Below are 72,089 nucleotides of genomic sequence, written 5' to 3'. Positions count from 1 at the left end.
ATGTTATATATAATATTTTATGGGAGGGGGGGCAGTCTATAAAAATTATAAGTCGCAGATTTGGGCCGAGGAGGCCGGGCCTCCACCAGCCCCCCTGTCCCTTCGCCCATGCTACCCACATTGGAGCCCCCATTGTAATCAGGTCTTTGGCTTTTAATTTGCGCGTCATCCACCTCCACCTTTCCTTAACTGAGTCTGTAGGAGCCCCATCTAAGTGTTTCACCAAGTCACCATTTTTCCATATTTCCTTAGCTACCTCATAATGAAATAGAGAGTGAATAATAGATTCAATCTCATAGCCACAAACCTGACATGTTGCATCAAGAGTTATGTGCCTGTAAACCAGCCTTTCCTTGGCAGCCAAATTACCCATACAAGCACTCCATATGAAGTGTTTCAGTTTAGGAGAGCAATCCATTTTCCAAATTCCTTTCCACAGATTCGTATCCATGTTTGCAGCACCACCATCCATAGTTAACTCTCCCCTAACACGCGCCAACCTGTAGCAAGATTTGACAGAATAAAATTCCAATTTTTTGTTTGGGACCAGAACAACATATCAACATGATTTCTAGATGACAAAGGTGTAGAGAGAATCGCAGCATAAATGTTAGCAGGAAACATATTGCTAATCAACTCCCTATTCCCCTCCTCATTATACTATGAAAGTAGCTCACTCGCCTTCATTTCATATTACTAGTAATACTCGGGGTAGGATAAATAATCTACTAGTCCTCATGTATCCAGGGATCTGACTAGATTTTAACATTTTGTCCATTATCAACCCTCCATATCAGCCAATCACGTAGTAAAGACTTTGCCCCCCCCTAATATACTTCTCCACGAGAAACTTGGGTTATAGCCTCTATTAACATCAAAAAATTCGAATGCTTATAGTACCTCGCCTTTTGTGTGTAATGTAGCAACGTATTATCATTTTTGAGAAACCTACAGACTTTCTTAGCTAATAAAGCTTGATTAAAACACTTTAAGTCCCGAAACCCCATTGCCCCCATAGCCTTCGGAAGAGACAACTTTCCCAACCCTGCCAATGAAGTTTCTTTGCATCTTCTCTAGACCCCCACCAAAATCAACTAAGGGGAGTATGAATTTCGTCCAATAGTCCATTTGATATCTTGAAAATACTCATTATGTATGTAGGTATAGCTTGAGCAACCGCTTTGATAAGTACTTCCTTTCTTGGTCTAGATAAAAGTGTCTCCTTCCACCCATTTAACTTTTTGCAGATTCGCTCCTTAAGGCACAAAAAGATAGCTTTTTTTTTTTTTTTTAAATTTACTATTAACAGTCGGAAGCCCTAAGTATTTCTCATGTGTATCTATCTCCCTCACACCCAAAGTTTCAATAATCTTCCTTCTCCGACCAACCGGAACACATTTTCTAAAAGTTTCCTCTGTCTTATCTAGATTAAATTTTTAACCAAACGCCCTTTCATAACAACTGATGATATCAGCAACAAAATAACTTTCCCCAGAGTAGCTTTATCACAAATAAAGCTATCATTAGCGAAGAAAAGATGTGAATCCCTTGGAGCTCCATTACAAATTTTAGCCTCTTTTATTTTTTTGTTACTCGCAGCATAGGATAACAGTGAAAAGAATGCATCAACACACAGTAAGAACATATACAAAGAAATTGGATCACCTTATCTAAGTCCCCTTAACTGATGAATAACACCCGCTATTACACCATTCACCTTAAAAGAAAAAGAGATAGTAGCAAGACAATCCATGATTTAATTAATCCAGATGCTAGAATAACCAAGCTTCATCATGACCTTCTCCAAAAAAAATCCATTCGACCCTATCATAGGCTTTACTCATGTCAAACTTTAAGGCAATAAATCCATTTCTCCCTTCTGCATTCTTTATCATGGCATGAAAATTTTCAAACTCAACAAATGCATTATCAGTTATATGACGCCCTAGGGCAAAAACACTCTAATAACACAATCTCATTCAATAATGGTTTAAATTTATTATTCGCCAATGTTTTTGATATGATTTTATAAAGCACATTACAATAACTAATTGGTCTAAAATCTTTCATCCTTTTAAGCTCATCAAATTTCGGAATAATGACAATGCATGTTTTGTTATTTTCGACAAATCTACCCCATCTTTCCACCATTTTCTCACAAACAATATAATATCAGGGCCTATGATATGCCAAAATTTCTGAAAAAATAAAGCATGCATACTATCCTGTTCGGGTGATTTGTTCGGATGCATTTGAAATAAAGCTACCTTTATCTCCTCGTCACTCGACTCATGTTTGAGTCTAGCATTTAATTCCCCTAATACTCTAGCCTCAAGACCCGATAGAGCTTCATTGAAGTGCGACGTATCCTCCGTCTCGAATAAATCAGAAAAATAATCCAAGACAATATTCTGTAATTTCTTATGTTCCTCCTGCCAAACATCATGTTTATCTTAAACGCCATTGACATAGTTTCCTTTTTATTCCTATGATTTGCATTCTTATGAAAATAGGACGTATTTTTGTCTCCGTCCCTTAAATCATTAGCCCTCAATCTCGCAAACCAGTAGGACTCTTCCAGTCGCCTCAGTCATCGAGTTGGGTAAAGAGATCTACACATTTATACAATCTTTGTGTATCCATCCTACCAGACTGAGCCTCCCCAAGTGCAGCCTCCACCTTGCGAATTTTCTTTTTCAAAGAGACAAACGTTGTTGTAGCTGCTCACTTCGTTAAGTCTCTGGAACACTTCATAATGCGCGCATGGGGTTCAGTCCCACCTTCCTCTCTCCACGCATTAGCCACCACATCAGCACATTCGTCTCTCGATAACCCCATGACCTCAAATCGAAAGAGTTTTTCCTTCTTTCCCCTCTCAAAATAGTTACCAGCTTCGAGTAAAAGAGGCGCATGGTCAGAGTATTATAAGGCAAGTGTTTCACCTTAAAATTTGGCATCAGATTGCACGGCCCATCTTTGGCAAGAACCCTGTCAAGCCTTTCACGTATCATTGTCTTAGGAGTTGTTCCCCTTTGCTAAGTGAAAATACATCCAGAGTATCCCAAGTTACGAAGACCACATTGATTAATGGCCTTCCCAAACCCGTCCATTCTACTTTCCCTTCGAATGGCCCCACGACCCTCTTTTTTTTTTTATTACTATTCACAATCTTGTTAAAATCACCAAACATCAAGCACGACGACGAAACCGAAGAGTGTAAATTCACCATCATCTCCCAAGTTTTAAACTTATTCTCCGCTTCCAACCATAAACACCAATATCTTTCCACACTATAGAACCCTCCCCATTAAGGATGTTTTGTCATAATGTGATGTCTAGAAAAAAAGATCATCTCCACATTGATATCACACCACCAAAATCCCATACCACCCGACCTCCCATCACTACTCAAGCAAATACCATTACCAAAACCACACCTTATTTTTATTCTATCTAAAATGCTACTATGTACTTTTGCCTCCAAAATGAAGACAATATTTGGTCTATATCTCAAACAAACGTCGCAAAGAGTTCTAACCGTCCATGGGTTTCCAAGACAATAGACATTCTAGCTTAAGGTTTTCATTGCTATTCGAGGGCTTGGTTAGACCCAAGACCCTCTACTTGCACATTGTTAGAACCAACCTCACCCTTAAGTTTTTTCACGGTAATTTGCCTATCCACCTCCATACCAACAACCAACAAGAGAACTATCAAGACTCCTTTTTAGAGAAACACTCCCCCACCTAAAGTACTAAACACATCATCAACATTTTCTCTCAAAACTATATCATCCCCCCTAATTATTCTCTTCCAACTCCTCCCCCCCTCTTATGTGTTTCAGACCCTACACCCCCAACCAACACATCCTTTTTACTAACTCTTAAACTACTCCTTGTTTCCCCCTTCATAACATTCTCCATATTTTTATTATGTGCCCTAACATCCCCTAACCCAATCAAACTCCCCTAACTAAACACATCAGGAACCGCCTCATTTGCACCACTCCACTTACCAGAAATCTGACCCGCCTTATCAGTAACACAACTTTCCTTCCTCCCCTTACTATTCCCACCCTCCTTTTCCACCGGTTTTCTTCTATAAACATGTTTATTCGAGTTTTCATCCAGTATATCAGCCAATTGCACCTCTTTACTCTTAGGAGAATTTACATTACCACTAGGACTTGGTGAAGAGAACTTGAGTTCACACTACTACAAAAAGTGGCAAAGGGACCCCTTTTAAGAGACCTGTTGTACAATTTAACGGGTCTATTTTATATAAAAGACCCTACATTATACATAACAGATCTGTAAAAGTAGGCGCCAACATTATATTTTTGCGGCTTTAAATAAGAATTAATATAAAAGACCCGTTGTTTATTAAGATACAATGGATCTCTTAGGCAAGAGACCTGTTGTTAGGTACAACGGGTCTCATACATATACAGTAAATAAAAATGAGTTAAAAAAATGAGTGAGATCAATTTCTACAGAGTTCCATTTTTTTGTTTTGCATGCCGCCTCTTATTTTCCATTCCCTCCCAAATTCCCACCCAATATAAACCCTCTCTTCAATTAACCCTTTTTAATTTTTGATTGTTGCAACTTCAATTCCATATTTGTTGGATTTCATCTCCCTAATTCCAAAGTCCCGAAGTTGTTTTTGTTAGCCGCGACCAGTATAGTGGACAACCGTCATCGTATAGTCGGATTTCCCACGAGCAAAGAACAAGCAGCTCCTCCAGTATAGTGTTGCAAAGAACGAGCAGCTCCTCCACGTGTAGTCGGATTTCCCACCTCCACGGCTCCACCGTACCCCAACCTTCATCCACCGCAAAGTTAAAGGTTAGAATTTTGGCTTAATTGATACATGTATCCTTTGTTAAATGAGAATAATGTTGGGTTGCTTATTTAAAGTTGTAATTCTATCAGTTTTCTGCTTGAAATTTCATATGAAGTGAGCATTGGTCGTTTGATTTTCTGGGTTTTATGGTTTTAGTTTCTGGGTTGTATGATGTTTAATGTTCTGGGTTTGATTTTTTTTTTCCTTTCTGAAACAAGGTTTGATTTAAATTATTTGTACACTACTTGTATATTTTAAAATTGAATGATTTTGATAATTATATGTAAACTACTTGTATACTTGGGTCAATTTTCATGTCATATATTTATGAATAGGAAAATTGTAGCAATTTTGATGAATAACAATTAAGCAAGTAACATTAGTCTTTTTGTTCTATTAGAAAAAAATGGAGTGCAATAATTTGTTTGTGGTAAATGCAAATTTGTCATTTTTTCCTAAAAATTTAGTCACGAATTACAGAATTTTGATCTATCTTCTGCTCATATTCTTACAATGTTGGGTTTTTATCAGCAAAAACTAATTCAAGAAACTTAAATTAAAATTTTAGAATTTATGGGAATCATGGGTTTTGTTGGGGCTTCAAGGGTTAAAGTATAAAGTTATTTGTAGTAATTTTGGATTAAAGCATCAATACAGTCCCTGAACTTATGTATTTGTGCCATTTTAGTCCCTTTTTAATTTTTTGAGCCTTTTTAGTCCCTCAATCACCCACTTTTGTGTTTGTCAGCCAATACTTTAGGGACTTTGATGACTAAGCAATACTTTAGGGACTATGAGTCAGCAAAAAAAGTTTAGGGATGTTTAGTCATCAATAGTTTAGGGACTTTGAGTAAGATTTTTATATTTTAATATTTATTCAATGAATCTTCTTTAGCAAGCTTCATTTTGTTACTGAGTTGATGAAGGAAAGTTTAGGGGCGAGTTTTAGCCACGTGGCCCAATGGACGGGGAATTTATCGAAACGAAGCATTTTGATTTAGAAGCGAAATAGTATTATTTATATAACTTTGATTTCCTAAATTAAGGACAATTTACAATCTTGAGAAACAAGAAACCTGAGCGGCGTGAAAATGTCGAACTAGAAGAACCTTGATTAATGAGTTTATCTCTGTTCGAATATATCTATCAATAAAAGGGAAAATCTGCAGCAAGGAGTTTCGATTAATTTGATACCATGTACAGGCAGAAGCTATTTGCTTCAAGATTGGTTGCATATATTTTTCCTCATGACAAGTGTTGCCTCTAAACCCTAGCTTTGTTGTTCAATCTTTGATAAAGCAGCCCACTAGATTTTATTTTGTGATCTTGGTGGACATTGTGTCAGAAAGGTGAAGGAATTTATTTCCAAATTTAGTTTATCATCGACATGGAACCTTCGATCAAAGGTTTTGGAAATTTGAGAAAGGTATTATATTGCTCTTTGCTCACCATGTTGAAGGTTATTGCTGCGGGTGGTGATTAATTAAAATGGCTTGCGATAGTTCCCGAGTTTCTCCAAGCAGTTGGTTTGGTCATGGTTCGTGTTTATTTGCAACGGTGACTGATTTCGTGCCAAACATCACGAAAGTTTCCTCTCAACTTTGTTGTTATTCTTAATTTCTAACTCTATATAATATATGTTTATTATATGTGCCCCAAGTATGCATAATTTAATTATTATGATGTAGGAAGACATCTTGCAAAATAAAACTAATTAAGACATTATTAGTATGTAAAAAATTCTAAACAATGAACAGAAATTACAAAATTTACACTTTATATTTATAGGTACCTGGAATTGAGTTCTTGATGCAATGGAAGCAATTTCGTGGGGCAAATTTTTTTTGGATGTTCAACAAGTTTTTTTTCATGAAATTCGAAGATTTATAGCCCTTTAATTTTGTTAACGGCTAGTTTTTTTTTTCAAAATAAAATATTCCTTAATTACTGTGTAGTGTTTGAAACATTAATGGGTGTAAGTCCCTAAACTATTTGCAATGTTAAAGTCCCTAAACTATCTTCAAAATTGATGACTCAACATCCCTAAACTTTTTTTGCTGACTCAGTGTCCCTAAAGTATTGCTTAGTCATTAAAGTCCCTAAAGTATTGGCTGACAAATACCAAAGTGGGTGGTTGAGGGACTAAAAAGGCTCAAAAAGTTAAAGAGGGACTAAAATGGCACAAATACATAAGTTCAGGGACTGTATTTGTGCTTTACTCAGTAATTTTGGTTTTTTTTTTTTTAACATTAGGTTTGTTGTTTGAATTTCTCTTTAAATTCTTCATTATTTTAGATTGTATGACATCTTTAATGTTGGTTAGGATTTCCAAATTGTGTTATTTTATTTTATTTTACTTTATATGATTAAAAATGCACTATATATTCATGCATGTACACAAAATCGTGAGTTTTGTTGCTAATTGGTTCATGATGTTATGCTTTTTGTCAATTTAATTATAAGAAGATGACGGGAAAGGTGTAGGGGAGAGAGGCAGGGGCAGGAGTATATAAATATTGAAATGGGATTAATAATTTTAGTTGTTGTTGTGTAGAAAATATTAAATGGATTGAAGTTGGATAGCAACAACTAAGCCAGGTGACCCAAAATATCAAGTAGGTGTAAGAGAATTTGTTAAGTTTGCAATTAAGAATAGTGGAGGCCGCCATAAGCGACCATGCCCTTGTCACATGTGCCATAATTTCTTGTATAAGAGACCCGAAGAGATACTTAATCACTTGGAGGAATGGGAATTTGATAAAACATAAACCTGTTGGATTTGGCATGGAGAATGTTGGGATGGAGCTTTGGCGAGTAACTTTTCTAATAATTTTAATGAAGGTCAATATACAAACGAGGGAGATAGAATAGAGGATATGATCCTAGAATTGGTAAGAGACATGCTTCCAGATGACAATGTCCTTCCAAGTAGTACATATGAGGCAAAAAAGACATTAAGTGTCTAGGTTTACCTTATGAGAGAATTCATGCTTGCCCTAACGATTGCATGTTGTATCGAAACGAGAATGAATCATTATAGAGATGGGCAATTTTTAATGCCTCGCAATACAAAAAGAATGAAGGACAAGTGCCTGCGAAGGTATTATGGTACTTTCCGACTATACCTAGGTTTAAAAGGCTATTTTCTAATGCCGGAGATGCTGAAAAGTTAACATGTCATGCCTATGGTCGAGAGGATGACGGAATGCTTAGACATCCTGCTGATTCCTCGCAATGGAGGTTTATTGATGGAGAATTTCAAGAGTTTGCCAAAGAAAAGCGTAATTTACGCCTTGCTTTGTCTACAGATGGCTTCAATCCATTTGTCTCATTGAGTAGCACTTATAGTACATGGCCCATTGTTTTGATTACCTACAACTTACCTCCCGCACTTTGCATCAAAAGAAGGTATATGATGTTATCACTACTAATTTCTGGTCCAAGGCAGCCTGGTAATGATGTTGATGTGTAGCTCCACTACTTGATGATTTGAAGATGTTGTGGGAAACAGGTGTAGAGGTGTTTGATGCACATCGTAACGAGAATTTCAATTTGAAAGCATTGTTGTTCTGTAGTATTCAAGATTTTTCAGCACATTGTAATCTATCAGGATACACGGTTTACGGGAAAACTGCTTGTCTCGTATGCATGGAGGATTTTCCAGGAAGGTGGTTGAGTGCATCTAGGAAGAATGTTTTTGATGAGAATCGTAGATTTTTTCCATGTACTCATCACTATCGCGACTTGAAAAAGGCCTTCAATGGAAAACTAGAGTTTAGGGTGCGCCCTAAGATACTATCTGGAGTAGAGATATTTGAAAAGATAAAAGATCTCAAGATCACATATGGTAAGAAGCATAAAAAAATTCTTCCTTAGCAGGGATTCAAAAAGTGTTCAATATTGTGGAGCTTACCATATTGGAAATTCCTTTTTGTGTGACATTCGCTTGATGTGATGCATATTGAGAAAAATGTGTGTGATATTGTTATTGGTACACCATTAAATATTAGTGGAAAGACCAAAGATGGGGAAAGCTAGTGATGACTTAAGGGAAATGGGGATTAGAGATGAACTCCATGTGGTTGAGAATGAGAATGGTCGAAAGTACTTGCCACCGGCTTCTTATACGCTCTCTAGAAAAGAAAAAATCGAGTTATGTCAGAGCTTGGCCGGAGTGAAAGTGGCAGAAGGTTATTCTTCTAACATTTGCAACCTGGTAAACATGGAAAGTTTGAAACTTATGCGCCTTAAGTCTCATGATTGTCATGTTTTGATGCAAAATTTGTTGCCCGTAGCTATTCGTTCAATATTGCCTAAAAATGTTCGACATGCCATTACCAAACTTTGTTTGTTTTTTAATGCAATCTATAGTAAATTCATTGATCCCGAACATTTGAATGCTTTGGAGGAAGAAATTTTTATAATTTTATGTCAATTAGAGATGTACTTTCCTCCATCTTTTTTTGATATCATGGTTCATTTGATGGTACACTTGGTGAGAGAGATAAGATTTTGTGGTCCAATATATTTGAGTGTTCCAATGGGCTTTTGAAAGGCAAATGAGAATATACCAAGGGTATGTGAAGAATGCTTATCAACCTGAAGGTTGTATTGCCAAGCGACTTTTCTATGAAGAAGTACTACAATATATAGGTGAATTTATGATAAATTCAATGAGAATAGGGATTCCTACATCCCATCATACCGGAATGGATGGTGTGGGAACCTTAGGTCGTAAGAAACGTGATATGTCTTATGACAATTGACACAAGGCACTCATACATTCTGCATAATGAGGATGAAGTTGCACCCTATGTAGAAAGACATATGAGGCACTTAAGAAAGTACAATTCAAGAGCAAGCAAAAAGGAAGTAGCTGACAAACATAGCAAATCATTCATTTTTTGGTTCAAAGATGAAGTAATGAGGGAGCTTGATGACTCTTCAATAGTAATCTCAGATTGAGTCAAGAGTTTAGCATATGGACCTGACTTTAGGGAAACATACTATTCAGGATATGTTATAAATGGTTGCACTTTTTACACAAAGTTCCAAGATGAACACATCACTATGCAAAACAGCGGGGTCACTTTAGAAGCTCAAGTTATTCACTTTGCTAGTGCAAAAGATAAGAATCTCGTGTGTGGTACTATGAGATACTATGGAGTCATCGAAGAGATTTGTGAGTTGCATTACACCATGTTTTCGATTCCTCTTTTCAAATGCCAATGGGTTGGCAGCAACAACGGTGTTGAAGAAAGTAACTTGGGACTTATTTTGGTCAATCTTAACAAGGTTGGTCACAAAGAGGATCCTTTTCTTTTAGCTACCCAAGCAATTTTTTTTTTATATGACTGACCCCTTAGATAAGCGAAGATCAATAGTCATAACACTAAGGTCTCGTCACTCCATTGATGTTTGTACTTTTTATAGTTTGTTGGAGACTCCTTCTTTGACAAGAAAAGTAGTGGACGATAATGTTAATGACTCTTCCATATATGTGAGAGATGATCATAATGAGGTTACATAGGTTGAAGATACAAAGAAGCGAAAAAATGTCAAGCAAAAGCGATCTCGTAACACATGTTAATATATATTTTTTTTATAAAGTACTAACTTTTTTTTATTATTGTTTTTTTCTTAGGATGTCCTACTTAAAATTTTGGTCTTATTGTTACAATGATTTTTGCATTTAACTAACCTATTAAATTTATTTTTCTGATTTTTTATAGGTTGATGGCTAGAAAGAGAAAATGTGTACGCCCATCCAATGAAGGTGACACAATACATCCCGAGGATTCTAAGAAAATAAGGCGTGAGGATGAGAGGGGTCGTAGTGTACTGCTATGGCGGGGAAGGTGATTGAAGCAGGCACCAAGATTTATTTGGAATGACATCTTATTAAAAGAATTCCAGTAGGAGAGAACAAGTCTCATTTCTCCACCTACATTGGTGTTGTTGCCCATGAAAGAGTAACAATTACTTATAAGGAGTGGTCTGAACTTCCAAGTGGAGTCTTAGACGAAGTCTACAATGCTATCACAGTAAGCAAACATATTCAGTTCTGAGAAATTTGAATAAGTTATACAATATGCTTTTATGTAGGAAGGTTTAATGTTTCTGTATCAACAACGCAGAAGGGATTTTATGTCATTGAGAATCGCAGAAATTGGATATTGACACAAGCTTCTAAGCTATGGAATGCTTTCAATACTAGGTTAAGACTTGAATGGATGTATCTAGAAGATGGAGCCGTCAGACAACAACTCCCATGGAAATATCCTTTCATAAAAGATACAAATTGGGATATCTTCATCAAAAATTGTACTTCAAAGGAGTTTCAGGTAGCTGTTGTATTTATAAAATAATCTGAATGTGTTCAATTCAGTTCTAAACCCAGTTCTGAAGTTCAGTTCTCAAGTTCAATTCTGAGTTCAGTTTTGAAGTTTAGTTTTGGAGTTCAGTTTTGGAGTTCAGTTATGAAGATCAGTTCTAAACCTAAGTTCCGGAGTTGAATTTCTTAATTCAGTTCTGGTGTTCAGTTTTGAAGCTGAGTTTCGAGTTCAGTTCTAGTTGATGCTTTATAAGGTTATTACTTTTGATGCTTTATAAGTTTATGTTAAGCTTCCTCTAGCAAGATAGTGTATACTGAATTTTATCTTAAATTTTTTTTTGTAAAAATTGAGTGAAAAAAATCGTGTGAGGGCAAAGAAGAAGACCTCAAAGTATCGAGGAGGCCGCTTGGGTATCAATATTTTGAAGAACAAATAGTAAGTTCGATAAATATTCTATATGTAACTACCATATACTTCAAACATAAGTCTAAATTAATTTTGTACAATGGCAGGAAAAAGAACTTGAAAAAAGGGAGTCCATGTTTCACAAGTGCCTCGGCACTTGACTTGGATTTAAGCTCATTCTCATGTCAAAGATGGAATCATATTTTTTAAAAATCCAGTTGATAGGGAAATCCGTTTTGGGGTTTTTTGTACGTACCCGAATGGAGGGTGTGTACGTCCCTCGGGAGACAGATCTGCAATGTAACACTCGAACGGCCCGATCACCTGCAAAACAACGGACCCTGGGGGGGCCGGAGGTCCGCCTCCGACGATCAAGTCAGTGACCGAAAAAATGTATTTTAGAGAGAGAAAGTAGAGAGAAGGGAGAGTAAATGTGGGGGGCATTGCCCTTGGAGAGAGAATTGAATCCCCTGAAACTGATGTAATGATTAGTATTTATAGAGTATTGGGATATGTGCCTCTTAGGTTATTTAACCTACGTAGATTGGCTTCCCACCGTTTTACGGTTTCTAGGGTTGTGGGCTTAAAGCCCATTTTCCCCCTTCTATGTGACACGTGTCATGCTCTAATTGGCTCATTGAGCGCTGAGCTTGCGGACACGTGTCGAGGTGGCATTGGTCCACATATAGGGGGTATTTTTTACCCCCAAACATTAGCCCCTCGGAAGGGGTAATTTCTTTTTCAAGAGGAATTACTCTTTCGAAATCAAGGCTTTATTTTCCGCATGTTCAAAATCTCTATGGGCGGCATATGTCTAGTTCAATAAAAGAGAGATTTGATTAACTTGGAAAATTTGATACCTTAAATGGTATGATATTTTCTAAGTTAATCAATCATAATAATGATTGCCGCCTGAACTAGACAGATGACGACTTTTATTTCCTTTAGCCCCACTATGGTGGTCATATGACCTTTGGGTGACTTAGAATATTTTTGAGACGTTTGACATCCCATAAGGCAGGAGGCAAATGGCCGCCTGATAGGGTAGGATGCAAATGGCCGTCTGGGGGCAGGAGGCAAATGGCCGCCTGACTCTTCACAGGGCAGGAGGCAAATGACCGCCTGACTCTTCATAGGGAAGGAGGCAAATGCCGCCTGGGGCAGGAGGCAAATGTCCGCCTGACTCTTCACAGGGCAGGAGGCAAATGGCCGCCTGACTCTTCATAGGGCAGGAGGCAAATGGCCGCCTCGGGGGCAGGAGGCAAATGGCCGCATGGGGTGTTTGTAATCCAATTATACATTCAATGTCCTTCTACCTCATTGGGAGGACTTGTATAATTTCGGAAGGTAATCTAGGTCAGAACTTCGGTCGGTCACCGGCTAATGTCTTAAGACATCCGGTGTTCCGAAAACTTATCGTTCTTTAGACTATTCTGGTCAGACGGCTATGAGTTGACCAATTTGGTCGTTCAATCTTTACCGTCTGCATAGGTACGTAGAGCAAGCAGGTAGGCTGCTCTCTGCAACGATTGCACCCAGAGGGGTGTCGCTGGACGCCATTGTCCATGTTGGGACAGGCGAATTTGTGAAAAAGCAGCCATCCGGCCATTGGCCTCTGGTCTAGGTTGAGACCGGCTGTATAGCCACTAAGCGGTTTTGTGCTTAGCTTAATTATATGGCCATTGGCCACATGTCACTTGGACGTTGAATTTGCTACTAAGTTTCAAATTTAGTTTATTATCCGGTCATTGGCCTTACGTCACTTGGACGTTAATTTAGTAGCTACTAAGTTTTTAACTTAGTTTATTTTAATGCATCAACATTATTTAGAGGAGAGTAAGTCAATTGTTACCTCAAATATTCAATGCTTGATGCTTAACCCATGTAATTGGGTAGCTTAGCCCTTGAAGAACCTTGGAAGGCCGGCTGCCGAGCTTAACCAAATGCGAAGGGTGCTCGACACTTATGTCGCCTGACCATTATACTCCCAAAGAGTTGATCTCCATTGTTGCTTTCAACATTATCATTTCCCGACTGGGAGGAGCTTGGTACCGTTTGGATGAATATGCGACAACATTCTTCAGTCTTTATTTCATATAGGCGGCCTTATCATAGGAGGCCGAGTGACTAAGCTTAAGGAAACAAACTTACTCTTATCAGATTACACAAACGCAACTTATGTTATTTGAACAAAAGATCATCAAATGCCGGCTGCTCATTGATCAGGTGCCAACTTGATGCCACTTGACACATGGCCGACTTACTTATAGATTATATAAGTGTAGTTGGCTAATTTAACCCACTCACTATTTTTTTTTTGGATGAATCAATCACAATCATAATAATGATTATTATGATTAATAATGATGAGGTTGAATAGACCAGCCGAAGGTATCAATGAACAGAGCAGCCCTTCATCAAGCTCATTGAGCCAAGGATACCTTTAGACTTAATGAAGAACGAAGCAACCCCTACGGCTGTGCTTGAGAATGAACCAAGCAGCCCACAACCGGGCTTATTAGAGGCACGCAGCAGCTGTGCAGGCTAGCTTAGTTGGTGAGTAAGGCTGCCCTTATAGCCGGGATAAATTGAAGTACAATGCAGCCATGTCAGCCGTTTTATCGAGGAACCGTTCATGGCTCTGACCGGCTGCCACCGTTGGAGCAATCACTAGCTGATCCCATTAGAGCAAAGCTGTCCTAAGCCGCCTAAGTACACTAATGTAAAAGATGCTAGCAGCCGGTTATATGCACTTATGATTAAATGATGATGCTTAGCCGGTACAAAATCCGTCTGTGTATGCTAACAAAAGAACTGCTTGTGTGCTAACACAAGCAAATGCTTGAATTGGCCGCTTGATCAAGCTTATAATCGAGCTCTCTTGCTTGCTCACATCACAGCCGTTTTTGAGGTTGAACAAAACAACCATGCCGCCTGACTAGTTAGACATTCCAACTTTTCGACGGATAATCGACAATGAGTAATTGACTTATTAATGCAAGAACAAGTAGTGCTGCTTGAGTGCTCTTATGTAAAATATGATGGCAGCCGGCTGGGCATACTCAAGCTCATCATCATACTCTTGAGCGTTGCTGCCTATATAAATTTCTTGTTTGAGAATTCACGCAAGATTTTTGTTGAATGTATATCAGTCACTTATGAGAGTAACAAAAGAGGCTCACTATAATAATAGTGGAGTACATACGGCTGCTATAAAAATTAATGTATACAATCATAATAATGATACAATCATTATTATGATTAATAATGATGAATCCAACAGCCATTACAGCTGGTATTGAGGTGGAACAACACAACCATGGCAGCCGGCTTTGTTAAGGCAGAAAACCGCCCCTACAGCCGGGGTTAATTGAGGCTGGAAACAGCCCCTACAGCCGTCTTAATTGCTGAATATTTTAGCCTCTTCAGCCAGAGTTAGTTGAGGCACAAAGCAGCCCCACAACCGGGCTTAATAGAGGCAGACAACAGCCCCTACGACTGGTAGGTAAAGCTGCTCTCCCAAGGTGAGCTAGCTTGCTAAATACATGGTCATCCGGGCATCGTTGCTGGCTGACATCATTAATGATGGTGACCGGCTGCCACCATTGATTGTGGTATCCGACTGATACATTTGATGATGATAATCGGCCGACTTTTTTTTTGCCAAAAATTTTGCCATGTCGCTTGTATAATAATGGTGGAGCAGCTCAATGGTGCTTACCATCCGGTCAGTTTACTGCTTGACTCGTGTACACACAGTCGACTTTCTGGATATCAATTTTCTTGTTGGTACACCAAATCACCATTGCCGGATGCTTATAACTCAACAACAGCTTTTGAACAAGGAATTGAGGGAGTATGCTTTAACAAGCTTAAAAGATCATTCGGCAATTGCCACCTAGATCACTTTAGCATAAGGCTACCGCCTCACTTATTCTCAAGCAAATAGCTTGGGCTTGCAGGAATCAATGGTTAAACTGCTTTAGAGTGACAACCTTACCAGAGCTTGCTCCCAAAATTAATGGATAATAAACTGCTTGTGGAAGGCCGAATTGAAGCTTTGTCACTTAGCACATATTAAATATTATTTTGTATAAATGCATAATGTGTGCAGCTGTGCACTATGTTGCCGCATGCATTTCATTTACCAAAATTGTATTTACATATACCACAGGGTAGAATAATGGGGCGGCTTTCCCCATTTTCTTTCTACCATCAATTATCATAATAATAATTGTTTAATAATGATCATGACATTCCTTGTGATAATAATTGCCAAGGCTACCTGCAACATTAACTCATGACACGCGGCTTTCATATATCTAGATATATGGATAATCGTTTGATAAAAATAATGCCGCATGTGATAGTGCAATACATCACTTTGTTGGTTTAATTAAAGACCATTAAATTGTTATTTCTCTTTTTTACAAAAGATGGATAAGCTTATTCCATTAGTTGTCAAAACTAGTGGAATATGAAGATAAAGTGGAATGCTTTAAGCGCATGTTCTCCACTAATTTCAAGAGTTTACTCTTGGATAATATTACGCATGTAATAATACAATTTGAGTGATGTTGATAGTATCAAACTATCAATCATAGCATGCAGCCGTCTGACTTAGCATAAATGCCGGCTGTATGCTCCGGCTGGGTGGCCTGAGCATGCGGCCGACTCATTAAATGAGTCGGATTAAAATAATGTAGTCGGCCAATTTGGCCGTCTCTCCCCTAATAAAATTTAGATTAAACGGCATTGCCCTTTAACCTTAAAATATGCATGACTTAGTCTGACCGGCCTTTTTGGCCGCCTGACTCTCGACATTCAACCTCACGACGCCTGCTGTTCTAGACATCACGCCTCATGACGCCTGCTGCCTCCCAAAGGAGGCTCCCCTCTTGAGTCGGTGATCCATTACCGTTGTGCCATTACAGATGTGTCTCCCCACAGACGGCGCTAAATGTTTTGGGGTTTTTTGTACGTACCCGAATGGAGAGTGTGTACGTCCCTCGGGAGACAGATCTGCAATGCAACACTCGAACGCCCCGATCACCTGCAAAACAACGGACCCCGGGGGGGCCGGAGGTCCGCCTCCGACGATCAAGTCAGTGACCGAAATAATGTATTTTAGAGAGAGAAAGTAGAGAGAAGGGAGAGTAAATGTGGGGGGCATTGCCCTTGAAGAGAGAATTGGATCCCCTAAAACTGATGTAATGATCAGTATTTATAGAGTATTGGGTATGTGCCTCTTAGGTTATTTAACCTAAATAGATTGGCTTCCCACCGTTTTACGGTTTCTAGGGTTGTGGGCTTAAAGCCCATTTTCACCCTTCTATCATTGAGTGACACGTGTCATGCTCTAATTGGCTCATTGAGCGCTGAGCTTGCGGACACGTGTCGAGGTGGCATTGGTCCACATATAGGGGGTATTTTTTACCCCCAAACAAAATCCATGAAGCTATAGTAAGAAATCTAATGAAGACTCTTCTCTGCACAACAAATTTTTTTTCATTTAAATCTTGGGAATGATTTCCTTACATTTGAATTTATTTCAATTGGTTTCATCTATTACGCCCCTTGAAATTTTAAATTGAAGATTGCAGTGGAGGCTCAAGCTCAAAGACGAGAATTTGTGTGCAATGGTCGGGATGACATATTAGCAAGAGCATTGAATAAGCGTGCGCATGGTGGTTCAATGAGGGAAGTTGGATCAGGTATCACAATAAGGAATATTTTGGATTTAACAAACCAAATGCACCAAGCCAATTGTATACAAAAATCGGTATGATGCAATCAGAGATGGGAACTATGAAAAATAATCATAATTTATAATTGTCTTTCATCATGTCATGCTTAAATCAGGAGCAATTGGAATCGTTCATGGCCATCTTTGGTCAATCAAATTGTTTTGGTCAATTTGGTAGTTTGGGTGGGCTGGCTGGTCAATTTGGAAATGGTGGTAGTCAGCCTGCTTTTGGTGGTTAGTCTAGTTTGGGTGGGCTGGTTGGTCAATTTCGCAATGGTGGTAGTCATCTTGCTTCTGGTGGTCAGCAGCAGCCGCCTTGCCTTGCCTTAGCAGGGAAGCAATGTGTGTTCGTTTGAGCTAAGTTTAGTTATTATATATCATTGTGGGATTTTTTAAGACATTATTATGGCTACTTAGTCGCGAACTTAAATTGGAAGATTCATGAGCGGTTAGGGGGTGTTTATATCCATAATCCATTCCAAAATAGGCTATAGTTCCTGGGGATAATGGAAAGAAGCTAGAAATGGTAGAGTGTGCATAAAAGTTTGTTTACAAATCTAAGATTGTAGTGTATATAATATAGGTTAGAGGTGTACTTAACCCTAGAAGAATAAGTATAGTTGAGCCTTGATTAGGCATAATTCACTTTACTGCTATGATAGCAATGTCACACTTTGAAGAATACTCTTTGTATGAATCCAGAAGAAATGCCAATTCACTTGAGTTTTTTGAGAATTGAACCTTGTTTATTTTAATGATGATAAGTTGATGTCCACTCACACTGCAATATCACGCGGAGAGTTAAGAGTGTAGGATCCTATATTTTCTGTCCATATCAGTTCCCTTTTGGTTGTTAATCCTTTGCATTTGGCTGAATAGACTGGCAGTGGTAACTTTCTGGTTTTCACCCTTTTTCTTAATGGTGGGGTTTGATTTGTTTATGTGCTGTTATAAGTCAAGTGGCTTGCAATATAGCTTTAGATGTATGATGGTCTTTCATGAGTGGGTTTACTTGTGCATTAGAACCAACATGAGGAAGCTAAGCTCTGAAAAAATTAGTCTGTATCAGATTTCATTGTCATGTGTCCTAGTATAATGTACTGATGTCCTACTGTAAGTGTCTGCATTAAGGTTTAAAGGTCTTTCGAGAAGAGTCAGAAGACTAGATTTTCATTCTAATTATGCTCAGAGTTGCAAATTAAGTCAACGGTTATATTCTACTACTACAGCTACTGTAACATAAAAATGGAGTCTTGGAGCTCACTTCTATTACTACTACTAGTCTATTGAGATAACAAAAACATGCATAACATTTTCTTTCCCCTCTTCCCTTAAATATCAAGCATCCTCTCTTCTCATGTGACCTAGGAATTAGGAGCTGTCATGTACTTGCAGTGTGCCCTCACAACATTCCTTTGCCACACTCCTTCGTGGAGAATTAATTGATTTTGTCTTTACTTGCTGCTGTCCAAATTTGATTGTTGTTGCTTGTTGTTGTCCGGGTTTTGCCTCTTGCTCCTTCTTGTATAGTGTAGACACCCAAATGTGTCTCCCCAAAACCAAACCCGGTGATGAACACCTTTCACGTCATTTGATTATCGAACGAGGTGAAACTGTGGAAAGTCTAGTGTTACGGTTAGTTGTTAATTCTTTTCTTTCTCTCTGTTTTTGAAAACCTATTTTAAAAAAATAACCAATCCTGGTCCATGGCAAGGGTTCAGTAATAGAATAGTTGGATGGGGCTTGAAAGGAGCTTTTCAACGATATATTATAAGCCCAATTCCGATGAATTATGAGGAAGTTATGGCCAAATTATTAAACTAGGCCCGGTTTGATTTTTATGTGCGGCCTAATGATCTAGAGGAGAGCCTAATATTGATTTATCATTCCTAATGAAATTAGAATTAATTTTATCCTTCTAAATTCTTCTAGAAGGTTCTTTTCATTTCTAATTTAATTAGCATTGATAAATTGACTTTGGTTGACTTTTTAGAGTTTTAATCAGAATAAAAGAAGTGTTTTTAAGGAAAATACAATTTTCCCTTATGTACGGACTAAATTTTATCAAAATTAAGAAAACGCGTGAAGCTGGCTTCTAGCGCCTGACGAAAGGATTAGCGTCTGGCGCTAATGCTTGGCGTCTGGCGCTAGCCTTAGCGCCAATGTCTGGCGTCTGGCGGTAAGTCGTTTTATTCTCTTCAAAACTCTGATTTATTTTTCTATCCATCCGGCTGATTTTCTCTATAAATAATCTCCTAAAACCTCCATTTTCAATCATCAATTATCATAAACAAATATTAGTTTCCATCAATTCTCTAATTCTCTATTTCACCAATTCTCATTAAGAAATTCTTTATTCTCTATCTCTTTCAAAGCCTAGCTTTTTACAAACAAAATTTCTCATACATTAGTACTAGACACACCTAGCCAAGTTCGAAGTTGCCTTCGCCCTAGACATGAAATGTTTTAATTTCTGAGGGTTTTGTCCCAAATATCTCTTTCAATTATTTAATTTAATTGTTTGATTTTATTATTTTCCTTGAAGTTACTAACGAGTGTATTTTGTTATTAGAAAGAGATACAAGGCATCCAAGTAAGTGCTTTAATTGATTTTATTGATATTATGATATAGAAATCATGTCTAGGTTGTTATTATGATTCCTAGTATCATGTTAGGATGTTTGATGTTTTAAATGACAACAATGATTCCTAGTATCATGTTCAGGGTAATAACTATAATTTCTAATATCAAATATGACAATTGTGATTCCTGTGATGCTTCCTATGTCTTTCTTATATGCATGTTAGTATCATGTTAGGGCTAAAGCTTCGATTTTTATTGTTTAGTGACATGCAAGAGTTTGTTATTAATCTTGTTAGTATCATGCCTAGGATCTTGCTAATAATGTTACGCTTTAACATGATTATGATAATTATGATTGTTATTATTATGATTATGATTATTTTAATTATTATGATTATTATTATGTTGCTTGATATGTATTTTATTTGTTATTGCTTGATCACGCCTTTTATGCGTGTTTAAAGGGAATATGTTCTTGTAATCATGCTTAATAAGATGATTAATAATCCCGTTTAGGGTTAATATGATTATAATTCAAGTGATCGCCAATAATAGTTTTGTTTGTGCATTAATATTCAACCAACATAGATAAACAGGTTTAGGGTAATCTTATTGATTGCATGTTAGTCAGAAAGCGCACATGAATACGATCAGAATAAAGTAGAGGCCTATTATTAGGGCAGGTTCAATCTCTTTTAGGTTGGATTTGTACCTTCATCCCCGAACTACCAGTCATTGTTCCAGACCTATTGGAGTTGACGATCTCTTGGATCGTTAAGAGGTGTAACCTTCACCCTGTGAACGGTTTACAAGTTCCTAAAACTTGTTGGCGACTCTTTTGCTCTATATCTTCCTTCCCTTTGGACGCCACCATACTTTAGTGTATGATCACAGTGGGGTTCAAGTTTGGGATAATGCTTGAAATATTCCCTACAGCTTTTTGGCGACTCCACTGGGGAGGATTTCTATTTTAGTTCCTAAAATTTATTTCGGCAATGATTTAGAATGAGTAGACGAGACTCGAAAAGTTCTAAGTATTTCATGTGCGTAATTATGATTAACATTATTATCATATGCATAAAAAAGATCTCATTGGAAAGACTATCCGTAATGAGTTAAAACATAGGATTTTTACACGTAGGAAATTTGAGGAATATCTTTCACAACTAGGATCGAAATAATGCTGTGCAAAACTGGAAAATTTTATCGAGCACAGAAAGCTGCTGAGGCATGTAGGAACTAGCGTCAGAAAATAGAGTCTAGCGCTAATGATTTGACTCTGGCGCTAGGTGACAGCTTCTGTCGCCAGGCGCCAAAGCCAAATCTCGGCGCCGACCTCTATTTGCTGGCGCCAAGTTCTTCCAATACCTAGCTAGAAATATGCGTTCTAATTTTGACCAGTTTTTAGCACTGTTTGCTCGTTCCTACTTTCTGATTGAGTTTTTCTCACTTTTCTAAAACCCATATATGTTCTACATATGGACATAACCCTTTGGGAATTCATGCTCCATCTACCTGATTGAACGCTCTGTGCAACAAAGGGTACATCCGAGAATGTTGAATTCGCCAAACCATGGAAGCGAGTTTTTTAACTCACGGTGTCCCATCCACTCGCGCCAACCCTTCAAGGTTAGGCTTCCTCGCAGTGCATCCGGACAATTAACCATGGACCCTCTTTGACTAACCCATATACCGAACTTTAGAGAACTAGAGCCATGGTTAGGTTGCAAACTCATTGCATCATATTGTGCCTACTTGACTAATTGTGCATTATTTGTTATGCATACTCTATGTGTTTTTTCCTAAACGTTTATTTGACTTTTGTTAAGACTAAATAAACTGATTAATGACTAAAAGAACTTTGCCTAATTAATTAATTAATTTGAGTAATTAAAGTCTAAAAATTTAATTAGAGTTGACCTAGTACGACTTTAGGCATACCCTGTAGAGTAATAATACCGAAAGCAGTTCCAGATCAACGTTCAAGCAATGGCGCCGCGATTTGGAGTGCAGCGCCACTCTGTGGAGTGCAGCGCCTGGCGACAGCTCTGTTGTCTTGCGCTACACTGCAGATTGTGGCGCCAATCCTATCGTTTTGGCGACAGTTCGGTATGTTGCTCGAGTCCTCACTTTGTGTCTAATTGAATAGTTTGCTAATCAATTAGATTATTTTTATTAAAAATAATACCTTGTTAAGTCCTTAATCGAGTCTAGTCACATAGTCTAGCCACACGGTCTTACACAAAAGTCTTAACAGGTCACCTACACTCACTAGTCTCAGCACACACTTTGAGTATATGTCATCATGACCATGTCTTAGTTTCATGCATGAGTCGTTTTTTTTTTCCGTCATTCGAGTTGGGGGTACATTTTATTCCTAATTTTTTCACATCTCTCCACCTACATCACCTTTCCATTTTCTACATGATCCCTTCATATCACAACCTTCATTCTTCCTACCTTCTTCCATCTTTGCATGTTGAATAGAGTTTGAGTCAAATAATTAACAGTGAATATCCCTAATTTCCCTTTCCGCAGTACTTGGTCAAGGAGAGAAGGGCGATTAATCAAGGACAACCTCTTTGTTCAAGTCTTACTTTTTGATAAACCGATTCGTCAAAAGAGGAAAGCTAAGAAGATTATGGCAAGTCAATAAGAAGTCAATGAACTTAGGAATCAGTTGACTAATGTAACTGAGACATTGAAGGCTCTAACCCTCAAAATCAATGACCTTGTGAAGCAACAACAAATGGAGTTCATGCAAGAGAGCTTGAGCAAGATATCTAGTGATTACAAGTTTCAGGGCATTAGTTCATAAGGGGTCTCGGTGGACAAGGAGCTTCTTCCGCAGAAGTTCAATGCCAACGACATCCCAAAATGCAAGGCAACAGATAACCCTTACTTTCACTTAAGAGCCTTTGAAACTATAATGAACATTAAGAGGATCGATAGGAAAGTCTTTCATTCCTTGTTTTCTTTATCTCTTGAAACCGTTTGTCAACAATGGTTCTTTTCCCTTGACAAAGAGAAAACCTCTTCTTGGGATTCCATAACAAACGCTTTCATAGATAGATATAAGTGCAACATCCAAGACGAAACAGACCATAGATAACTTGAGATGTTAAAAAAAAAAAAAAAAACGAAGGGTTCACTTCTTTCTTCAACAAATGGAGGGAAGCTTCTACTAATATGGTCAAGGTTCCTACCGAAAAAGAATATGTGAGGATGTTTATCAAGAATCTCCAAGGGAAGTATTCAAAGCACTTAAAATACCAACACAACTTAAATACTTTCAAGGCTGTATAATATAGGCATTGACATTAAAGATGACCTTCTGAAAGATAATAGTGCGAGAGGAAAGAAGAATGACCATCCTTCTTCTTCCTATCCCATTAATGAAGTACATGCTGCGAACGCCTCTAAATCACGAATCCAAAGGTCGAAAAGAGTGTTCACTCCACTTGGTATAAGTTATGAAACAACTTTTGAAAAGCTACACCACAAAGGACCAGTCATGCCCATAGGGCCTATCAAAGATCCTGTTCTAGAAGCCAGGCCACCTAAGTGGGATCCTAATAAACACAGCAAATATCACCAAGGAAAGGGTCGCAACACTGAGGAGTGTTGGAAACTCAAAGAAGCTATTCAAGATCTGATTGATGACAATAAAACTTCTGAGATTCTAGCCATCGCGGAAGATCAAACATCCTTTGATCCTTCACTCCTTATCACACCTGTAGGTGTGCCCATGATTGAGACAACTTATATAACCTCTCTTGATGAAGTGGCCATGATTGAGGAGGATGAAAGTCTTTTATTAGATAATACAAGGGAAAGCTTGTAAAGTCTAAAAGAAGACGTTTGAAAACTCCAAGATGTCATTGCCATGCTCTTGAATGTGGTAGAAGGATTAGCAAATCGGGTGATAGTTATTGAATAAAATTTTCACCAAGGATTTAATAAAAACTCAATGCTCCTAACCCACGGGCGAAACGCACCATTCAAGAATACACACCAATAGGGATGACTTACAATGAAGCTTTTGACTGTCTTCACGATCAAGGTCTCATTCACTCCATTGGTCCTAGTCAAGACCCTCCGCCTGAGAAACAGTTTCCCAATTGGGATCCAAAATCTTATTGCCGATACCATAGAGGTCGTGGTCACACCACCGAAGTATGTCTCGCTCTCAAAGATCGTGTTCAAGACGTCATTGATTCAAGTCTCCTCCATGTTCCTCCAAGCAACAAAAAGGCCAAGATTAGTAACAATAACAATAGTGGCTGTAAAGGAAAGAAGAACGACTATCTTTCTTCTTCCGAAAAGCCCACTCTAGTAATAATGTTAGTACCTATGATCTCAGTGAAGTTTTAGCCTTGGATAACCAAGGACCTAAGAAGCAACTAAGGAAAGACTTCACTCCCATTGGGATGAGCTACGATACTGCCTTTGATCGACTCTATGCTAAGGGACTCATTACTCCCATTGGACCTATTCAAGATCCCGCACCTGAAAAGAGATTGCCTAGTTGGAATCCAGATGAACACTGCAAGTACCATCAAGTAGGGGTCATGCTACTGAGAGGTGTTGGAAGCTAAAGGAGGCTATCCAACATTTGATCGATAATAACAGGTTTCCCATGCCTCCAGCTAACAAGAACAACGAGTAATGATAAAGCAAACGACACAAGACAGAGACGAGCTTCAACGACAAGATTTCGTGACCTCCTTTTTCTTTTTCTTTTCTTTTTTATTTACCTTTTCCCCAATAAGTATAGAATAGACACCTTTCTTTTGGATTTATTTTGTAGATTCTTTCTTTTCCCCTTTTAATAAAATGAGCATTTATTTCTTTGCATATGATCATTGCATTGCATTAAAAAAATAAAAAATAAAATAAATCCATGTCAAACTAAGCACAAGGTATACCAATGATTTGAGGCACCCCTTGTAGCCACATCATATTGCCTTTCACCTTTCTAATTTACAATCCTTTTTTCATAAACCACTTTGAGTCTCGTCTAATGATAGACCTTTCAGTTTTCAACCTACATCTACCTAACCTTGGGATGGGATGGTGTGTAACTTATGTAAATTCAAAAAGATTGAGTGACTTCAAAAGATTAAAATAGCAAAAAATAAATAATAAAAGTGTACAAAAGGGCAAGTGTTCCAATGTCTTTGATATGAAAATATCTTTGATAAGAACACGTCTCAGATTGCGTCTCTTATCGAGTGCTCGGTATTGTGCCTGAGAAACATGAATGCCAAGTGAGTGATAGACCGCATGATCGGGATTGCCCACAGTTATAAAAATAAAAAAAAATGCAAAAGAAAAAAAAGAAGAAAGCAAAAATAATTAAAGCAAAAAAAAAAAAAAAAAAAAAAAAAAAAGAGAGCTAAACCTCAAGCATGAAAATACAAATATTTCAAAAGCAAAGTTGCACACCTTGGGGGCTTATCTAGGGTCTTGAGCCTTTTATCCCCCTCTTCTTCAAGCTTTAGCCTAACCACGTTACAACCCTTAAAAAGACCTTTATGAGGTATACACACACTTGTGCGAGGTTCGGCTAGAGCTACGTTCGGCCTGATTCCTAACGGATACGTAGGCAACCTCACATCAAAATGCGGTCGTAATAAACATGCATTCATATTCATATTCACACATCATGATCATATCAAGGGATCTCCAATGCTCATCCCTATCTACCTAGAGATAGACTTGGGGGCTTGATCCCTACATCATTAGCTTATCTAGCCTAAGAGTCACCATTGTTTGACTCTTCTTGAAATAATATTTTTCCACACACTTAGCTCTTGCGGCCCAACTTTAGTATCACCATCACAAACATCACAGATACATGACCAAATATACTTCCCTTAGGAACCCTTTGTCATGAAATCTTAACACAACGCTGAAGCACGCCTTGTCATGTCAAAATCGCTCATCAATCATCATTGCATCACAAAGTATGAAGTACTTAGCCTCCGCGCCTAAGTTACCTAAATACTTTCATTTTCGAGTCAACTAGGATAGTCTAAGACGTTACAATCCTTGTACTATAAGAGACAACATTAACGGATTAAGCTCATTCAACATGCACCTTCAAAAACTTCGCTTCTTTCTTTTTTTCGCGTCTTTCATTTTTGGGAGAAATTCGGTACCCTCCACAAAAATGACGAAATTTTTTTGTTTTTTTGCATTTTCGAGTCGCACGATCACAATACAATGCACACACGGGTCATGAGTCACATGTGTCAAACACTTTAAATCGAGTCAACCTCGAGTCAATCACACCGAGTCAAGTTTATACCTTGAGTCGTGTCAAGTCAATGAGTCAAGCGACATTAAACCTTAGGTCAACCCTAAAATAATTAAAGAGATTAGCAAAGTCCTATAGTCAAAGATATATACAAGTGCATCCCAGCGGCAGCAAGAACAGAATAGCGAAGACCCGACTCCAGCGCTTGGCAACAGATTTCAGCGCCTGGCTCTAGATCCCAGCGTCTGGCGACGGAGCCAAATCGCGACGCCAGAACGCTCAACCACTCAGATAGGGGTGGCAGTTCGGGTCAGCTGGTTTGGTTTGGGTCAATTTTGGGTTGTGCTTAAAAACTGTAAAAAAAAAATAGTTTAAAACTTAATATTATAACGATATATGACATTTTGGTCAAATCGGGTCAAATTCGGGTTGTTCGGGTTCGGGTCGGGTCGGGTTCGAGTTTCTCTCAGTAACTTCGGATCGGGTTCAGGTTGGGTTATCAGGTTGGGTCAGGGATTGCCAGCCCTACACTCAGAGCAGTTATTTCAACCTCTTTCAGCAATTTCGGGTTCCTTGGTACGCCAGTTAGCCCCTATAAGCAATTTGACACGATTAAGTAGTCGGCTTGATTACAATCGTAATAAGTGATTGACCTGACGAAAGATTGTCTCACTTAACTTAAAGCGCTTAAACATTGGCTCATCGCAAGACATCGTCATACTGGTTCATAAACAGCAAAGGCACCGACATAATGGTTCACAAGCATCAAAAGCGCCGACGTACTGGCATAGCGGAAGCAAAGTTCAAGCGAGCTTTAAAGATCGACAGGCGTTGGTCTTCGGAAGTTTTCTTCGGAATATTATCGCAACAAACATTCAAGTATCAAAGCTCTATTGTTCAAAGACGCGTGGACAATCCTTTCAGGCTCTATTCTTCATAACATTTCAAAGATCTTTTGTTCAGAGACACGTGGACATATCATTTATAAACTCTTTTGTTCAGAAACGTGTGGACACATCATAAAAAAGCTCTTTTGCTCAGAGACGCGTGGGCATATCATTCAAAAGCTCTTTGTTCAGAGACGCGTGAACATATCAAAAAAGCTCCGTTGTTCAGAGACGAGTGAACATCAAAACAGCAAGATGGTGTTCTCTGGCTTGTGGAAGGTTGTCACAACAGCAAATGCAACAAATCGGTTACTCTAGAGACGTGTGCTCGACGGTGCAAGATACGCGTTTCTTGAGTCTTTTATCTGTTTTAATTAATTAACGGTAGTTTGCAGGTATCGGCATTACAAGGGTGATTTAGGATTGCAGAACGTGTTGAATCATTCTCCGTCCCTATCGATAGTTTGACTTTTGTTTTCAAAACTTGTGTTTCTCCAAACTCAGTCAAAGTGGGGGCTTCTGTAGACACCCAAATGTGTCTCCCCAAAACCAAACCCGATGATGAATACCTTTCACATCATTTGATTATCGAACGAGGTGAAAGTGTGGAAAGTCTAGTGTTGCGGTTAGTTTTTAATTCTTTTCTTTCTCTCTGTTTTTGAAAACCTATTTTAAGAAAACATCCAATCCAGTTTGGTTTGGTCCATGGCAAGGGTCCAATAATAGAATAGTTGGATGGGGCTTGAAAGGAACTTTTCAACGACATATTATAAGCCCAATTCCGATGAATAGTGAGGAAGTTATGGCCAAATTATTAAATTGGGCCCGGTTTGGTTTTTATGTGCAGCCAAATGATCAAGAGGAGGGCCTAATATTTATTTGTCATTCCTAATGCAATTAGAATTGATTTCAGTCTTCTAGATTCTTCTAGAAGGTTTTTTTCATTCCTAATTTAATTAGCATTGATAAATTAACTTTGGTTGACTTTTTAGAGTTTTAATCAGAATAAAAGAAGTGTTTTTAAGGAATATGATTTTGCCCTTCTGTACGGATTAAATTTTATCAAAATTAAGAAAACGCTTGAAGCTGGTTTCTAGCGCCTGACGACAGGATTAGCGCCTGGCGCTAATGCTTGGCGTCTGGCGCTAGCCTTAGCGCCTGGCGTTAATGTCTGGCGTCTGGCGCTAAGTCATTTTATTCTCCTCGAAACTCTAATTTGTTTTTCTATCCATCCAGCTGATATTCTCTATAAATAGTCTCCTAAAACCCCCGTTTTCAATCATCAACTATCATCAACAAATATCAATTTCCATCAATTCTCCAATTCTTTCTTTCACCAACTCTCATCAAGAAATTCTTGATTCTCTAACTCTTTCTAAGTCTAGCTTTTTACAAACACAATTTCTCATACATTAGCACTAGACACACCTAGCCAAGTTCGAAGTTGCCTTCGCCCTACACATGAAAGGTTTTAATATCTGAGGGTTTGGTCCCAAATCTCTCTTTCAATTATTTAATTTAATTGTTTGATTTTATAATTTTCGTTGAAGTTACTAACGCGTGTATTTTGTTATTAGAAAGAGATACGAGGCATCCAAGTAAGTTCTTTAATTGATTTTATTGATATTATGATATAGAAATCATATCTAGGTTGTTATTATGATTCCTAGTATCATGTTAGGATGTTTGATGTTTTGAAAGACAACAATGATTCCTAGTATCATGTTTAGGGTAATAGCTATAATTTCTAATATCAAATATGATAATTGTGATTCATGTGATGCTTCTTATGTCTTCCTAATATGCATGTTAGTATCATGTTAGGGCTAAAGCCTCGATTTTTATTGTTTAGTGACATGCTAGGGTTTGTTATTAATCTTGTTAGTATCATGCCTAGGATCTTGCTATTATTATTATGCTTTAACATGATTATGATAATTATGATTGTTATTATCATGATTATGATTATTTTAATTATTATGATTATTACTATGTTGCTTGATATATATTTTATTTGTTATTTATTTGTTAATTATGATTGTTATTATTATTATTATGCTTTAACGCCTTTTATGCATGTTTAAAGGGAATTAGTACTTGTAATCATGCTTAATAAGATAATTAATAATCTTGTTTAGGGTTAATATGATTATAATTCAAGTGATCCCCAATAATAGTTTTTTTTGTGCATTAATATTCAACCAATATAAATGAACAGGTTTAGGGTAATCTTATGATTGCATGTTAGTCAGAAAGCGCACATGAATACGATCAGAATAAAGTAGAAGCCTATTATTAGGGTAGGTTCAATCTCTTTTTGGTTGAATTTGTTCCTTCATCCCCGAACTACCAGTCATGGTTCCAGACCTATTGGAGTTGACGATCTCCTGGATCGTTAAGGTGTGTAACCTTCACCTTGTGAACGGTTTACAAGTTCCTAAAACTTGTTGACGACTCTTTTGCTCTATCTTCCTCCCCTTTAGATGCCACCGTACTTTAGTGTATGATCACAGTGGGGTTCAAGTTTGGGATAATGCTTAAAATATTCCCTACATATATACCCAGATTATTAGAGATGGATCCACCCGATCCATTGCAACGTATCGATAACAAGAAAAACTATAGCCAAAGGTTTTATTTCCGCATGCAGGAAGGTTAGAGGTGAATCAAAATTGAATTTTTACTGTATGTGAATTAGTTCTAAAATTTTGAAAATAAGTTCTGAAATTCAATTTTGGTTTGGTTCTGAAATTCAGTTATGAGCTTTGGTTCACATATTCCATTTTCAACTGAGATTTGACAATGCAGTAGAAAAATTCATTTTTCAAATTCAGTTATGAGCTTATGTTGGTAGTGGGAGAGTGTTCTGCTGCTGTTGTGTTGGTAGTAGGGTGGTTGTCTGCTGCTGTTTGATCGGTGTCATAAATGGCACCCATTTGATGAGCATTTAGGTTGTTTTTACCTTCTTTTAATGGCTTTAATGCTTAATAAATGCTTAGTTTTATGCATTTGGTCTTGGTTTTACTTTTTCTCTCTTATTTTGTAGCTTTTGTACATTTCTATGGTTTTTCTAGTCTTTTCTCCTTTATTTGTTCTATTTTCGTTATTTTAGTTGTTTTTCCTTTATTTTAGATTTTATAGATTTAGTTTTCATTTTATAAATTTAGTTTTTGTTATGAAATATTGTATGGATATCCATTATTCTCCTTTATCACTTCGGAATGTTATAGAACTAGGGTTTATTGTTATCTAAGCACACCCTAGTTATATTGTTATATTGTATGTATATATATATCCCCATTCGATGTAATAAAATAGACTGATCTATTCTCTCCCTAATTTCTCCTCTTTCTCTTTAATTTTATAATACGTTATTAGCACCAAAGCTCTACCCGATTGAATCAAGTTATTATAGTCTAAAATCAGGTACGTCTAATATAATTATTATATATACAATTACCAGTTTTACCACAAATTTTTGTAATAGTTGTGGCCGAAATATTATGTTGTACCTCGTATTCTGCTTTGCACATAATCCAATCCTTCATATGATTCTGCAACTGAACTGTTCATTAATTTTATTTTTTTTCTTAGTTACCACCAAACAAGTATGTGCGGCTATCTTTTATAATTTATTTAATAATATCTATTATGCTTATGGATTTAATTTAGCACCAGGATTGAAAGCTATTAAGATGATATTTGCATTGTCATGTAAAGGTTATTGTAAAGTCTTTTTGTATTGTTTGAGTAATAGTAATTGACTTTTATCTTGTTTGTTGAAACTAATTTTATAATAAATTTTGGATTGTTTGCGACGACATTGGCTTGCAAAATATATAATTCCATAGCTTTGTTGACTTGTGTGCAGTGCTGATTATATTATTCATCATTTGATTATTGTAGTATCGTTTTAATTGATGTATGAATATGATTTTGCTTAGGATTATATACTCACTGCCTAAATTTCTATTAGATTTTGTTTATAAATGATAAAAATGTTTATGAACAATACCTTATCGCAACCAATTAGATTAGATCTCAATAACTATTAAATTAAAGAACTGCATATACTATATTATGTTATTTTGATCTGATATAAAGTAGTATGAATATTCTAGATGTTAATTATTACCAATAATTTGCATTAGATTCTATGAGTACTATTGCGGAATATAATATTGTTTCATACTGTAATCTGATATTGTTTATCATGAAACATTCCTTGATTTGTTTTGTAATTATTTATCATATGAAGAGTTTTGCCAATTAGCTAAGTATCAGTTTTAGCCATTTCAATAATGATCTTTGCATGATAAACCATACATGTTTATCTTTAGCATTTAACATTTTGATATTGTATAACAATTTTAACGATTATCTAACATATTATGTGTGCTTGATAGCATGTTCATGCTTATATTTTCACATTACATGATTAATACTAGTATTAATTATAATTTTTATATCTAATTAAATAGTACCCTATTTGTTTACTTTGAAAGCCTGTGTCGATGAGTCAATGATGTAATTCAATAATTTGCGTTTCCATTACCACCAATTATTTGAACCGGAATGAAGATCTTACTAATACTTCTTTTTTGATATTTTTAGAATTGATGCAATATCTAGTCAAATTTCAGCGTGCTACTTCTTACTAATTTTAAATTGTCGTACTTTATATGTTAACTAGTTTTTGAGCCCGGGCGATGCCCCGGGTTATTACATAGGGTTGATCATTAATATACATTGTAATTTATAACTCAATTTTTTTGTAATTAAATTTATTGTTCATATTGAGTTGTCATTTGTTACATATTAATATTTTGTATTAAAAAAAAATACATAAAAAATAACTTTTTTTTTAATAGCACATAAAAAATAACTTAGCTTGGTAAAACACTTAATTTTAAATTTAGAGGTTGCGTTAGTCAGTGTTGTAGGGGTTACTCGGTAGTGTTTTAGAGATTACTGTATTATTTTACAAGCGGTCACATGGTGTAATCAGCCGCACACAAGACGAGCTTCACTTCTATATATATTTTTAAAAAAACAACACTAATTAACACCACCCATACTACCTATTAAAATTATTCAAAGATTTATTTAAAAAAAAAAAAAAAGATATTCAAAGATTATTTTTCGTCGCAAATTCACAACAAATATATTTATTCATTAAATACTCCATCCTCGGTATAACTTTCTTTGAAAGGCAATTCATTTGCGCCACTTACGTAGTTACGTGTATTTGTAATTTCATTTGGAAATAAGTGTATTTAATATAACAGTTCAAGATGATGAAGCTAACCAAAAGTACTCTTTTTTTTAAGATTGCTACGTTTGGTGATTTATGCGGTTATGAAGGAAAACAAGATAGATTGTGGAAAGTTATTTGTCATATATATCAATTATTATTGCAAATAGAATTATTTGTGCTGAGACTAGGTTATATTTTTATAAATAGGAATATACTAGTTTAAGTCCCGTGCAATGCACGGTTGTTATTAACTTTTAGAAAAAGGTTATTGTATATTTTTATAAAATAAATTATACTCATAATATTAATTCAAAAATAAATATAACTTTAACTTTTATACCTAACTATATCAATGTCTTAGATTAGCTAGTGACACTTAGAAAAAAAGAGGCTTTATTTATTTTTATTTTTTATTTTTAAAAAAATCTAAGGTTATATAGTACCTGCACGTTCTGCGTTATTAATACAAATTTTAAGAGTAGAAAATAAAGTGTGTATATATGTCTTAACAAAATGATTTTATTTTTAATTGAATTAAACATTATTGCAAAAGTAAAAAATTGGATGAAAAAAAGTTAATAGTATTATCGAAAACTAAAATAATGTATAGCAATATTGTTTAATAATACTCACCTCATTTTTTTTATAAAAATAATACCTAATATAAAAGACTACGTATATGTAAAAATATATCAGTTAGGTTTATATGGAGAATTATTATTGTTAAGAATTTTAATTGGAAGAAAAATATTTTAAATTATTATAAAATGATTTCCTTCAATATATAATCTGCATAAAAATAGAAAGTAAAATTGGGCGGGAAAATTTTTAATGACATTGTGAGAAATGTCATTTTAGATTCGCTTTTAGTATAGGTTAATTGATTAGATTGTTAGTATTGAAGCAGGGTAAGGCAAATACCCTAGATTACTGTTTGGTCTAATAATTATATTTTTCGTATTAATCAGTATGAACTATTAACTAATACGGATATTTTGGTTGAAATTGCATGATCTAATAACTAATAACATGTAAAGTTTTAAAAGAGTTTGTTGATGTATCTTTCTTTAGGTTGGATATTTTTAATAGCAAACTCTGTGTGAGATCAATTTGGTGAATGATTACTAACTAGATTCATTAGCTCATTCCCGGAAGTGAATGAGAAATTGCATAATTGAAAGAATACTAAACATGTTTGCATGACTATTATATATAATTTGTGTAAAAAGTTCATAAGGAATTGCAAACATGACTACATAATATTCATTTCAGTAAGAGAAATTACGAGTTAAAGAAATTAAGCATGACATTATGAGTTTCGTAGTTGAATAAATGTATTCATTTATGCCCATACTTTAATTTTGAGAATTTTCAATATAAAGATTCATATAATTGGGCAAGAGGAAAAGAACAATTTTGTTTTGTTTGATACATGCATTGCTAAAGAATTTAGGTCTTAAAAAGACCAAGAGATATAAAGATTGTTAGACTATTTGTATACCCCATATGCAAGGATTAGGGGGAGACAATATTTATTCCATTGCTTTTATGTAATCCTTGCACATGAATAATTAAATATGTTGATGGTCAATTTGGTACATACACTAGCCTAAATATCTATGATTTATTTCTTAATAGAGGTGGCCACATGATGATGATCAAATATTTAGAATGATACCATCCTTAAGATGGATATGAATAAATGTCATTACCTATATACTAGCTATAAATGTATATATAAGCTGATGTCCTATGAGGACAAGATCGGTTGCTATTGAAACTAGCACACCTAAAGTGTGGTAATCCAAAAGGTAACAAACGATAAGAATCCTTGGAAGAGGAAATGATCAATAATTGACAATGACAAATATGAGTAAGTGACACATTTTTAATTGATGGATCTCCTAAAGATATCATTTCTATTACATTAAAGAGTGTTATGATTATACAAAGTACTCCAGAAGAGTATAAAATGTTGTCCAACAAAAATTAGCATGTATCAAGATTACAATCAATGCTCTAGCGGAGTATGAGTATTAGTTAATTGTCTTGCCATTTGTAGAAAGAAACACATTGATGTATTTATATATATCACAACCATGCATAAAGTATATTTAATAAGGTGATCACCAGTATTATAAAACTGACCATAATTTAAATACTTACTAAAGGAAAAGTGATTATTGGATGTGATAATTAAAAAATTTAGGTCATCCGGGGTTTAATAAATTCCGTTATGAAAACCTGAAGTTTTATTTGATATGAAAGAAATAATGTGTTGACGCTCTCTCATGTTAAATATATGAAATAAATTGAACGGCAAGACATAACATTGAGATTGAGCTATATTTAGATTGTGATTTTTAATAGTTTGTGTAAAAAGAAAAGTTCAAGAGATAATATATTTGATTTTCTGAATAATTGGTGACCAGAAGCTCACTAGAATAATTTATATGTTGACAAATACTAGGTGACCAGAAGCTCACCACGTACAAGTTATATGAGAAAATTTTAAGTAATTTGTATTAATATCAATGTTTCTAGTGATCCCGAAGATCACCACCTAGTAAAATTACAAGAAAGTTTATATTTGTATAACAATTCTCTTGATTGGGTCTATTGTATGTCATCACATAAGGAATAGAGTAAGAAATTCGCAACTGCACAATTTTTTACCCCTTATTAATATTGATCTCTAGAAGAGAACAAAATTTCATTATTCTCCAGAAGAGATAGAACTTTGTTGAATATATATGATTATCCTACGAGATAAAATTTGATGCACATGAAATTATGTTCTAAGTTGGTGAAAAATTGCCCCAACATTTGAGATATTTTACCAACTTAGGGGGAAGAATAAAAGTAAGTTGGCAAAATTATAATACTATAAATAGTTGATCCCTCTAATGATACTTTGTAATTAAAGTTGCCTGCTAACTTTTGTATCAACATATGTTGCACATCTATGATTTGATTTGTATACCGTTATGAACCCATCTAGAGGAATAGATAGATATGTTTTGATTATGGTGATAATGATATTATGTGCATACATTAAGATAGATCTTGTCAATTTACTTTAAATCACTGCACCTGAAATGTAGTTTGTATGATCGGTTCTAATATAAATATGCGATATACGGCAAGATTGTACAGTTGATACTTTTAAAGTATAATAATAGTATATTAATATCATAGTGTGAGAAATACCCTTAATACGTGGTATAGATATCTGAATAATTATAAAAGATGACCTATTATGTAAGAAAAGTTATGATGGTACCAATGAGAAATGCATTCAGATATCATAGTAAAATAGCATGCAAAATATACGCTATAGGAATTTTATGATACCGGTACACAATGGAACCGATGAATAATATGCATATGCATGATAGAATGGACTAGTGAATAAGGGATTTGAAATGTATGTCCATTTTATTGTCGACATAATGATAAAGATCAAAAGTTTATTATGGACCAGAAGTCCAACGAAATATGGATTTTTAAATCCACAATGTACAGTGTCTTGCATCATTTTGAGTCTTATGTTCATGTGCATGTGTGGGTCATAAGTTAATGGATATTTATTGCATATATAGGAAGTTGTTAGATGCATTACTCATTGTATATTTGTTAATATGTTATCATATTTTCTATATCTCATATTGCACGCATTAATTTCTTACAATATAACTGTGGTGTATGTAAATGTTCATTCAAAGTATAGTAAAATATGTTTACAACTTTGATGAAAAATTAGAAAGAGATATTAATATTCCAATGGGCTTATAATTGAGATGTAATTATTGATGACACCAATTTAATTGCACATTATGAATTAAGAAGAGTTCCTGAAGAACTTATATACGACCTATTGTAGGGAATAATTTCAAGCCTTTAAATCCCACTAGCTTGAACCCCACTGTGATCATACACTAAAGTACGGTGGCGTCCAAAAGGGAAGAAGATAGAGCAAAAGAGTCGCCAACAAGTTTTTAAGGAACTTGTAAACCGTTCACGAGGTGAAGGTTATTACACCCCTTAACGATCCAAGAGATCGTCAACTCCATAAGGTCATGAACCAAATAAGGGTTCGGGGATGAAGGTACAAATCCAGCCTAAAAGAGATTGAATCTGCCCTAATAATAGGCCTCTACTTTATTCTGCTCGTATTCATGTGCGCTTTTTAATTAACATGCAATCAATAGGATAACCCTAAACTTGTTTAATCTATGTTGGTTGAACATTAATGCACAAATAAACTATTATTGGCGATCACTTGAATTATAATCACAATTAACCTAACAAGATTATTAATTATCTTATTAAGCGTGATGACAAGTACCAATTCCCTTTAAGCATGCAATAAAGGTGATCAAGCAATAAAAATAAGCATCAAGCAACATAATAAATAATCGTGATAATAATAATAATCATCATAAAATAATAATCATAATCAAAACAATAATAAATATAATCATAGATCATGTTAAAGCATAATAATAATAGCAAGATCCTAGGCATGATACTAACGAGATTAATAACAAACCCTAGCATGTCACTAAGCATTAAAAATCAAATCTTTAATCCTAACATGATACTAACAATCATAAATATTAGGAAGAACATAGGAAGCATCGTAGGAATCATATTTAATATTAAAAATAACCTAGACATGATACTAGGAATATCATAATAACAATGTAAACATGATTTCTACATTATAACATCAATAAATCAATTAAAGCACTTACTTTGATGCTTCGTACCTCTTTCTAATAACAAAATACACACGTTAGTAACTTCAAGGAAAAGAATAATCAAAACAATTAAATTAAATAATTGAAAGAGAGATTTGGGACCAAACCATCAGAAATTAAAACCTTTCACGTCTAGGGCGAAGGCAACTTCGAATATGGCTAGGTGTATCTAGATCTTGCGAATGCGGAATTTTGTATGAGAACACAAAGTTTTGAAGAAAGATGAATGAAAGAGATGAACGATTAAGAGATTTAAAGAATGCTAATGCATGAATGATTCAACTTGCGAGTGAAAACTGATTGTTGAATGATAGATGTAGATGATGAATGAAAACGGAGTTTTTAAATACGATATTTATAGAGAAAATCAGCCAAAAAAGATAAAATAACAAAACAGAGTCTGACGCTCAGGAAACAGAGCTGGCGCCAACCCTGGCTAGCTGGCGCCAGACACCAGCACTAGCGCCAGGCGCCAATGGCTAGCGCAAGGTGCCAAGGCCTGGGGTTGGACGCCAAGCTTGATTTCGTCGCGTTTTCAAAAATCTGATAAATTTACCGTACTGAAGGATAAAATAATATAATTTCTTCGAAAATGCTATTTGATTTTAATTAAAACTCTGAAAAGTCAACAAAGTCAACTTATCAATGCTAATTGAATTAGGAACGAAAAGAACCTTCTAGAAGAATCTAGAAGACTAAAACCATTCCTAATTGCATTAGGAATGATAAATCATATTAGGCCCTCCCCTAGATTATTGGGCCGCATATAAAACTCAAACCGGCCCAGTTTGGTAAATCGGCCATAACTTTCTCAATATTCATCGGAATTGGGCTTATAATATATCATCGGAAAGGTCTTTGCAAGCCCCATCCAACTACACCATGATTGGACCCATTTCATGGACCAAACAAACTTTATTGGCTATTTTCTTAAAATAAAGTTTTCAAAAACAGAGAGAAGAGAAAAGAAATAAAAACTTTCCGCAACACTAGACCTTTCCACACTTTCGTTTCATTCGATTATGATTCGACGTGAAAGGTACTCATCACTGGGTTTGGTTTTGGGGAGACACAAATGGGTGTCTACACCTATTGTAATATCCATCCCTACAAAGTTTATATCTTGAATTTGCAATTATTATCAAACTCTTGAAAATCTATGTACGTAACAACATTATTGATATCTCAACCTGATCTTTGAGCATATGAGAGTTAATGAGATTAACTATTTGTATTTGCAAGAGATCTATCGTGTCAATTATGAAACGTCTAAAGAATATCAATAATGGATCACTTATGCGTGACAATGTTTTCTTATGGTCCAGAAGAACCATGATTAGCGTATATAATTACGTGTGTTATATTATAATTTATAGAGAATAATGATATTAATAATATCAAGTTCTGTTATCAAATTATTACTCGTATTAATGAATGTTTGATCAAATAATGATCATCAATATTTATTATCAACGAATTCCAGAAGAAGTCATAACCGTATAATTTTATCCTTTGAATCAACTATTAAACAGATATTTGAAATAATGATATTAGAGATAAACACATGTATGGTGAAATGAAGACACTTCACATGTTCATGTGAAGAGATCAATGAGTGATATTATACTACATATGAGAAGATATCTAACATATTGGATTCATTGCTGCGACACTAGAAGACCTCAAGCTATGTATTCATCACGGAGAGAAAATACGCGCTGCACTCTTTTTCCCTTGACCATGATTTTGTCCACATTGGGTTTTCCTGGTAAGGTTTTTAATGAGGCAACATCTCGAGCGTATTACGAAGAATGTTGTACTCTTTTTCCTTCATTAGGTTTTTATCCCATAGGGTTTTTCCTAATAAGGTTTTAACGAGGCACACTCTTCGATAATGGACATCCAAGGGGGAGTGTTATGAAATATTGTATGGATATCAATTATTCTCCTTTATCATTTCGGAATGTTCTAGAACTAGAGTTTATTGTTATCTAAGCAAACCCTAGTTATATTGTTATATTGTATGTATATATATATCCCCATTCTATGTAATAAAATAGACTGATCTATTCTCTCCCTAATTTCTCCTCTTTCTCTTTTTATAATAGTTTTCATTTTATTTTATTTTCGTCTTCATTTTCATTTCATTTTCTTTCCTTTATTTTCTTTTCATTTTATATAGTTTTTGTTCTTTTATTATTTCCATTTTCATTTTATTTCTCTTATTTTTGTTTGTTAATTTTGAGTTTATTTTACTTCATTTTATCCTTGATTTCATTTGTATTTTGTAGGTGGATATTTCAAGTTTAACTCCTTGCGCTTGCATAGCCGCGCTCTCAAGCCGGGTAGTGTTGAACCCACAATCATGGTGTTTAGGGACTGCCTACTTTTGTGTTCATCATGAGCATGCTGTGAGGACGATGCTGGTGCCCACCTACCTCACCACTCAACTTATCTCCCTTGCTTCCCCTGTTCCCCTATTCCACCACGCAACAGCAGCAACAACTCCAACAACAACCGCAATTATCACTCAAAAATCAGCCACCAACGCCAGCTCACTGCCAACTCACAACAAGCAGCAGCGCAACAACCCGAGCAGCCCACTCGCAACACCCCTCCAACGCCACCAACCGCAATCAGTTGCTGCCTCACTGCAGCCACCCTTCGCACCACCCAACAGCTACAATAACCATAACCTCACGCAACTTCAGCCCGCCATAACTGCAGCTGTTAGGGTATGAGCACGCAACGAAAATGTAAAATAGAACGAGAAATTAAAGGTAAAATGTAAGATAAGCAATAAAAGGAGACACGGTATTTAACGTGGGAAAAACCCTCTAAATAGAGGTAAAAAACCCACGACGACGAGCACCAAAAAATTCCACTATAATAAAATGAGAGTACAAAGTTACCCCAATAAATAGGGTATTGAGATACAACTCTTACAATTAAACTCTCAAAATAAAAGAAAAGAGAATAGTGGAATAAATTACAAGGAGGAGATTAAATAGGGAGACTAGTGTAAATGAATGAGTAATTTTGTGGGTGAGTAAATTTGTATGTTGGTTGAATGTATATTGGTTGGATGCCTCAATATGAGCCAAACTCTAACTATTTATAGTTGGTTAGGTCGGTGGAAATGGATGCTTCAAGATATATGAAGAATTCTCTAAATTTGCTTGCATGATAATATTGCTTCTAGGAAGTTGACCATTTTTCTAGAATAATCAACATAATTGTAGAATATTTGACATACTCTAGAACCAAGAAGAATTGTATTGGGTTTCTTTAAAACTTGGTTCATATGAAATTTTCGGCCACATCTAAGAGCAGCTGCTCCCCCCTACTCTAGCCGTAATTAACACCACCAACAAACTGCACCTTCCCCTGTTTTCCTTGCGGCCGCATCTCCTCCAAACCAGCCTCCAATTTCCCTCAACCACCACTGCACAAATCAGCCACCTTCACCACCTTATCCCGCAATAATTGCGCCACCAAACAAGCAACCAATTTCAGCAACCAAAGCAGCTCTCCTATTCCGGCCACCGCACTCAGAGTCACGCAAACAAGCTCGATTCGAACCTCACTTAACGCGGCCGCGCTCGCATTCACCAAGCGCGCAACCTTACATCGCGGCCGCGCACAGCTGGGTATGAATTAGGGTCGTTGATTTCGATGATCGAACGGTTGTGATGGTTTATGATTTGGGTGATAGCTGTGCGAAGCATGGGATTAATTCCCACTTGTTGGAGCAGCGAAATTCGAAGTCCACTGACTTCGTTATTTTTGGGGGATTATGTCTTTTAAATTTCTTTTCTTTTTACGTAGTATTCCTTTTTACTTTTCTTTTCTTATTTACTTTTAATTTTATTTCATTTTCTTTTCTTTTATTTTTCTTTTACTCTTTTATTTTCTTTTATCTTTGTAATTATAAATACCCATTTTTCGGGAAAAAAAGTCCCTCGAGTAGGGTTCCTAAAATACTCTCTGTTCTTGGTTTCAAAAAAAAAAAAAATACTCTCTGTTCTAGGGTTTCGTGCTTAATACGACAAAATTATCAGTGCAATTTAATTATGTCTTTCCACATAATCAATCAATTTTCCTCTGTTTTGCTCTGTTTGCAATGGATGACCAACTGGTGAAAGAGTGGGAGAATTTGAAACTGACTGACGAAGAGAATATGGTCCTTGGTGGGTCGAGTGTTGTGGTGGATGATGATACTCCGCAACAAAAGATCGCTTTATCCCTGGTAGGTAAACTTCTCCCAAAGAAAACTTTCAATATTGATGCAATGAAGAGGGTCTTGAAAAACTTGTGGCGAATTGATGAGAACGTAGCAATTAGGTCTGTTGATACCAATCTGTTTATCTTCCAATTCTTTAATGCTGATGATAGGAGGAAAGTATTAGACGGTAGACCTTGGACTTTTGACAATTAGACCCTCCTCTTGAAAGAAATTTGCACTGATGAACAACCTTCTGAAATTTCTTTCGATAGCTGCCCTTTTTGGATTCGAATTCTCGATGTTCCTTTTGGGAAACGCTCCTCTTGGTTTTCCAGGGAAGTTGGGGATAGTATTGGTGAGTGTCTTGAAGTGGATGAATCCGATCCTCTCGGGTGGGACGAATATATGAGGGTCAAGGTGATGATCAATATCAATAAACCATTGCGGAGGGGGAAGAAGGTTGCTGTCGATTCGGGGCATACTAAGTGGATTGGGTTCAAGTATGAGCGACTCGGAGATTTTTTTTATTATTGTGACCGTATTGGTCACAATGATAAAGAATGTAATGAGAAGGATCAGTGCACTGATGAATCGCCAATTGTCTTCCAATATGGCCCTTTCTTGGCTGCCTCACCTCACCAGTCGAAGGTGCCTATTACGGAGAGGGAGATGGAGAAAAAATGGATTGAGAGTATGACAAAAAGAGGAAGAGTGCAACGATCTGATTACAATGACCCGAGTGCAATTCGGCTTGGACCTCCAGGTGCAGCGAGGAAACTACTCTTTTCTTCACCAAAAACTGATATAGCTACCACGTCGAAGCTCAGGTCTGTGTCTCTAGTTGCGGTAGCGGACGAGTGTAGTGGGGCACTGGTGCTACGCCCATCTATGGTTCGTGAGAAGAGTGTGAAGGCTGCCGATGCTCATACTACTGGGGGGAATGCAGGGCATAATACAAAGGAAGGGGTGGTGACAAAAAATATAGGGATGGTGAAATTATGAAGCAGCGTGTGTTAAGGGGGGCTGAGCAACTGGCAGATTCAAGAGTACGTACGTAATAAGGTGTGCAACATTGAGTCTGAGGCTATGGATACTAGTGAAAGTGGAGAGGGTTGGTCTGGCTTGACAAAGAGGAATATTGAGGCTTTGAACGTGGCTACCCAAGAACATCAAGCTGCCAAATCTGAGAAAAAGCAGAAACTTTGTGTGAGTAGTGTCTCTCCTATTGTTTCCGTGTCTAAAGTAGAGGGTCTTGGGGATGTCCAAGCCTTCGAAAAACAAAGAAAATATTAAGCTAGAACTGCCACGGGCTTGGCAACCCGCGTGCAGTTAGGTGCCTCCAAGATATGTGTTAGAGGGAGAAGCCGAATATTGTCTTTGTAATGGAGACTATGCTTGATGGAAAAATCCTAAATAAAATAAAAAATCGTTGTGGTTACACGAATGGTGTTTGTTTTAGTAGTAGTGGAAGGTCGGGGGGGTTGGGGATGTGGTGGAAAGATGTTAATGCTGGGATTGTGTCTTACTCTATTCATCATATTTATGCTCATGTGTTGGATGACAATAATGTTCCTATTTGGAGGGCTATTGGCATTTATGGATGGCCGGAACAAGCTAATAAACATCAAACATGGTCTCTTATGTCCAATCTCAAAGGCCTTAACGATAATCCATGCGTGATGTTTGGTGACTTTAATGAAATTCTAAGCTTGTCCGAGAAGGAAGGTGGTGTTCCTAGAAGTGAGTGACTTATGGATGCGTTTCGTGAAGCTATCGATATGTGTGCTTTTCGGGTTCTTAGATATAATGGTAGTTTGTTCATTTGGGAAAGAGGAAATTCAATGTCAACTTTTGTGAGGGAGCGGCTTGACCGTTTTCTAGCAGATGAGGGGTGGCGTGCTTTGTTCCCAAATATAATTGTTAGCCACTTACCAATCCTCAAGCCGGACCATGCACCAATTTTTTTGTCCACTGAGGAGAATAGTACGGATGATGGAGGTAGTTCGGGGTTCAAGTTCGAGTCTTTTTGGTTATCAAATGAAGGCTGCAATGACACGGTTAGTGGGGCCTGGGCTGATTCGGGTGGGCTTGGTTTGCGTCATCGGATTGCTTTTTGTGGGGAGACGTTAGCAAGTTGGGCAGCTTTGACTTTTGGCTCTATCAAGAAGAAGATAAAGAAGGCAGAGAAGAATATGAAGGTTCTAAAAGAGGGGCCCATGGATGGTGAGAAACTAGAAAGGTGTCGTGCTCTTTCCATTGAACTTGATTCATTATACTTACTTGAAGAGTCGTATTGGTTTGCTCGTGCTCGAGCAAATGAGCTTCGTTATGGGGATAAAAATACAAAATATTTCCACCACAAATCCAGTCAACGCAAAGCTTGAAATAGAATTGCTGGACTTTTTGATGACAACGGAGTTTGGAAGAATAAAAGGGTTGACATTGAAAAGCTGATTGCTGGTTATTTCTCCAATCTTTTTTCCACGAGTTCGCCTACCGGCTATCAGGATGCTATGGGAGGCCTGGATACGGTGGTCACTGATGAGATGAACTCAATCTTGGATAGAGAACCGACGGGGGAAGAAGTAAGACAAGCTCTGTTCCAAATGCACCCCAATAAAGCCCTGGGCCCTGATGGTATGCATGCTTTATTTTTTTCAGAAATTTTGGCATATTGATGGAGCAAATATTATTGCTTATGTGCAGAGTTGGTGGAATGGGAATGTTGATTTGGCTGATATAAATAACACGTGCATTGTGCTTATTCCGAAATGTGATAAACCTACTCTGATTTCGGAATTTAGGCCAATTAGTTGTTGCAATGTTATTTATAAAATCATCTCTAAAGTGTTGGAAAATAAATTGAAAAATTTCCTAGAAGACATCATATCTCCAAATCAGAGTGCTTTTGTCCCACAGAGGCTTATTACTGATAATGCTATAGTAGCATTCGAAAATTTTCATGCTATGAAGAGAGGAGGTGATGGGAAGGAAGGAAATGTGGCTCTAAAACTCGATATGAGCAAAGCATTTGATAGGGTGGAATGGGTTTTTTTGGAACAGGTGATGATTAAAATGGGGTTTTCTTACAATTAGGTTCATCGTATTATGTGTTGTCTTAATAGTGTCTCTTTCGCTTTTAAGATAAACGGGCAGATCTCGGGGTCTGTGGTTCCATCTAGAGGATTACGCCAGGGTGATCCGATTTCTCCGTACTTATTTCTGTTATGTGCAGATGCTTTTTTGACTCTTATTTCGAAGGCGGCCAAGGACAATTTGATTCAGGGGGCTAGAATTTGCAGAAACGCTCCTAGGGTGTCTCATTTATTTTTTGCAGATGACAGTATACTTTTTGCCAGAGCAAATGTGCAAGAATGCTCGATTATAGCTGACATAATCAGCAAATATGAGAGAGCTTCCGGTCAGAAAGTCAATCTAAGCAAGACAGAAGTTGTTTTTAGCAAAAAAGTGTGTCCGAATCGACGGCAAGAAATTATTGAGATTTTGGGTGTCCGGGAGGTGGAAAGACATGAAAAATACCTTGGGTTGCCAACTATCATAGGGAGATCGAAAAAAACAATTTTTGCATGGTTAGAGGAGATACTATGGAAGAAACTGCAGGGTTGGAAAGAAAAGTTGCTCTCGTGTCCGGGAAAAGAGGTTCTTATAAAGGCGGTGGCTCAGGCCATCTCAACGTATATGATGAGTATATTCAAGCTTCCCGAAGGTTTCATTAATCAAATCCATGCTATGCTTGCGATATTTTGGTGGGGCTCATCGGAAACTACGAGTAAGTTACATTGGCAACGGTGGGAGATATTATGTCGCCCGAAAGCTCTTGGAGGGTTGGGGTTTAGAGACCTAAAATGCTTCAATCAAGCTTTGTTGGCGAAACAAATGTGGAGACTTCACCATAACCCGGGAACCCTCATTCACTCGATTCTAAAAGCTAAATATTTTAAGAATTGTGAGGTTCTTAAGGCTACTTGTGGCTATGATCCAAGCTATGCTTGGAGAAGCATATGGGGTGCAAGGGGTCTTTTATTGAAGGGGCTTAAATGGAGGGTAGGAAATGGGTGTGAAATCAAGGTGTGGGATGAGGCTTGGCTGCCAGGGAATTCTTCTGTCATTGTGCCTACTCCTAGTGTAACGAGTAATTTTGAGCTTAGAGTGTGTGATTTGATTAATCATGACTGCGGGGAGTGGGATATTGATACAATAAAACGCAATTTTGATGATGGTGAGCTGCTAGAATTCTCACAATCCCTCTGTCAACTCGTAGCCCCCCTGATAAAATGTTCTGGTGGCCTTCAAAGGACGATATGTACACTGTAAAATCGGGCTACTGGTTGGGTAAAAATGTCTCGATTGAGCAGGGACCTAATTTGAATGAAGTATGGAAGCTGATTTGGTCTATGGGGTGCCCTCCAAAGTTGAAGCATTTTTTATGGCGTGCTTGCAAAGGCTTCCTTGCTGTTAAGGAGCGTCTTTTTTGTCGCCACATTTTCTCCGATAAAACGTGTAGTATATGCAATGCCCCTGAGGAGACAATAATTCACGCCACCTTCGATTGCAACGCAGCTGCTGAAATCTGGGCTGCTAGTCCATTAAAAAGCCAGGTACTCTCTGCCCCTGCTAATAGCTTTGTGGATAGATTTCTATGGTGCTCTAATAATTTATCAAAGGATGAGCTTCTATCTATGGCAACGCTAGCTTGGGCCTCCTAGCATTGTAGAAATAAGGTTTTATTTGAACATGAGAATTTTAATGCGATTGATGTTGCTCGAGGTTGGATGACTTATGTACGAGAAAGCAATGAATATTTAGCAAAAGTCACCATTAGGGCTACTGCTGTGGAGTGTCGTGCCCCGAGTTCATGGAGTTGCCCAAATGCAGGTATGGTGAAGGTGAATTGTGACGCACATATTGGAGCAAATATGGGGTTGGGAGTGGTTATAAGAAGCGAGCAGGGCTCTCTTCTTGCTGCTGCAGTACGCCAGGTAGGAGCTGGTTAGGAGGTGAGGGCTGCAGAAGCAGCAACTTGTAGGCTTGGCTTGCAATTGGTGAAGAGGCTGGGTTTTACGGAGGTGCTCGTTGAATCTGACGCTGAGCAAGTGGTGAAGGCAGTTAAGTCCAAATCTAAGGGTTTCTCACCTATTTTCTTACTTTATGATTATATTAATAGCTTGGCTTCCTGTTTTAATTATTGTTCGTTCTCTCATATTAAGCGTGCGGGTAATACTCTAGCCCATCACATTGCTAGATGGGATACTAGAGGATGTAATGAATTTGTATCTCTTGGGTCGTTTCCCCAAAGTTTGATCACTTTGGCGGAAATTGATCTTGTTTAATGAAATTCACAGCTTGGTTTCAAAAAAATAAAAAATAAATAAATACCCATTTTTGGGTTAGAGAGAGAAACAAGTAGAATTAGAATTCATTTTCTTAGCTTAGTTGACAGTTTCTCTCTCTAGTTTTAGGGTTAGTTTAGGTCTTTAGGAGTAGATTTTAGAGAGAGAAAGTGAGGAATTTCAATGGTGATTGAGAGATTGAAGATTCAACGGTGACAATTGTGTTGGAGATCTTCTCTATTATCAATGAGCATTCTTAACTCTATCTCATTTTATTGCTCTATTTGATTTTATATTTGTTTGGTTTGATTTTGATGTTTGATGTTTGATTGTTGATTTCTTTAGTTGTAAGTTGATTAGATGATGATGTTAGTGTAGTTGTTTGCTAGGAATTGGGTAAAACTTGTATGATTGATTGATTGTGCTTAATTTGTGAATTATGTTGATTAATTGTTGAGATTAAAGTTATTAATGGAAGTTTGCATGTGTGTAATTCGATTAGGCATTGAGAATTATGCTAAGTTTCTAAGGATACGGACCATTGATTTAGGAATTGCAATTGTCGATTGAGTTTGATTAGTGATGCTCCTAGTTAGAGTCTCTCGTAGTTGGCACTAGTTTGACCTCTAGGAGATAGCTTGTTGACTCTTTTGATTGAGCTTTCCATTTGTCTTCACAACCATTGATTTGCATATTGTAGACACCCATTTGTGTCTCCCCAAAACCAAACCCGGTGATGAGTGCCTTTCACGTCGAATCATAATCGAATGAAACGAAGTATGGAAAGGTCTAGTGTTGCGGAAAGTTTTATTTCTTTTCTCTTCTCCCTGATTTTGAAAACTTTATTTTAAGAAAACAGCCAATCCAGTTTGGTTGGTCCATGATATGGGTCCAATAGTGGTGTAGTTGGATGGGGCTTGCAAAGACCTTTCCAACGATATATTATAAGCCCAATTCCGATGAATATTGAGGAAGTTATGACCAATTTACTAAACTGGGCCCGGTTTGAGCTTTATGTACGGCCCAATGATCTAGGGGAGGGCCTAATATGATTTATCATTCCTAATGCAATTAGGAATGGTTTTAGTCTTCTAGAACATTCTAGAAGGTTCTTTTCATTCCTAATTCAATTAGGACTTTTCAGAGTTTTAATCAAGATCAAATAGCATTTTCGATGAAATTATATTATTTTATCTTCCAGTACGGTAAATTTATCAGATTTTCGAAAACGCGTTGAAAACCAGTTTGGCGTCCAACCCCAGGCCTTGGCGCCAGGCGCTAGCCATTGGCGCCTGGCGCTAGCCACTAGTGCTGGCGCCAACTAGCCAGGGCTGGCGCCGATGCTGTTTTGCGATCGTCAGACTCTGTTTTGTTAAATTATCTTTTTTGGATGATTTTCTCTATAAATATCGTATCAAAAACTCCGTTTTCATTCACCAATTACCAATTATCATCAAGAATCATCAACTCTTTTTCATTCGCAATACATTCTTTCATCAATTCTCAATAATATTAATTCTTTAGCATTCTTTTCTTTCTTCAATTCTTTCTTGCTTTCTCAAATACAAAATTCCGCATTCATTAGATCTAGATACACCTAGCCATATTCGAAGTTGCCTTCTCCCTAGACGTGAAAGGTTTAATTTCTGAGGGTTTGGTCCCTAATCTCTCTTTCAATTATTTAATTTAATTGTTTGATTATTGTTTTCCTTGAAGTTACTAACGTGTGTATTTTGTTATTAGAAAGAGGTACGAGGCATCCAAGTAAGTACTTTAATGGTTTAATTGATATTATGATGTAGAAATCATGCTTAGATTGTTATTTTGATTCCTAGTATCATGTCTAGGGTAACTTTAATATCAAGTATGATTAAAAGTACGATGCTTCCTATATTCTTCCTAATATTTATGATTGTTAGTATCATGTTAGGGTTAAAGATTTGATTTTTATTGTTTAGTGACATGCTAGGGTTTGTTATTAATCTTGTTAGTATCATGCCTAGGATCTTGCTATGCTTTAACATGATTATGATGATTATAATTATGATTGATATTATTATTATTAATGATGTTGATTATTTATTATGTTGCTTGATACATATTATATTTATTCTTTATTGCTTGATCACCTTTATTGCATGTTAAAGGGAATTGGTACTTGCAATCACGCTTAATAAGATAATTAATAATCTTGTTTAGGGTTAATTGTGATTATAATTCAAGTGATCGCCAATAATAGTTTATTTGTGCATTATATTCAACCAACATAGATTAAACAGGTTTAGGGTTAACCTATTGATTGCATGTTGTAATTGATAATATCAATCATAATTAAAATCATCATAATCATGTTAAAGCATAGCAAGATCCTAGGCATGATACTAACAAGATTAATAACAAACCCTAGCATGTCACTAAACAATAAAAATCAAATCTTTAGCTCTAACATGATACTAACAATCATAAATATTAGGAAGAACATAAAAGGCATCATAACGATCATACTTAATATTGAAATTACCCTAGACATGATACTAGGAATCAAAACAACAATCTAAGCATGAACTCTATATCATAACATCAATAAAAACTATTAAATTACTTACTTTGATGCCTCGTACCTCTTTCTAGTAACAAAATACACACGTTAGTAACTTCAAGGAAAATAATAAAAAAACAATTAAATTAAATAATTGAAAGAGAGATTTGGGACCAAACCCTCACAAATTAAACCTTTCACGTCTAGGGCGAAGGCAACTTCGAACTTGGCTAGGTGTATTTAGATCTAATGAATGCGGAATTTTGTATTTGAAAAGCAAGTTTAGAAAAGAGAGAGAGAGATGGTGAATGATTAAAGAGAATGAGAAAACCGATGAATGAAAACTGGTTGTAGGTGAATGAAAACGGAGTTTTTACGACGTTATTTATAGAGAAAATCAGCCAAAAAGATAAAATTATTAAAACAGAGCATTGGCGCACAGAAAACTGAACCAGCGCCAACGCTGGCTGTTGGCGCCAGGCGCCAACACTAGCGCTAGACGCCAATGTTGGCGCCAGGCGCCAAGCGTAGCGCCAGGCGCTAAGCGTAGCGCCAGGCGCTACAGCTGGCGTTTGGCGCTGATTTCAGAAATTCACGCGTTTTCTAAAATCAGATAAATTTTTCCGTACAGGAGGATAAAATCGTATCTTTTCCTCAAAAATGTTCTTTGATTTTAATTAAAACTCTAAAAAGTCAACAAAAGTCAATTTATCAATGCTAATTGAATTTGGAATGAAAAGAACCTTCTAGAAGAATCTAGAAGACTAAAACCATTCCTACTTGCATTAGGAATGATAAATCATATTAGGCCCTCCTCTAGATCATTGGGCTGCATATAAAGCTCAAACCGGGCCCAGTTTAGTAATTCGGCAATAACTTCCTCAATATTCATCGGAATTGGGCTTATAATATATCGTTGGAAAGGTCTTGTCAAGTTCCATCCAACTACACTACTATTGGACCCATATCATGGACCAACCAAACTGGATTGGCTGTTTTCTTAAAATAAGTTTTCAAAAACAGAGAGAAGAGAAACGAAATTAAAACTATTCGCAACACTAAACTTTCCACTCTTTCACTTCATTCGATTATGATTCGACGTGAAAGGTACTCATCACTGGGTTTGGTTTTAGGGAGACACATTTGGGTGTCTACAGAAGCCCCCACTTTGACTAAGTTTGGAGAAACGCAAGTTTCGAAAACAAAATTCAAAGTAGCGATAGGGACGGAGAATGACTCAGAACGTTCTGCGATTCTAAGTCACTCTTGCAACGCCGATACTTGCAAACTAGCGTTAGTTAAACAGATAAAAGAGTTAAGAAATGCGTATCTTGCACCGTCGAGCACACGTCTCTGAAAGTAACCGATTTGCTGCCGCTTTTCCGTTGTTTTGATGACCTCCTGCAAGCTAGAGAATGCCATCCTGCTTGAAAACCGCTACGCCTGTAACTGCTTCCAATATAGAAGACTACTTTGCTTGAAACGATCCTCCTCCACTATGATAATATTCCACGTCCAAGGGAACACCATCGAAGATTGCTGTTTTGATGTTCACTCGTCTCTGAACAAAGAGCTTCTTTTTGATATGTTCACGCACCTCTAAACAAAGAGCTTCGTCTTGATATGATCTTCTGAATGATGTGTCCACGCGTCTCTGAACGAAGAGCTTGATAATAGGATTGTCCACGCGTCTCTGAACAAAAGAGCTAGATTGATATGCCCACGCGTCTCTGGACAATAGAGCTTGATGGAAGAATTGTTCACGCGTCTCTGAACAAAAGAGCTTTGATGATATGCCCACGCGTCTCTGGAAAATAGAGCTTGAATGAAATGTCCACGCATCTCTGAACAAAAGAGCTTTGATGATATGCCCACGTGTCTCTGGAGTAAAGAGCTTTGATGGAGATGTTCACGTGTCTCTGAACAATAGAGCTTCGGTACTTGAACGTTTTTTGCGATAATATTCTGAAGAAAAACTTCCGAAGACCAACGTTTGTTGATATCTAAAGCTTGCTTGAACTTTGCGTCCGCTAAAACCAGTATGTCAGTGTTTCTTTGATGAGCCAATTCTTAGGCGCTTCAAGCTAAGTGAGACGATCTTTTGTCAGGTTAATCACTTAGACTGTAACCAAACCGACTACTTAATCATGTCAAATTTCTTGTAGGGGCTAACTGGCGTACCAAGGAACCCGAAATTGTTGTATGAGGTCGAAATCATCTTTCTGAGAGGCTTCGAGCTCTGTCGTTGCTGAGATATCTCTGGCGCTAGGAATTGACTCTGTCGCCAAACACTGAGATCTAGCACCAGGCGCTGAAAAATGTTGCTAGACGCTAGATGTTTTCATCTGGCGCTGGGGTAGGGTCTTCCCTGTTCTGCTGCACCTGTATTTATTTTTGACTATAGAACTTTGCCAATCTCTTTAATTATCTTAGGGTTGACCTAAGGTTTAACGTTGCTTGACTCATTGACTTGACACGACTCAAGGTATAAACTTGACTCACTGTGATTGACTCGAGGTTGACTTGACTCAAAGAGTTTGACACATGTGTTAGACTCAAATCAAAGTGATATGACACGACATGACTCAATGTGTACATGACTCGTGTGTGCATTGTATTATGATTGTGCGACTCGAAAATGCAAAAAAAAAAAATTTTCCGTCATTTTTGTGGAGGGTACCGACTTTCTCCCGAAAAAGAAAGACGCGAAAATGAATCGAAAGTTTGAAGATGCATGTTGAATGAGCTTAGTCAAATGTTGTTTGATACTATCTCTCAAGGTGCAAGGATTAACCCATCCTAGGCTATCTCAACTGTTGACTTCATGATGAAAGTATTTGGGTAACTTAGGCACGGAGGATAAGTACTTCATACTTCAATGTACAATGACAATTATGATTAATAAGTGATGTTGATATGACAAGGCATGCTTCAATGTTAAGATTTCATGACAAAGGGTTCCTAAGGGAAGTATATTTGGTCATGTATCTGTGCAGTGTGTGAAATTGACACTAAAGCTAGGCCACAAGGCCTCTTGTCTTGTATTGTTTGCTTTATCATTAATCGCTCTTCTTGTAAACTGGAGGTATGGGAAGCTTGTTATTATCAATCAAATGTTGGATATCCTCCTTTAGCTTCAAAAAGCTCTCAGTAGCATGATCCCTGCCATGATGGTACTTGCAGTGTTCGTTTGGGTTTCAACTAGGCAATCTTTTCTTAAGTGGGGGATCTTGAATAGGTCCAATGGGAGTAATGATTCCCTTGGCATGGAGTCGATCGAAATCATCATCGTAGCTAATTCAAATAGGGGTAAATTCCCTTTTCGGTTGCTTTCGATTACCCATGGCTAGGATCTCACTAAGGTCAAAAGTACCAACACTACTACTAGAGTAGGTGTTTTCGGAAGAAGAAGGATAGTCGTTCTTTTTCCCTTTACAGCCAGTGTTACTATTGTCACTAATCTTGGCCTTCTTGTCGCGCGGAGGAACATGAAGGAGATTTGAATCAATGAAGTCTTGAACACGATCCTTGAGGGCGAGACACTTTTCAGTAGTGTGACCGCGACCTCTATGGTATCTACAATAGGAATTTGGATCCCAATTGGGAAATCGTTTTTCAGGTGGAGGGTCTTGACCTTGATCGTGAAGACAGTCAAAAGCTTCATTGTAAGTCATTCCTATTGGTGTGTATTCTTCAATGGTCTGTTTTGACTGTGGCTTAGGAGCAATGAGTTCTTCATTAAACCCTTGGCGAGAATTTTGTTCGATGGCCATTACCCGATTTGCTAATCCTTCTACCACATTCAAGAGCATGGCAATGCCATCTTGTAGTTTCCGAGCGTCCTCTTTTAGACTTGACGAGTCTTCCCTGGTATTATCTAAGAAAAGACTTTCATCCTCCCCAATCATGGCCACCTCATCGAGAGAGGTCATATAAGCTGTCTCGATCATGGGCTCTCCTACAGGTGTGATAAGAAGTGATGGATCAAAGGGTGCTTGGTCATCTTCGATGGTTAGAATCTCGGAAGTTTCATTGTTATCGATCAGATCTTGAATAGATTCTTTGAGTTTCCAACACTCCTCGGTGCTGTGACCCTTTCCTTGATGATATTTGTAGTGATTATTAGAGTCCCACTTAGGTGGTCTGGCTTCTGGAACTGGATCTTTGATAGGCCCTATGGGCATGACTAGTCCTTTGTGGTGTAACTTCTCGAAGGCTGTTTCATAACTCATACCAAGTGGAGTGAACACCCTTTTTGATCTTTGGATTCGTGGTTTAGAGGTGTTTGTGGCATGTACCTCATTAATGGGAGAGGAAGAAGAAGGATGGTCGTTCTTCTTTCCTCTCGCACTATTATCTTTCAGAAGGTCATCTTCAATGTCAATGCCTATATTATATACAGCCTTGAAAGTATTTAAATTGTGTTGGTACTTTAAGTGCCTTGAATACTTCCCTTGGAGATTCTTGATAAACATCCTCACATATTCTTTTTCGGTAGGAGCCTTGACCATATTAGTGGAAGTTTCCCTCCATTTATTGAAGAAAGACGTAAACCCTTCATTTTCTTTTTGTTTTAACATCTCAAGCTGTCTACAGTCTGTTTCGTCTTGGATGTTGCACTTATATCTATCTATGAAAGCGTTTGTTATCGACTCCCAAGAAGAGGTTTTTTCTTTCTTGAAGGAAAAGAACCATTGTTGACAAACGGTTTCGAGAGATAGTGAGAACAGCGAGGGGAAGACCTTTTTATCAATACCCTTAATGTTCATTATGGTTTCAAAAGCTCTTAGATGGAAGTAAGGGTTATCTGTTGCCTTGAATTTAGGGATGTTAGTGGCATTGAACTTATGCGGAAGAAGTTTCTTGTCCAGCGAGACCCCTTGTGAATTCATGCCCTGAAATTTATAGTCACTAGATAGCTTGCTTAGACTCTCTTGCATGATGTCCATTTGTTGTTGCTTCACGGGATCATCGATATTTAGTGTGAGGAGCTTCAATGTCTCAGCCACGGTAACCAATTGGTTCCTAAGCTCATTGACTTCTTCTTGACTTGCCATTATCTTTTTAGCCTTCCTCTTTTGACGAATTGGTTTATCAAAAAGTAAGACTTGAATAAAGAGGTTGTCCTTGATTAATCGCCCTTCTCGCCTCGACCAAGTTCTGTGGAAAAGGAATTTGGGGATATTTATTATTAATTGTTTGACTCAAACTTTATTTAACATGCAATGGATGGAGGAAGTGAAGAATGGTTGGAATAGAATGTGAAGGAACATGATGTAGATGGAGGGATATGAAGAATTAGGAATAGAATGTACCCCCCAACTCAAATGACGGAAAAGACCGACTCATGCATGGACCTAAGACATGGTCATGGTGACGTATACTCAAAAGTGTGTGCCAAGACTAGTGAGTGTAGGTGATATGTTAAGACTCGTGTCATGACCATGTGGCTAGACTATGTGACTAGACTCAATTAATGACTCGACAAGGTGTTATTGACAGCAAAAATTAACCGAATTAATTAGCAAACTGGTTAATTAGGCACTAGGTGATGACTCGACCAATAATCCGAACTGTCGGCAAAACGACAAAACTGGCGTCGCACTGTGTAGTGTAGCGCTAGACGACAGATTTGTCGCCAGGCGCCACACTCCACAGAGTGGCGCTACAGTCCAGACTTTGGCGCCAATACTGGAGCTTCGATCTGGGACTGTTTTCGGTGTTACTAATAAACAGGGGTATGCCTAAAGTCGTACTAAGTCAATTCTAATTAAAATATTAGACTTTATTTACTCAAATTAATTAATTAATTAATTAGGCAAAGTTCTTTAAGTCATTAATTTATTTAATCTCAAAACAAGTCAAACAAACAGTTAAGAGAAACATAGAATATATGCACAACAAATAATTCACAATTAGTCAAGTAGGCACAATATGATGCAATGAGTTTGCAACCTAACCATGGCTCTAGTTCTCTAAAGTTCGGGATATGGTTAAGTCAATAAAGGGTCCATGGTTAATTGTCCGGATGCACTGCGTGGAAGCCCTACCGTGAAGGGTTGGCGCGAGTGGATGGGACACCGCGAGTTTTAGAAAAACTCGCTTGGTTTGGTGAATTCAACATTCTCGGATGTACCCTTTGTTGCACAGAGCGTTCAATCAGGTAGATGGAGCATGAATTCCCAGAGGGTTATGTCCATATGTAGAACACTATGGGTTTCAGAAAAGTGAGAAAAAATTCAATCAGGAAGTAGGATTGAGCAAACAATACGAAAAACCGGTCGAAATTAGAACGCATATTTCTGGCTCGGTATTGGAAGAAGTTGGCGCCAGCAAACAGTAACGATAAAATCATGGCGCCAGCAAACTTTTTCAAAACTGGCGCCAGATTTTAGATGTAGCGCCTGGCGCCAATGCTGGCGTCTGGCACTATAGGTAAAATCATGGCGCCAATGCTCTGGCCCCTAGCGCTACTTCTCACATGCCTCAGCAGCTTTCTGTGCTCGATAAAATTTTCCAGTTTCGCGCAGTGTTATTTCAGTCCTAGTTGTGAAAGATATTTCTCAAATTTCCTACGTGTAAAATCCTATGTTTTTAACTCATTACGGATGGTATTTCCAATGAGATCTTTTTTATGCATATGACAATAATGTTAATCAAAATTACGCTCATGAAATACTTAGAACGTTTCGAGTCTCATCCACTCATTCTAAATCATTGCCAAAATAAATTTTAGGAATTAAAATAGAAATCGTCCCCAGTGGAGTCGCCAAAAACTGTGGGGAATAAATTTCAAGCGTTAACCCCCTAGTTTGAACCCCACTGTGATCATACACTAAAGTATGGTGGCGTCCAAAAGGGAAGAAGATAGCGCAAAAGAGTCGCCAACAAGTTTTAGGAACTTGTAAACCGTTCACAGGGTAAAGGTTACACCCCTTAACGATCCAAGAGATCGTCAACTCCATAAGGTCTTGAACCAAATAAGGGTTCGGGGATGAAGGTACAAATCCAACCTAAAAGAGATTGAACCTGCCCTAATAATATGCCTCTACTTTATTCTGATTGTATTCATGTGCGCTTTCTGATTAACATGCAATCAATATGATTAACCCTAAACCTATTTAATCTATGTTGGTTGAATATTAATGCACAAAAAAAACTATTAATGGCGATCACTTGAATTATAATCAAATTAACCCTAAATAAGATTATTAATTATCTTATTAAGCATGATTACAAGTACAAATTCCCTTTAAACATGCATAAAAGGCGTGATCAAGCAATAACATTAAAATAAATATCAAGCAACATAATAATCATAATAAATATCATGATAACAACAATCATCATAACAATAATAAAAATAATAATCATAATCATAATCAAAACAATTATAAAAATAATCATAAATCATGGTAAAGCATAATAATAGCAAGATTCTAGGCATGATACTAACAAGATTAATAACAAACCTTAGCATGTCACTAAGCAATAAAAATCAAATCTTTAGCCCTAACATGATACTAACAATCATAAATATTAGGAAGAACATAAAAGGCGTCATAACGATCATACTTAATATTGAAATTACCCTAGAGATTATACTAGGAATCAAAACAACAATCTTAGCATGAACTCTATATCATAACATCAATAAAAACCATTTAAGTACTTACTTTGATGCCTCATACCTCTTTCTAGTAACAAAATACACATGCTAGTATCTTCAAGGAAAATAATAAACAAACAATTAAATTAAATAATTGAAAGAGAGATTTAGAACCAAACCCTCAGAAATTTAACCTTTCACGTCTAGGGCGAAGGCAACTTCGAACTTGGCTAGGTGTATCTAGATCTAATGAATGCGGAGTTTTGTATTTGAAAAGCAAGTTTAGAAAAAAGAGAGAAAGAGATGGTGAATGATTAAAGAGAATGAGAGAACCGATGAATGAAAACTGGTTGTAGGTGAATGAAAACGGAGTTTTTACGACGTTATTTATAGAGAAAATCAGCCAAAAAGATAAAATTATTAAAACAGAGCATTGGTGCACAGAAAACCGAACCAGCGCCAACGCAGGCTGTTGGCGCCAGGCGCCAACACTAGCGCCAGGCGCCAAGCGTAGCCCCAGGCGCTACAACTGGCGTTTGGAGCTGATTTCAGAAATTCACGCGTTTTCTAAAATCAGATAAATTTTGCCGTACAAGGGGATAAAATCGTATCTTTTCCTCAAAAATGTTTTTTGATTTTAATTAAAACTCTGAAAAGTCAACAAAAGTCAATTTATCAATGCTAATTGAATTAGGAATGAAAAGAACCTTCTAGAAGAATCTAGAAGACTATAACCATTCCTAATTGCATTAGGAATGATAAATCATATTAGGCCCTCCTCTAGATCATTGGGCCGCATATAAAGCTCGAACCGGGCCCAGTTTAGTAATTTGGCCATATTTTCCTCAATATTCATCGGAATTGGGATTATAATATATCATTGGAAAGTTCTTGTCAAGCCCCATCCAACTACACTATTATCGGACCCATAAAACTATCCGCAACACTAAACTTTCCACACTTTTACTTCATTCGATTATTATTCGACGTGAAAGGTACTCATCACTGGGTTTGGTTTTGTGGAGACACATTTGGGTGTCTACACTTATTCATCATAACAAATTGATGAGATACGAGATATTTGGGTTGAATATTTACTTAAGCAACTAAACTAAGCTAATGAAGAAGTCAGGGGGAAAGGTAATTTACACTTTTTATAATAATTTTGTATCTTATTTTATTGATAAAAAGTAACTGAGTTGATCATGAATCTTTTGATTTCTCAGCAATACTTCCTAACTATTATTTCGGGTGTTTTTTTGATTTCTTCGGATATTGGTCGCATTCTCCTGGCAACGAGACTGAGACACCTGCAAAACAACGAATATTCCTTTACCGGAATATTCGCCTCCGACGAACAAGTTAGAGATCGGAAAACGGAAAGTTTAGAGAGAGAAAGTAGAGAGAAGTTGGAGCTCTTTAATGCTCTTTTTTAGGTTATGTCATCATCCACCACCCCATCATAAATGATTGGGGTATTTATAGGGGTGAAAACTTGTGCCCCTTTAGGGTTTGTACCCTAAAATTACGTGATGTGGTTGGCTGTGCAATCACGCGATGCCACGTGTAACATGGGGGCGCCATTTTGCGGCTTTCAGGGATATCTCTCGGAATTGGGGTCCTGATGTAATAAGGGCCCTTTCCCTTACTGATTTCAGGTGCTCTTAAGGATATCTGACACGTGTCATCAACCTGTAAGGACACATGTTGCTCTTTGGATGGGACACGAGTCACTACTGGATTGGACCACGTTTCTTGGGGTTATTTTTACCCTAAACATTTTCCCCTCGCGGGGGGGGGGGGGGGGGGGGGGGGCTCGTACACTTGCAGGCCACCTCCCTTGATCCTCTACTCATCTTAATGCGTCCGAGTATGCGGAGATTTGAGCTTGTATGTAGGGGCGGACAGATCAGGTCCGCCAATTGAAGGGGCTGACGTTTTTTAGACCGAGAGTCGCGTCTTGTCCGCATAGAATTTTTCCCAGTCTGATAAGGTCCAAAAATTAGGCGGCCGGATCTTGCCACCTAGGCTTTTGAAGAAATATGCGGACGATATGCCCTTTGAGATGGAAACTTTAATCCCGTTAACTCAGCCGTCTATTTGGACGCGCTGTTAGTCGCCAGTCTCTTTTTTCATCCAAATTGACGGATCCCCTGTAAAAACATTTTGAATTCTAGGTCAACTTTTTCAAAAAGTATCCGTTTAAATTCCTGGGCAGGAAAGATGGATTTACCATTTTACCCCCATAAATTTTGCCTATAAATATGAGGGGTTTGACTTCATTTTGGCACTTTGCATTCTTGAGAATTCTAGAGAGAAGTCAGAGCATTTCTAGAGAGAGAAAGTGATTTCCCTAGAATCTTCAAGAGCTCCACCGCGTAATTTGAGTTTTCCGGATACTTTTTGAGTTATCCGGTCAATCTTTCAAGACCTTCAAGAACTTACTAAGTTTTCAACACGTAAAGAGGTAGGCTGCCTCCTTTATTTTCCTTGTATTTTATTTTATTTTATTTTTTTATTTTTTTTTTGTTAAAAAAAACCTGGCTCAACACTCGGCTTCGTCCGTTTCTCCTCATGAGGCCGGCCGTTCGCATGGGACTGAGGAGTCCAGACTGAATGGAGACGAGTTGTCTCCTTCATGGAGTGGGTCCATTTCTAGTGCGTACCAACTAACCTCCACCTATTCTTCTCTGTCCTTGTAGTCGAACATGACAAGAACCAATGCAGAAACATGATCGTCACGCGGCCAGAAATCCAGACGACAGTCTGGTGAGTCCTAGGGTCCCTTATGACCTAAATAATACCAATATCGAGACCGGGTCTACTACCCGGACAACCGTCTCCACGGGCACTCATTGTTCGGCCGTGGAGGTTACTTCTTCCTTCGAGGAGCGCCAAAGAACTCAAGGCATTTCTATTGTGGTGGGAACGTCCGGGCGAACTCCAGAACTAATGTTCCCCCAGTATGCCAATTCGGTCATGGATGAGGCCGAGTTGCTACTTCGTGAAGGACCTCTTTCCTCTTCCCGGGCGGACGCTGATCCGTTTGTCTCGACTCCTTCTGAACTCTATCTCCGATATGGCAGGTTGGACAGACCAAGGACTGGGATTGCGATTAATGAACCGTCCGACCTGCCTCCTCGTGGTGCCTCTCCTTCTGGAAACCAGGCGGCCACTTCTAAAGACAAGGGCAAGAGCCCCTTAATCCCTGAGATCTTTCTCTCATCCAGAGGCGGCCATAGCTCTAGGGGCCTCAGCTCGGCCAAGGCTGCAGATCTAGACAGAGTGTTGTCCTCTGAGTTTGGGAGTTCTCCTAACCAAGAGGGAGAGGAAGAGGAAGAAGTGGAGAAGGCAGCCGAGGGTGAGGCGGCGGCCGAGGAGGTCGTCGCCAACATTGATAATTTCAAAGATCCGTACGCCTGTACGGTGGGTAGCACGGCCTTGGGATACCTAAATGACAAGTTTGAAACATAGAAGGCATTCCTCCACCTTGGGGAGGGATTTGAGATCTAGCCTCCAAGGAAGTCACATGCTGTGGTCGCCTGGGAGGAGGAGAGGCTGCGCCTAAGGGCCTTTAGCATTTATAGGGCGGCCTTGGACGTTGGACTACGCTTCCCTCTCCACCCCTTCGTCCGCACTATTTTGGACGAGTATGACATCGCTCTTCCGGCTGATGCCAAACGGCTAGTTGAACATATTTGGGTATTTAGTGACGTGCATCTGCAAAGGCTTCAAGCTGGACTTTGCGGTTTTCTGCGAGATGCACTCGCTGACCAAGCTGGATGCTGACACGGACGGCTGACTCTTTCTGAGTTCCAATAGAGACTACATGGTGGTAGTCGGCCGCGTCTCTAAATGGCGTGATTGGAAGCACCGATTCTACCGCATCAAAACTAAGGATGTTGAGTTCAATTAGCGGATGAACTGGTTTAACGCCGAGCCAATTAAGCTTGACCGCGGGGATCTCAAGCCTGATAAGCCACCTGTCCACCCCCGCCAAGAGCATCAGCTTGAATACTTCAAAGTCAAGAGGGCGAAGAGGGACGAAAAAATTTAACGCGTTTCGAGTAATTGGGTCCCTCTATCCAGTTGGCTCTGGGACCCTACGTTCATGTCGGCCTACGACCTGTACAAGAACTTGCCCCAAGGTGGACGCTTGGACATATGTATAGTTTTTGTACGTACATAGGTTTTTTTAAATTGAAAATTTTTCTAACACTTTCTTCTCTTTCTTTTACAGCTGAGGCGTTCAAGATGTTGGACTCTGAACAAAAGGGGGAGATGAACATGTCGGAAATCGAATTAGCCCGCTATAAGGCTCGTCAAAAGTTGTACGAGAAAACTAAGGGGGTAAGAACGTCTTTCCTCCTCCATTTCTCCCTTTCGTCCGTGTTGGGATGCTGGGAAGGTCCTCCTTCCTGGGTTCTCACGGACGTAACGTTGCGTCCGTGTTGGCATGATGGAAGGGACCTCCTTCCCAGCTCAACACGGACGCTGATGTATTATTCTTCTTATTTTTCACTAACTTTTGCCTCTTTTCAGCTGGCAACTCCGACCATAAGGGCCAAACGAAAGCAGTCGTCCCCTGCTTCTAAAACGGACAAGGACGGGAAGACGTCCAAGCAAAGGAAGACGGTCGCATATAAGACCACTTCTACCACTGTGGCAAAGACTACGTCGCGGACTGTTTCCAAGCAGTCAAAAGGAGAACAACCCCGGCTAAGTGATAGAGGGGCCTTCAAGTCCATGGATCCGGTCGTCACGCCAGTCCATGACAAGTCTGAGAAATCAGACGGTAGGGGTAAGTCGACCCCGGCAAAACCGACCGGGCCAGAAGTGACTCCGTCCGTACAAAGAGTCCAAGAATCTGATTGGCTATAGGCCTCTCAGTCGGCCAGCGACCAGCCTGGTCGCACGAGTGAGGAAGGAGACGAGCCCGCACCGCCTCCTTCATTCACCTTCAATCCGCTTAATGCTCCAAGCTTCTCTAACAGTCAGTTTAAGTAACTTTGCACTTTTTCCTTTTAAGTCTGCTTGAGCTAAAACTAAACTCTTCGCGCCCGCATGTAGATATTGCAGAGGAGCTAAACATGAAGCTGCCCGGCCAGTCCCTTACTGGCGCGGACAGGAAGGCCATGAGGGAAGCCATGGCCAAGGCCGTCCCCGCTGAGCAGCGAGACAAGCTGCGGGGAATTCATGACGGTTTACTCGGCCCAATGATCAATTGCAGTGGTGAGGTAGTTTTTTCAAATTTCACACTTAGTTAATTTTTCATTCTCATTTTGCTAACTTGTTTTCTCTTGTACGCAGCTATTCCTGCGGTTGACTGCCTTCCTTGAATGGAAGGACAAGGAGAACGAAAAGTTGAAGCATGCCTGGGATAATATTCAAAAGACCCAGGATGCCATTACCAGGGAAACGACCGTCCAGCGCCGAAACTTTGAAACCCAGATCAACGCGCTGTCCGACAAGGCAGTGCGACAAGCTGAAGATCTGGTGAAGTTAGGCCAGGCCCTTGAGCAAGAGTCCGTGGCCAGGGACGCCATGAGACAAGAAAGGGATCAGGCCCTCTTGTACGGCCAGCATTGGAGGGAAGGGTTCGAGGCCTCCGAAAAGCTTAAGAGCGAGGCAGCGTTAGCCTAAAATCACTTAAAGGAGGCCTTGGATGAGGCGGATGCTCTTCGGGCCGAGGTGGAAACTTTAAAGAAGTCCGTTGAGGACTTAACCCTACAGCTGAAAACACCTCGAGCCCCTAGCGCAGACGAGGTCGTCCGCATTGAACAAAATGTTGAGGATAGGCTGAAGAGCCACTTTTTCGAGGCGTTCGAGCTCATGGTGGACAAGGGCGAGGCAGCCTTTTACCAAGAGTACTTCACCAAACGCCTCAACTTCGTCTGCCTTAGAGAAGAGGCTAAGAGGGCCGGGCAGCCTTCGCCTGAGCTGGACGTCACACCAACTACCTCAGAAGATGAGGAGAATGAAGAGGTGGCGAACGACAATGAAGGCGAGGAGGAGAGCAAGGAAACGCCTGTTGATGACGCGTCTCTTCCTGCCTCTGAAGAGCCCGTCCAAGGCCAGGACCCAGCTTCTTAGAGCCCCAGCCACACCATGATATCAGCTTTTTGTTTTTTCAGCCTTTTTGAACAGTTTTTATTTACTTTAAGTGTCGCCTTTTTTGAGCGGTTTCTGTAAGATATTTTGCCGCGCTTTAAGCGGTTTTTAATTAATTCAAGCTCTTCTTTTTATTTATTTCGTACTTAGCAAATTTTACATACTTTTTGCATGTTTTTGCATTTTCGTACGCGTTATCGCTTCGTACGATGAGGGGTATGCCCCTTTATTCGGGGTTCACCTAGTCCATATTTCGAATGGTTTGATTGACTTGGTAGGGTTTATACCTTAAAGGGTATGAGTACTAGCAAGTTAATCAAATCATAGTAATGATTGCCCTTGGACTAGGTGATACGCCGAATCAACAGATTATTCGGCTGTTTGATTGGCTTTATGCGAGTTTTCCGTTGAAATTATCGCTCGGACATACTCAAGAATTTCAAGTATTATTCAACTTAAAATTTCTAAGTTTGGCTAGGCTAGAATGCCTAGGTTTGCCCTTGCCCCATTAAAGGGGTTAATTGCGTTTGGCTAACTTGGGATACCTTGCTTCTACCGTTCGTTCCAATGAGGGAAGGACTTATATCCGTGACTTAAAGTCAAGTTTTTTTTTTTTTTTTTTTTTTTTTTTTTTTTTTTTTTTTTTTTTTTTTTTTTTTTGCGACCGGGTTGCTGTGTTGTAAGCAACCTAGTTACAGGTTTCACGCGGCGTTTCAACTTAGCATATGAAGGTGCAAATAAGCATAATGTAGACACCCATTTGTGTCTCCCCAAAACAAAAACCAGTGATGAGTACCTTTCACGTCGAATCATAATCGAATGAAACGAAAGTGTGGAAAGGTCTAGTGTTGCGGAAAGTTTTTATTTTCTTTTCTCTTCTCTCTGTTTTTAAAAACTTTATTTTAAGAAAACAGACAATCCAGTTTGGTTGGTCCATGATATGGGTCCAATAATGGTGTAGTTGGATGGGGCTTGAAAAGACCATTCCAATGATATATTATAAGCCCAATTCCGATGAATATTGAGGAAGTTATGGCCAATTTACTAAACTAGGCCCGGTTTGAGCTTTATATGCGGTCCAATGATTTAGGGGAGGGCCTAATATGATTTATCATTCCTAATGCAATTAGGAATGGTTTTAGTATTCTAGAATCTTCTAGAAGGTTCTTTTCGTTCCTAATTCAATTAGCATTGATAAGTTGACTTTGTTGACTTTTCAGAGTTTTAATTAAAATCAAATAGCATTTTCGAAGAAATTATATTATTTTATCCTCCAGTACGGTAAATTTATCAGATTTTCGAAAACGTGTCGAAATCAAGCTTGGCGTCCAACCCCAGCACTACTACAAAAGGCGTGCTTTTGAGACGCTTTTAAGCCTTTTTTTCGACATAGAAAAGCGTCGCAAAAATCTTTTTCGACGCTTCAAAAAAGCGTCGAGAATAAGTGAGTCGAAAATTTTGCTGGACATCAAAAAGCATCATAAATCTCGACGCTTTATTGTGTCCAATTTTTTATACGAAGCGTCACAATTTGTAATAGTAGGCGTACTTTCTTACTTTGGCGACGCTTTTTCTGGTCAAGAATCTATAAATTGGTGACACTATTCTATGTCCAGATTTTCATACATATGTTGTCTAACATTTTGGCGACGCTTTTTCCTGTCCATATTTTCTAATTTAGGGATGCTTTTTCTTGTCCATATTCTTTTTAAAAAATAACTAGAATACCAAATTAAAATATTTCATTCACTGACAATTATTTCTAGTATACCAATATTACCAAAAAAATAAGATAATGCACAACAAAATTATGCCAATTTTTTTTAAATTGCATATAAATATATTATAGCATATGTACAATATCTCATAGTAATGCGTTTTCTATTACAAATATAATTCCAACTTATACTTCAATTCATTCGTGACTAGTTGTAGTGGAACAAATTCCGAATCACTAATTGAAATCTTTAAATAGCTTAAATATATCTTTCTTCCATCCTTGAAATAAATATTCCAGTGCTAGTTGTCAGTCCTTTTCTAGCGTTTCTCGGTATCCATACATGGATGTCTACACCATCTGTTGACCCTGCAACACATTTCAGCATATGAATCGATCAATACATCAACAAGCGAATCTAAATACAATAACATATCAAAATTACTAACACTAAGGAGCCATAAAATACAATCTCTAAAAATTATTTTCCACATAATAATTTAAGCAAACCAAAATCATAACCAACTTTCATAACAAGTATCAAGACATCGACACACTCAAAAGACAAGACATCAGTTGCCATTATTATCAAAATTCTTAAGTTTAGATTTCTGCAATGAATATTAATAATAAAATAATATGCAGAGCCCTGATAGAAAGAGAGAGAGGATGGTGAAGTACCTTAATCTGCGCAGGGGGGAGTAAACAAAGTTCAAATTGTGACAAAATGCTCAGACCTGCACTCTAAAGAGGAAAAAAACCAATTAACCTTTTACACTTTCTTGGCTATTTCAAAATTTCGATAAAGTTTTGATCAAATTATGCAGAAATAGAAGCTCTGTTACTTCTATTTTTAATTTGATGTAATGAACTTTTAGTATAGTAAGACGGTCTAAAAAGGTTTCAGCTTCACATAAAAAGTAAATTTACTAAAAAAGATGATGCTTAACGTCACATTTCAGTATAAAAATCAAACAGTAAGGCAACAGGACCAACCTAAAATCCCATCGAAGGCAAGGGGATCAACAAAGAAAACGAAGGATTGTAATCAAAAAAATTGAGGCCTAACAAACCTGTAAACCAAAAGGCACATCTTAATATGAGAAAAACAAAAGGTTTGAAGAAAAATATTAAGAGGCTGGACCATGTTGATTATGCATACAAAATTACAAATGAACTAGAGTGCTATAAAATTTTTAAGACTAAAAGTCATTTAACTAAAAATAACAGTCTAACACATGTTTTACAGCTAAAGAATGTGTAGCCTGTTTTACACCAATACTACACCAAAACCACACAATTGATCAGTAGAAAACAGTAATTAAAATATTGATATCATAGCTTTGGAGCAACCACAGAGGGCACACGTTGCACTTAAACCCCTTTTACGTGGAAAATCAATTAAGGCATATTCTAAAAGTAATATTTTTTCTAATCTTGTTACTTAAACATGTCGTACGTACATATAATGGATTAGTAGACATACATTGAACTCTTTGTCCAGATATTACTACTCCCTAATAACCTATTAAGTTCAATAAGCTACGTACATAGCAAAAGTAAAACCATTACATTTATTTAATTAATTTTTAAATAAAGCTCTATTTATAAATAACATCAGAGGGGTCAGTGAGCAAATTTAATTTAGAACATCAGTCATATACAATCAAATATTTAGCTAAATTAATCTGTCTCACGGAAACAAGTCAAAGTATACATGCTCTATCCCATTAAAAGGAATAAGCCTAGCTATCGAATGGGCACTAGTAGCAATACTAGCCATAACCAATTGAAGTGATGATAGTTTCACACACGAAATCATCAACCATATGAAACAGAGCCACACTAAATCAACCTTTTATTATACCAATCCGCACTAAATCACCAACCATATGAAATATAGCCACATTGAATACTGATATAAGCAGTCCAACACTCTAGAATCCTACATTACCCATCAAAGTCCCTTCTTTTAAGGTCAGTTACAATATTTTCAAAATATTTGGCTGATAAAATCAAAACTAATATTGATTCAATTACGAGTAATAAGCACAGTATAATCGAACATATAAATCATCTACAATGAACTTTTGCCAACTAGATCAAATAAGCTAATTAATACACCTTTTCTCGCAATTTATCTCTATACAACTAATATTTTAAATTCGACCATTAATTTCTAGTAGTGTAAGCTCACCGAAACAAAATCATAGAATTCTAGTAATATTAAATATAAGAAAACAAATAAACATCGACACCTTGACAAAATTGTACTTCAAAAAGCACTAAGCTCAGAAAAATTGTACTTTAAATAGCAATAAACTCATCAAAATTGTGCTCTAATTGCAGAATAACAAAAGGCTAATTTTTCAAAATTTAAATTAAAATAGTAACACAAGAAAAAAAAACACATAATAATATACTGTATAAGGAAATCCTATTATCTCTATTGTTAATGAATCAAACTCATAAATGTCCTTAATTTTGGAACATTTTTAAAATAAAAAAGAAATTGATAAGCAAATCTACAAACCTGTAAAAAAATTGAATCCAAAAAAGAAAGGGTGTACCTCAATATTTTCGGCAGAGGGACGAAACTGATTTCATATGTAGATGAAGATCTGGATTTGAAATTGTATACCTCAATGTGAAATTGATTTAGAGAGAGAAGAAGATCTGAATTGTAAATCGATGTATTTTAATTCGAAATTGAATTAGAGAGGATGAAGATCTAAACTTGAAATTTATGAACCTCAATTCAAAATTGATTTAAGAGAGTCGAAAATATGAATTTGAAACTGATATAGAGTAGTACCTCATTTTAAATTGACTCGGAGAGCTTGATCTGAGATTGAAATCCATGGTTCTATGAGTGGATTTGCATTCTGAATGAAAGAGAGAAGGGATAGTTAGGGTTTGTGTTAATGTTCAACTGTTTTAGCATTTCCCTAAATTCTACGGTTGTGGGTTTTTTATTCACGTGTGGGCACGTGCTAGATGATCTCGACGCTTTTTAGTGTCGAAAATTAATTTCGACCCTAAAAAGTGTCGATAAAACACGCACAGTAATAATTACTCATTGACGCTCCTTGCCTAGCGTCAAGGGTCTAGCGTCGAGAAAGCACTCATTTTGTAGTGGTGCAGGCCTTGGCGCCTGGCGCTAGTGCTGGTGCCTAGCGCCAGCTAGCTAGGGTTGGCGCCAGCTATGTTTCCTGAGCGTCAGACTCTGTTTTGTTAAATTATCTTTTTTGGCTGATTTTCTCTATAAATATCGTATTAAAAACTCCGTTTTCATTCATCAACAATCAGTTTTCATTCGCAAATCATTCATGCATTAGCATTCTTTAAATCTTTTAATCATTCATCTCTTTCATCTTTCCCAAAACTTTGTGTTCTCATACAAAATTCCGCATTCACAAGATCTAGACACACCTAGCCATATTCGAAGTTGCCTTCGCCCTAGACGTGAAAGGTTTTAATTTCTAAGGGTTTGGTCCCAAATCTCTCTTCAAATTATTTAATTTAATTGTTTTGATTATTATTTTCCTTGAAGTTACTAACGTGTGTATTTTGTTATTAGAAAGAGGTACGAGGCATCAAAGTAAGTACTAAAATTGATTTATTGATATTATGATGTAGAAATCATGTTTACAATGTTATTATGATATTCCTAGTATCATGTCTAGGTTATTTTTAATATTAAATATGATTGCTATGATGCCTTTTATTCTCTTCCTAATATTTATGATTGTTAGTATCATGTTAGGGTTAAAGATTTGATTTTTAATGCTTAGTGACATGCTAGGGTTTGTTATTAATCTCGTTAGTATCATGCCTAGGATCTTGCTATTATTATTATTATTATTATTATTATTATTATTATTATTATTATTATTATTATGCTTTAACATGATCTATGATTATATTTATTATTGTTTTGATTATGATTTATGATTATTATTTTATGATGATTATTATTATTATCACGATTATTTATTATGTTGCTTGATACATATTATATTTATTCTTTATTGCTTGATCACGCCTTTATGCATGCTTAAAGGGAATTGGTACTTGTAATCACGCTTAATAAGATATTTAATAATCTTGTTTAGGGTTAATTATGATTATAATTCAAGTGATCGCCAGTAATAGTTTATTTGTGCATTAATGTTCAACCAACATAGATTAAACAGGTTTAGGGTAATCATATTGATTGCATGTTAATCAGAAAGCGCACATGAATATGAGCTGAATAAAGTAGAGGCCTATTATTAGGGCAGGTTCAATCTCTTTTAGGTTGGATTTGTACCATCATCCCCGAACCCTTATTTGGTTCATGACCTTATGGAGTTGACGATCTCTTGGATCGTTAAGTGGTGTAACCTTCACCTCGTGAACGGTTTACAAGTTCCTAAAACTTGTTGGCGACTCTTTTGTTCTATCTTCTTCCCTTTTGGACGCCACCGTACTTTAATGTATGATCACAGTGGGGTTCAAGCTAGTGGGATTTTAAAGGCTTGAAACTATTCCCTATAGTTTTTGGCGACTCCACTGGGGGGGATTTCTATTTTAATTCCTGAATTTGTTTCGACAATGATTTAGAATGAGTGGATGAGACTCGAAAAGTTCTAAGTATTTCATGTGCGTAATTTTGATTAACATTATTGTCATATGCATAAAAAGGATCTCATTGGAAAGACCATCCGTAATGAGTCAAAAACATAGGATTTTACACGTAGGAAATTTGAGGAATGTCTTTCACAACTAGGACTGAAATAACACTGCGCTAAACTGGAAGATTTTATCGTGCACAGAAAGCTGCTGAGGCATGTGAGAAGTAGCGTCAGGGGCCAGAGCTTGCGCCAGACTTTTAGCCTTAGTGCCAGACGCCGGAATTGGCGCCAGGCGCTACAGTTAAAATTTGGTGCCAGTCTCTGTATGCTGGCGCCAATTTCCCCCAATACCGAGCCAGAAATATGCGTTTTAATTTCGACCGGTTTTTCGTATTGTTTGCTCGATCCTACTTCCATATTGAATTTTTTCTCATTTTTCTGAAACCCATATGTGTTCTACATATGGACATAACCCTCTGGGAATTCATGCTCTATCTACCCGATTGAACGCTCCGTGCAACAAAGGGTACATCCGAGATGTTGAATTCACCAAACCATGGAAGCGAGTTTTTTTCTAAAGCTTGCGGTGTCCCATCCACTCGCGCCAACCCTTCACGGTTAGGCTTCCACGCGGTGCATCCGGACAATTAACCATGGACCCTCTTTGACTAAACCAAATCCCGAACTTTAGAGAACTAGAGCCATGGTTAGGTTGCGAACGCATTGCATCATATTGTGCCTACTTGACTAATTGTGCATTATTTGTTGTGCATATATATTCTATGTTTCTCTTAACCGTTTGTTGACTTGTGTTGAGATTAAATAAATTAATGACTTAAAGAACTTTTCCTAATTAATTAATTATTTAATTTGAGTCAATAAAGTCTATTTTTTTCAATCGGAATTGACCTAGTACGACTTTAGGCTAACCCCAGTTGACTAATAATACCGAAAACAGTCCCAGACCAAAGCTCCACTATTGGCGCCAAAGTTTGAGCTGTAGCGCCACACTATGGTGTGTAGTGCCTGACGACAGCTATGTTGTCTGGCGCCAACCTCCACAGTGTGACGCCAGTCCTGTCGCTTGGCCGACAGTTCGAATTATTTGTCGAGTCATCACCTACGGTCTAATTAATCAGTTTTCTGTTTAATTCGGTTAATTTTGCTGTCAATAGTGTTTAGTTGAATCAATGATCGAGTTTAGGCACTAAGTCCCATGGTCTTACACAAGAGTCCAAGCATGTCACTTACAACTCAATGCACACACTAGTACACATGCTTTGACCATGATTAAGAAAGTCTTGTGTGCGCGTTTTTCCGTAATTTTTTTTTAGGGGGTAAGTCGGATATTAATCCTCCAATATAAAAATAATAATACTTAGTTCCCTAAATTAAATATGCGCCCCTTTTTTCTTAAAATAAACCATAAAGTCAAGTTGATTCGAGTCAAGTAATTAAAACACAAAATGGTTTAATTTACAGCGCGTGGTCAAGAAAGGAAGGATGATTAATCAAAGATAACCTCTTCGTACAAGTCCAACTTTTCGACAAACCTATAGCTCGCAAGAGGAAAGCAAGGGTTATAATGGCAACTCAAGAAGAAGTCAATGATCTTATGAACCAACTGGCTACTGTGACCGAGACACTGAAGCTTCTCGCACTTAGGATCGATGATCCCGTGAAACAACAACAAATGGACCTCATGCAAGAGAGCCTAAGCAAGTTGTCCAGCGACTACAAGTTTCAAGAACTCACATCACAAGGGGTCTCGGTGGACAAAGATCTTCTTCCGCAGAAGTTCAACGCCAACGACATCCCAAAATTTAGATCAATTGACAATCCATACTTCCATTTAAGAGCATTTGAAAAATAATGAGTATCAAGAGTATTGATAAGAAGGTCTTCCCTTCTCTCTTCTCACTATCTCTCGAGACCGTTTGCCAACAATGGTTCTTTTCTCTCGAGAAAGAAAAGACCTCTACCTAGGAGTTTATAGAAAACGCTTTCGTTGATAGGTACAAGTGCAACATTCAAGTAGAGACTGACCATAGAGAACTTGAAATCCTCAAACAGAAAGAGAATGAAGGCTTCACCTCTTTCTTTAACAAGTGGAGAGAAACCTCAGCTAAAATGATTGAGGTACCAAGTGAAAAAGAGTCTGTGAGACTGTTTATCAAGAATCTCCAAGAAAAATATTCCAAACATCTTAAATATCAAAATAACCTCCATACCTTTAAGGTTGTTTATGATATTGGGATCAATATTGAAGATGACTTGGCTAAGTCAAAAGCTGCCAACAATAACTCCAACAGTGGCTGGAAAGGAAAGAAGAACGACAATCCTTCTTCTTCCAAAACCGCCCACTCAAATAACGTTAGCACCTTTAATCTAGGAGAAGTTCTGGCCATGAACAACCAAGGACAGAAGAATCCATTTAGGAGGAACTTCACTCCTATTGGCATGAGTTATGGCACCGCATTTGATCGATTAAATGCAAAAGGTCTTATAACTCCCATTGGACCATTTGGGGATCCACCAGTTGAGAAGAGGTCGGTTAACTGGAACCCCAATGCACACTGCAAGTATCACCAAGGTAGGGGCCATTCTACTGAAAGTTGTTGGAAGCTTAAGGAAGCTATCCAAGACCTAATCGACAATAACAAACTGCCGTTGCCCCCTGTCAGTAAGAAGCCAAGCATTGACAATGCACCTCTAGCTCATAATTTGGCTATCTCCGATGAAGAAAACGAGGTTGACCCCTCATATTTCATTAAACCTGTCGAAGAAATTAATGTCATAGAAAAAGGAGAGGAGATCTTTTTCGATGTCAGAGATAA

General features: G+C 37.5%; 2 protein-coding genes and 1 long non-coding RNA gene across 5 annotated transcripts in view; 1 reads left to right on the top strand and 2 right to left on the bottom strand.

Moving 5' to 3' along the window:
• Positions 1-472, bottom strand: part of LOC145636770 (uncharacterized) — a 1,479-nt gene extending 1,007 nt beyond the window's left edge. The window contains exon 1 of the mRNA XM_081688321.1: positions 120-472. Within this exon, the coding sequence (XP_081544447.1) occupies positions 120-472 (353 nt within the window). The remainder of the gene's footprint in view (positions 1-119) is intronic.
• A 42,588-nt stretch (positions 473-43,060) lies between these two features.
• On the top strand, positions 43,061-43,693 carry LOC145636769 (uncharacterized). Its single transcript, XM_081688320.1, has one exon. The coding sequence runs from the start codon at positions 43,061-43,063 to the stop codon at positions 43,691-43,693; it is 633 nt and encodes a 210-aa protein (XP_081544446.1).
• Positions 43,694-64,737: 21,044 nt separating this feature from the next.
• LOC145634721 (uncharacterized) lies at positions 64,738-67,556 on the bottom strand. 3 transcript variants are annotated; one of them, XR_014113511.1, is made up of 4 exons: positions 67,452-67,556; positions 67,207-67,312; positions 65,318-65,380; positions 64,738-65,005 (listed from the first exon to the last, which is right to left on the bottom strand). It is a non-coding gene; the product is annotated as an uncharacterized LOC145634721 (long non-coding RNA). The 3 variants fall into 3 exon arrangements; XR_014113510.1 differs by adding an exon at positions 65,633-65,709 and having other exon boundaries at positions 67,207-67,501; XR_014113509.1 differs by having other exon boundaries at positions 67,207-67,501.
• Between the last annotated feature and the right edge of the window lie 4,533 nt (positions 67,557-72,089).

Source organism: Chenopodium album, chromosome 6 (genome assembly GCF_948465745.1).
Source record: "Chenopodium album chromosome 6, dcCheAlbu1.1, whole genome shotgun sequence".
NCBI lineage: Eukaryota > Viridiplantae > Streptophyta > Magnoliopsida > Caryophyllales > Amaranthaceae > Chenopodium > Chenopodium album.
This window is presented reverse-complemented; position numbering and strand designations above follow the sequence as displayed.

Coding starts and splice junctions, on each gene's coding strand:
- LOC145636769 (XM_081688320.1), top strand. CDS start 43,061: ATGGATGCGTTTCGTGAAGCTATCGATATGTGTGCTTTTCGGGTTCTT.